The sequence below is a fragment of the Lynx canadensis genome, chromosome E1 (genome assembly GCF_007474595.2).
Source record: "Lynx canadensis isolate LIC74 chromosome E1, mLynCan4.pri.v2, whole genome shotgun sequence".
In the NCBI taxonomy this organism is placed as follows: domain Eukaryota; kingdom Metazoa; phylum Chordata; class Mammalia; order Carnivora; family Felidae; genus Lynx; species Lynx canadensis.
Window position 1 is genome coordinate 58,110,123 of NC_044316.2, and position 69,737 is coordinate 58,179,859.

Genomic DNA, 69,737 nt, shown 5'->3' on the forward strand with positions numbered 1-69,737 from the left:
CCGTCTGCGCCGTGCACCCGGCGGTGACCCACAGAGCCGGGCGAGGGGCTCTGGGAGCTCATCTTATCAGCCCCATCGGCCCTGGTCGTAGCCTCTTTTATGGTCTGTGTACTCTGACGTGCATCCGTGCGGCCAGTGACGTCTTTCATTCCGACAACGATTGCTGACCGCCAGGGAGGGGCCCTTGTTTGTTAATTTGCTCTCCAGCAAACACCATGACGCTGTGGCGGGGCCAGGCTCGGCACTGGGCGTGGGGCCAGGGGCCGTGGCCGTGGCCGGTCCCGGCGGAGGGCCGGGGCGAGGTGGGCGTGGGCCGAGCAGCTGGCTCTGGGAGGCAGAGCCGGACGGAGGCCTAGTGGCCTCACTCGGGTTCCGAGAGACCCCGTGACGTGGCCACGTGCCCACAGCTGAAGAATGTAGGAATTCAGGACTCAGACGCCAGCCAAGCTGTGGGCACGTCCCCGATCAGAGTCCGCATTAGGGGAGTCCCGTGCTGCCTCAAGATGAGCCTGCTCCGAGAGCCCCATGGGGTATGGCCTCGGTGCCGGTGCCCCCCGTCTTTCTCTGCACCGTTCGCAGAAACCTGGCTGGAGCCGCAGGGCGGGGTGTGGGGTCACAGAGGAGAAGAGGAGGGGACCATTCCCGTTGGGGGTGTGCAGTGACAGCTGGGCCGGGCCTTTGGGCCCGGCTGGCTTCTGCTGAGCACAGGTGAGGGCCTCTCAGGGCCCCCTGGCTTGGCCCCCCTCGTCCAGCTCTGATCCGGGAGGGAGCCCGGCATGGCAGGGCGGAAGGGGTGGGGCGGGCAGGGCAGGTCTGACAGGTCTGGCCTGGGGGCTGCTGGGGACTCTCCAGGACCGGCTGTTCTGTTGTAAGAGGTGTGAGGCATTCTGGCCACACCAGCTCAGCACCTTAGAAAAGCAGCAGGTCTGTGTATCGGCCAGGTTTCTAAGCTTGCAGATGCCGGAAGGTTCTACTTCTGCGGTTTCCAGCATATGAAAGCAAGGTGGGGGGAGGTGAGGGGAAGGGCCCCATGGGGCCCCCAAGTGCCCAACGCTCCTGCCAGGGCCTCCCCAGGGAGGAGGGTGGGTACCTCCCTGTGTCCCCCTGAACACCCCAGTGCTGGGTGCTGAAAGGCCTTCCCCCGGTACCTCTAGGGCCTTGGAGGTCGGCCCGAGGGTGGGGTGGGAGACCAGGAAGGGACAGGGAGGGTGCACCGGGCTTCAGCAGGTGCACCAAGGGAGGAGGGGGCTGGGTGTCTACTCTGAGGCTCCAGGGAGCTTCAGACGAACAGGCCCCACCCCATCTCCCTGCATATCTGGTAGGGGGCCAGGCACCCCGGGTTGCTCCCTTTTTAAAAATTGAAGTGTGGCTGACACACAATGTTACATGAGTTTCAGGTGTAGGACGCAGTGATGTGATAAGTCTGTATGTCATGCTGTGCTGGCCGTGAGCATCCCCATCTGTCACCGTACGATGTTATTGCAATACCATTGACTGTTCCCTTTGCAGACGCCCCCAGTTTTATGAGTTTTTAGCTTGTGAGGTTTATTCATTTTGAGAGAGAGAGAGAGAGGAAGCGGGTGAGGGGCAGGGAGAGAGGACACACAGAATCCCAAGCAGGCTCTGCGCTGTCAGCTCAGAGCCCGACCTGGGGCTCCATCCCAAGACCGTGAGGTCATGATCTGAGCCGAAATCAAAGTTGAATGTTTAACCGACTGAGCCACCCCGGTGCCCCAATCCCAGTTTGTAAAAGTCTCCGGCTTTCCGGTCAGAACCCCGCAGAGCCACGTGACCCACCCACGGGCATTCCCACCCTTCCTGTGTGCAGCCCTGAACTGGGCTCCCAGTACCTGGGATGCGGGACCCCTTTAAGGCAGGGGCGCAGGCCTCGCTTCTGACGGTGGGGACAGGTGATCCTGGCAGCCAGCCCCCGCCGCCCCCAGGATGCAGGATCAGGACCGGAAGCTGAGCCCTCCCTGCCGCCCGCAGAGCTGGTCAAGCTTCTTGTGTATTTCCGGGGTGATTCTTGTGGCGAACACCCGTCAGGCAGCCCGTGTCTCCCCTGTCCCGGCCCCACGCAGTGCCGCAGCGGACTCGACCGCGGCCTGAGAGGGCGGGGGCCCGGGGGCTCCGGGGGTTGGCCCTGTGTAGGGACGGTGAAGCGTGGGGTGTGGGGCCCGGGGGCCGCAAACCGCCTGCCCTGCTGGCTCCAAACCCGTGACCCTCTTCCTCGGGAAAGCGGGTGAGCCGCGCCCCCTCACGCTCCTTTCTCATCCGAAAACACAGCCTTTCCCTGGCCTCGGAGTTTGGAATAAAACAGGAGCCTCGGTGGCTGCCACTCTCCGAGGGCAGGGCTGAGGATCTGCCCTGGGGGGCCTGGGACAGGGTCCAAGCTTACGCTCCCACCCCCACTGCACCCCCACGGCAAGGCAGGTGAGGCATCGCCTCCGTGCCTTCAGAATGGACCCCCCGCGGCCCCGCCCCGTCCCCATTTCTGTCCCCTGGGCCCGCCGGGCTCCCAGTGGGCCCCCTCCCTTCCCCAAGAGGGACTCTGAGGTTGACGTCACCTCCTTCCACCCCAGAGCTGCCCCTTGGGGCCAGGCCCCTGCCTCCTCCCCCACCTCCCCCAGGATGCAGCCCAGTGATGCAACCACTTCTGGCTGTGTCCCTCTGCCCCCCACACTCCAAGTCCACGTGCAGGAGAGTCTGTGGTTTCCCGCCAGCCCGCTGGGCACAGAGCTCTGGGGGCTGGCTTCCGGGGCAGCTGCCGCCACCCTCCGTCTGGGTGGTCCGGAGGGTGGTCCCTGGCTCCTCCCTGCCTGGAGCTGGGGTCCCGGCGGCGGAGGAAGCAGAGCCAGGGGGCGGCGGGGGAGGGGGCGGCGGCTTCGGTCCTCTGGCTGGGAGCACACTTCTGTGTGTGTGACAGAAGTGCCCCACACTGTCACAGACAAGGGGCTGGAGACAGGGAGACCTCACGACACCACACAGCAGGTTCCGTGCCCGTGGCCTGTCGCTTGCTCCCTGGGTGGGCACGAGGGAGGATCCAGGGCGGGAATGGGCGGCTCGGTTCAGAGTTAGCTAAAGTGAGGCTCGAGATGCTGTCTGGACGGCTCTCAAGGTGTCCCCTCCCTTGGGGAAGGACAGGCCAAAGCTCGTGGCCCTTGTCCAAGCACAGGGAAAGAAGAATCGCAAATACCCGCGCACTGGTCCTGGCTCTGTTACCTGCCGGCTGGGTGACTTTGGGCCAATTACTTAACCCCTCTGTTCCTCCCTCTATGAATCGATAAAACCAGCACCGCCCCCATCTGGCTGCTGTGAGTACTGAGTGCCATGATGGATGGAAAGGCGCGAATGGCGGGGTCCTGGTATTCACCAACCCACCCCCGGGCCCTCTGGGTTCTGTGTGCCCCGCCCAAAAGATTCTGCCGGCAGGTGGCGAGTTCCCCATCATGAGGAATATTCCAGATGACAGGATGTGGCCGGAGCGGGGCTAGAGGAACTACCCACCCTGTCGTCCCGGCCTCCCCAAGGAAGGCTCCTCACGGCCAGTGGAGAGGTCAGCAGCGCCCCACCCTCGCAGGTGGTTCTCTTGCAGACAGTGTCCGGGGCCGTGGGGACCGGACGGAGAGGCCTGTTTACTCCAGACATGGAAGAAAGCTGCTGTTGTCTGGGGCCAGGAGCCGAGGTGCCCGCCTGTCAAGGGCCGGGGGCCGGGGCCCGAGTGAGGGTAGGGCCGGGCGGCTGGAGGGAGGCGCCCAGGAGGGTCCACGACTGCCCTGCGCCCCGCTCCTCCCACTCCAGCAGGACTGAGCCAGGTCGACCAAGGCCAAAGAGCACCGTCAGCTCACGTGAGGGACGCCCCCAAATCTTGACTTCAAGAGAAAAGGGGCCCGGGAGCCGTGAGTCCCCGTGACAAGGGTTACGGCCGAGTGGGCCCGGCTCTGGACCGGGATAGGACTTTCCGAGGTGGGCGTGGGCAGCTCTGGGCTGCAGAGGAGGTCAGGCCTGTGGCATTCCCGAGAGGCCCCACCAGGGCCCTCAGAGAACTCCGGACACCAGGGAGCTCTTCTCAGGCCTGTGGTTCCCTCTTCTCTGCCTCTAGAGGAGGGCGGGGGGAGGGGGGCATGGTGTGTACGTTTGGGTTTTGCAAAGAGAGCTGGGCACAGACAGAGGCCAAGGGGCACAGAGGGCCGAGCGGGCTGAGATTCAGGCGCCAGGACCCTGGGGAACGAGGTGCCCCGGCCTCAGCCTGGCTCCCGGGGGTGGTGCCCGGGAGGGATGCCGGGGCTGAACCCCGGGCGGGGGTGCTCAGAGGGCACCGGGGCCAGGCACCCGCCCTGTCAGAGGCTGGGTCTGCCCTGTGCTCTCCTGCCCTTGGCGGGTGGGCTGGGGGCCGGTCAGCGGGCGGCAGAACTCTCCAGCACGTGTGGCACTGACGACGGACATCCCGCTTCTTCCTTTCCAGGCCCACCCCCTCCGGGGGGCTCAGCGTGTTTTCTTCTCCGGGCCCCTGGGTTTCCCTGCGAGCGATTCTTTGGCGAGGCGGCCAGCTTGCACAGTGTCCTTTTAATTAGATTCTCCCAAGTTCCCTCTGTCACCGGGTTATTAATTTTTATCTGGAGCACACCTGATATGATTAGATCAGTGGGCCTGGGGGGGTGGGGGGGATGGGGGCCGCCTCTCCTTCCCCCCTTCCCCTCCCGCCTCTTCCCATCCCCCATCCCTCGCGTCCCCTCCACTCCCCGAGTCCCCTCCCTCCGGGGGCTCCCCAGCTCCTGTCCCGTGGGCCCCCTCCCTCGGCGCCCCTCCCTGCCCCACTGCGTCCGCGTGCCGGCCCGGCTGGCGTAGGCGGGGATCCCCACGCAGAGAAGAGGCCCGCCGGGTGTGAAATCAAAAGAAACAGCGACAAAGCCCCTTCTGCGGAAAATGTGACGGAGCTGGATGGTTCGGCCCTCTTCCCGGTGAAATGGGAATTAGTTGGCGGATTATTTTGGAGGCCGAGCGGCCCCACTGTGCCCACACGTGCCTCCTCTGCCCTGGGCCCCGGTGGGGTTCGCAGCGCGGGGACCCCGGCTCTCGAGGCCTGGAGTGGGTGCAGGGCTCCCAGAGGCCGGCGGGCCGAGGCAGGGATGTGAGCGCCCGCCCGCCCGCCCTCCTCCCTCCCACAAGGGCAGTACCTGGCTTTGCAGAGACGCGACTGTGTTGCTGAATCCCACAGCCAGGTCTGGGCCTGGATTCATCAGGACAGCCGAGGGGCCCCATTCAGAGCTGGCCGGGGCCGGGGTGGTGGTGGTGGGGGCTTTGGAACCTGCTTTCTAGAAAAGCGAACACCCTGTGGGCATCCCAGTCCTGTCTGGCCCCCCGCGGTCTCTAAGGTGCCCGTCCGTGGCTGGGGCTATGGAAGCCACGGGGGTCTGTGGGACTCTTTCTGGAGGGGTGTCCCTTCTAATGGACACCGTCACCAAGTAGATCGTGGGGGCCCAGGAGCCGCTCTTATAAGTAGATCTTGGTGTCCCAAGTGGGTTTCAGGCACGCGATGTGGGTGGGGGCCTGTGCAGGGAACCAATGACTGAGTTTCAGACTAGAAACCCCCCACCGTTTCTGGGGTCCTGGGACCTCTTTGGGGCTGTCCTGGGGGCTGCAGTCTGGCCCAGTGATCCTACTGGTGAGGTTCTTAAGTCTGCGGAATCCCTCATGGGGGAGGCTCGGGGCTTGGGGAGGGGAGAGGGAAGCTGCCACCAAGAAGTGAGGGGGACCCAGTCCAGCCTCGCTGAGCTGTCCTGCCCGCAGGCACCTGAAGATACCCCCCGGGAGGGGGGCCTCTTTCTACCTGCACTAACCTGAGGCCGGTCTGTGGGTCTCACCCCTGAAAGGCCCCAGCCCCGTCTGTAGCAGCGACGTGAGCATCCCAGACCAAATGCAGAAGGAGCTCATTTCTCGGTCTCAACCCCTTGCAACGCAAAGTCTGCCTCCCCCGGACATACCTCCGGCCGGGACACCTCCCATCCCCTCCCCGCCACCCTGCTCCAGGCTGGCCGGCTCTGTGACCTGCAGGTTCACTCCTGTATGTCTGCCTGGGTCAGGTGGTCACGAGACCCAGCTGAGCCGTAAGACCAAGAAGTAGGGGGAATGTTCCATCTAAGTTAATCGTTTCAGGGGCACCTGGGTGGCTCAGTCACCTGAGTGCACACTTGATTTCTGCTCAGGTCATGATCGCAGGGATGTGGGATCAAGCCTTGGGTCTCCGTGCTGAGTGTGGAGCCTGCTTCCGATTCTGTGTCTCCCTCTCTCTCTGTCCCTCCCCTGCTCGTACCCTCTCTCTCTCTCTCAAAAATAAAGAAACATTAAAAACATTAAATATATATATGTATAAATTAATTAATCATCTCACAGAACCTGGGGATTTATCAGAAAATTGAGGGGATGCACGGGCTCTGAAAGGGGAACCCACCCTGCTATTCGGGTAGGTGGGTGGGATTCTCCCAGGGGGCACCTGCCCAGAGGCCTGGGGTCACTGGTGCTTGTTTTCCTAGGTGGGCAGAACAGAGGTGGGTCAGATGCCTGGAAACTGCCCCACCGTGGGGGGTGGGTGGGCGGAGGGGTGTCATCGCAGGTAACCCCATCTCTCACCCGCCCGCAATCTCTTCTCCTGCATGGGGGGGAAGGGGCACCAAGGGGTCAGCCACTCCAGAGTGGCTCTCCTGATGCCCGGCCCCTTGGTAGCACCTCTCGTGACCCCTAACGCCTTTGCCCGGAAAAGTGCAGAACAGCTAACAGGCATTCACTTCACTAATTCATACACCCATGAGAACATCTATTATCCTGCAGCCTTTACTTTGAACAGGGCGCTCTCCTTTGACCTTTTGAGGTCTGGAGAGGTCACTTGGGGTATCCCTCTCAGGATTTTCTACCTGTCTCCCTGTAGCTGGTGCCCAGACACTGACCACAGTTCTCCAGTGAGCCTGGTCCAAAGCTCTGACCCCCCCGCCCCAGGATTTCCCGGCCCGTGCTCACTGCTGTGCTTTGCTGTTAGATTTTAATTATTATTTTTTTTAAGTTTACTTATTTTGAGACAGAGAACACGAGCAGGAAAGGGGCAGAGAGACAGGAGGAGAGACAGAATCCCAAGCAGGCTCCACACTGTCAGCACAGAGCCTGGACTCGGGGCTCGAACCCATGAACCATGAGATCGTGACCTGAGCAGAAACCAAGAGTCAGACGCTTAACCGACTGAACCACTCAGGCGCCCCTGCTGTTGGATTTAAAGCTGCCAGACCATTGCTCACTCATCATTAACTTGTAGCCACTAGGACCCTCAGTGTCTTTTTCTGTTGTGCTTTGTCACAGCGAGGAATCCACAAACTCCATCAGTAAACTTCACGTCTGGTCCTTGGTGAAGGGTTCCACTTTGTTGCTCATATTTCTTGCGGGGGGAGGGGCGTGGAACCTGCTTCTGCCCCCTTAAGGGGCTGCTGTGCCCAGACCACGGCCCTCTACCTCTGCTGCAGCGTCCTAAATCCAGCATCCAAATATCGACTTAGAAAATCATTAAGGCATTCTCTGCAACGATTCAAGGTATAAAGTGCCCTCTTTTGTTCAGTGTCAAATCGCTGATGAAAGAGGCAGGCGGCATCTGACCCGTCACAGCAGTTGTATCATCATGCACGGAGACTGGCCTATTTTCAAGCCACTCTGTCTAAATTACAGAACACGCCCCGGAGCCCAGAGATCTGGGCTCTCTCCTGTGACGCAGGGGGGAGGGTGGGGGAGGGAGCGGACGAAGAGTGGGCTTCCGGGCTGTCCCAGTGCCAAACCTGAGTGTGGCCCCCGAGGCCACCGGGGGGTGTCCTCGGGTCTGCAGAGGGTAGGAGCCTGGCCGGGCAGGCCTGGGCCCCCCCACGGGGCTGTGAGGAGGTGGACAGGCTTGGGGACATGTGCCCACAGGCGAGGCTCACATGCATGCCCTTCAGTGGCGAGGTCACTCGTGCGGTCGATGACGCGTAAGGACAACCGTGCTCTGTTCTCCCTGCACTTTTCCTCGCAAGCCTGCGGCCCCTTCACCGCCAGATTTATGCTGGGCGGTGGGAAAGGCCTGTGGCCAGCCTGGGGGGCGTCCGTCCTGAAGGCCAGTGCTCCCAGAGGTGAGGCTGGCGGGGGGGGGAGGGGTGTCTCCTGCTCCGTGTGTGGAGGGGACACCGGTCTGGAGGCTGCCCCTCCCTGGGACGGGATGGGGGCAGAGGCGCCAGGGTGCCGGCTCCGGTGCCTCGGCCAGAGAGAGGAGCCAGGCCTCACAGGCTCGGACACAGGGCGACGCGGCCAAGGGCTAGGAGTAGAAAGCCCCCTGCTTATCCGGCACGAGACCCCTCCCGTCCCTGCTCTCCAAACGTCCTCAGGTGGGTGGGAGGGGAAGGAGAGACACCACTGAACTCGAACTGGGTCCACGGGGCTCCTGGCGGGATTCAACCTGACGGAGGAAAGGGACTCGGCTCTGGAGTGTCACAGCCGGGGAGGGGGGCGGCGTGGGGGGCAGGGAGGCCGCTCAGACTCAGGGTGTTTCAGGTCTGCCCCCTGGGCCCCAGGGGCGTGCACCTGTGAGGGGCCCAGCTCGGCTCACCGGAGGCCTTGGGGGGTAAATGCATGCCTGTTCCAGAAACCCCAGCCCTGGAGCAGGTCCACAGGGCAAGGACACTGGGCCTCCCGACAGGACGCTCCCTTGCTTTGAAGTGAACAAGGCCCCTTGCGTCACCCCTCTCGTCGCCAGCAGAGGTGGAAACACTGAGGGGCGCAGACAGCCTGTCCGTTCGGCGGCAGACGGGGTCCCCAGGACGGCAGGAAGGCCGAGGGCTGGGCCCTTCCGGGGCCACCCCCTGAAGAATTGGGCTCACCTGGTGGCATGTCCCTGTGGCCGTGACTACAAGGCTGTCATTTAGGGGAGGACGAGAGCAGCGCAAACATCCTGCTGTGTGCATCCTGGTTGGCCCAGACCCAGGGAGCCAGCCGCCCAGCTGGTTCGAAAGGCCCTTCCGGGTGGGGCCGGGGACAGTCCTCGCCCCAAGGTGGGGTTCGTAGCGGGCCGCATCCCCTGCAAGGCTGAGCTGCAGGGGCGGGACCATCCCTCCCTGAGGACGAGCTGCCCCTGGGCTCCCGGCCCCATCTCTGGCCCCATCTCTGCCTGCACTTGGCCATCCCCGGGCTTCAGATCCCGGGCTGGGGAAGCAGCACCCCCATCTGCTGAGAGGACAAAGGTTTCTCTAAGCGGAGCCACCAGCCATGAGTGCCACCACCTGTGTCTCTGCCCCTCCTGGGTCCGTGGCACCTGCCAGCCTCAGGCCAGCCTCAGGCAGGGGCACCCCCTGGCATGCAGAGAAGGGCTCAGGAGGCTGTCAGAGGTCTCAGCCGAGGCCAGGTGGTGGAGGGTGAGACGGACCCTGCACACACGAGACGCCCAGCGGTGTAGACAGTCAGGAGCTTTACTCTCGCCCTCCCTGCGCCCCTGGTAGGCACACACACAAAACAGCGGAAAGCCAGCTCGAAATGCAGAGGCACTGCCGCCGGGGCCGGGGAGCCCATCGCCCCAGCACCGTGCTCCAGGGGAGCCAGGAACAGCCCCCAGCCCCCCTCCCGCGGCCCCTGGGGCCTCGCCCTGCAGCGGGGCTCCGAGGGGCTCGGCGGGGCTGGAGGTGGGAGAAGCTGATGCCTGAATTCTCCTTTCAACGCCCCCCCCCGCCCCCCCCCTGCCCTCCACAACAAGGTCAAATTCACCTTGTTGGCCTCCTTTAAAAAGTTCTCCGATGAAGACTCCAGCTTTTCCTGAAATTGGAGCCCTGGCAGCTGAGTGTCAATAAAACACCGTGTGTGCTTCGAGGCACTGGGGCCGGTCTCGGGGCACCCAGCTGTGGGGGTTCCCAGGCCTTCCCCGGCCTTGCCTTTCGTCAGCTCCCACGGACCCCTCCAAGACGGAGGCGGGACCGCCCTTGCCCCCCGCCCTCCCCTCCCCCATCACGGAATGGCCCAGAAGCATCTGCTGGCCTTCCTTGCTGTTCCGTGCAGGCCCTCTTTGCCCAGCGCCAGAACCTGCCACGATTCTGCCCGGCGAACCCCAGCGGACCTTCCGGAGGTGCCATACGGCCTACGTTTGTCGTCAATATGATTTTATTTACTTTGCAGGGGAATCCACGAGAGCCGGAAGCACTGTTGGGGCCACGGCGACCCCGGGGGTCACGGTGACCAGTCCCGCGCCTGGGGCAGGGCTGGGCTGGCAGGTGATCGTATTTACAAACAAGACAGAACAAAACAAAACACAGACAAAGAATTGCTCACCATGGACAACAGTAATCTGTTGGAAAGGATGGATATTTCATCAGGTTTTCCCTTAAACAGCAGACCCCTGCCCGCCAACGAGAGATGCTGGAGAGAAGACGGCCAGGTGGCTTGATCTCTCTTCGCGTCTGAAACGTTATCTTCCCTCCTAGAGATTCAGCGAGATGTGTCTAGAGGGCCAGACGCCCACCGGCTGCGTGTCCCTCTGCCCTGCTCCCTGGAGGCCCGGGGATGCCCCTCCCCTGGTCCCACAGCCCTGACCCAGGAGGCCAGAGTCCCAGCGAGGGGGTGAGACCTCACGTCCACGCACCACATCCCTGCTGAAGAGCCTTGCACGCCTTGCACGCCCACACAGACAGGCTTCTCGCAGGGTCGCTGAGGTTATGGTTCATGGCTGATTTTTCTTGGGGGCAGGAGTGGGGTGAATTTTACAGAAGAGGCACAGAGAGGTTTCCCGTCGGCCGGGTACACGCAGCAAGGTGGGCATATGAGAGGTTTGGGGTTTGCTGACTCCCAAAGCAGGCAGAGCTCTGGAGTGGGGGATGTGTTGTGGCTCTTGGGCAAGGCTGCTGAAGGCCAGGGTCAGTGGTCTCTTCCCTGAGTAGCGGGTGAGGCCCCTGGGGCTTGGCAGACCACCCTTAGCACAGCTTTTACATGGAGAGGCCCCGAGGCCAGCGGCGAGGCGGGTTGGGTGGGTGCCATCATCCCCATTCTACAGATGGGGAAACTGAGGCTCAGAGAGGCAACACCGCTCACCCCCTACGGGGAGCCGTGGCCTCAGGCTTCACGACTTTGGAGGAAGTGAACTGGCAAGTGCCTCTGAGCTAGGAATGTCCCGACACAATGTTTTCACTCCGAGGGACAGCCTCGTCGCCTGGCTTAGACACACAGGGCTAATCGGATCCTGGGCTGTCTGGTTCCCTCGAGTCTCTGGGGATGTGGCAGGTCCAGCTTGAGGGGTCCCTCCCTGGGCCGTAGGCCACCTCCTCTGGCCCAGTCCGTGCCCCTGCACGAGTGGTTCTTCCTGGGCGAACGCCTTTCCCTTCCTCCCACTCAGGGCACACAGACTGGAAGAGGCTTCCTTCTCTTTGCCGGGTGAACCCAGGGGTCCCTGACACCCCGCGGCCTCTCTGCAGGGGAGGAGAGGCCAGGCGGAGCATCGAGGCTTCCGCAGGGGCAGGGCAGTGCCACGAGCAGATTCCCATCACCTTGAGGACAGCCACGCTCCAAGCGACTTCTCCCAAACAAGGAAGGGCCAAGAGAGCTCAGAGGCACCTCACAGAAAACGAGGCAAAACCCACAGAGCATCACCCCCACCACGACGGTCCCCAGTATCTGCCAGCCACCACCACTTAGCCCGGGAGAAGCGTCCGTTTCGGGACCAGAAGCTTCCTCCTGTCTGGCCGCCCACCCCACGTGGGGCTTCCGGAAGGGCTCTCGTGGACAGACTCAGAAGGACACGCGCTTTAGGTCCTGGACTTGAAAACCTCCGTGCTGCCTGACACGCGGCCCATCAGGACAATGTGCTGCTGATGGCACCCAGACCGAGGCCGCCCGTGGAGCCGGCCGCCCCTCCTGGACCGCACGGCCCCCTCCCCTGAGCAGGTGGTCGGGGGGCCCCTCCCCATGCCGTCTGTTCCCCCCACACCGACCGGCTCAGGGACACCAATTCCCAGAACTCGTGAGCTCGAGTCTTCCTGGCTGGGACTTGGGTCGGAGCCTTCTGGAACAGCACACTGTTCTCTGCACCTAACCAGGCCCCAACCGCACCAGCCTGGGCGTCCCCCACCCCCACCCCCCTGCCGTCCCTTCTTCCCCGGGGCTGGCGAGCCCCTGCCTTGCTGCCCCGTCCACGCCTTCCATGCCAGCACACGCGCATCAGAGGCTCCCTCTCTTCCCAGGGGCCCCGACAACGTCGCGTCGCGTCAGCACAGCCGTTAGCGGTGGGGAAATTAAGTATGCGCGCGCACGCACACCAGCCAATAACATTAAGTGTCATTTAAAAAAATGGGTTAAATAAGCGACATCACGGAGGATGGCCGTGCCGGGCTGATTATCCCATATTTGCACGTTTTGGAGGTGGGAAGGCTAGAAGTCTAATGACGGAATTATCACCCTAATGCCTTTTGCTGGCTGGGAATAATCCCGGGGCAACAGCTGCCGCGGGGTTTTTGGCTGGTTTCCTCTAATTGCATCCAGGTTAAGGGAGCCCTGCGAGGCCCTTCCCAGCCCTCCAGCGCAGCCTGCCCTCCAGGAGCCCACACGTCCAGGTCTCTGGCTTCCGAGACCGGCTGCTCTGAGAGGCGAAGGTCTCACCGGGGCCCGGCGCGGCGCACGGGGGTGTGAGGCGGGGGCGGCGAGGGTGGGCGGCACTTGGAAGGGGTCTTGGGGAGCTGCGGGAGCCGGGAGATGCAGCACGAATGCTTTGCAGCCAGGACCCTCCAAGTGAGGGATTCCCTGGACACCCCCCCCCCCACCACACACACACACACACACACACACACACGCACACACACGCGCACACACACACACACAGCAGCCCAAAGGCACAAGGTATCTCAGTAAAATGCGCAGATGCTATCCTGCTAGACGGTGAGCCTAGAAGCACGCTCTTTTCCCTTGGGCGTCTCCTGCCTTTACAGGGGAAGCCATGCCCCTGACAGGAGGGCTCCCAAACAGGGTCACTTGGACCCAAGACTTCCTGGAGGTGGTGGCAGACTGTATGGTCTGTCACCCTCTGAATTCCCAGCCCCTGGCTGTCCCTGCGCGGCTCCTCTTGCTAAAGGGGAGGGTCCGGCTCCCCACCCCTGGGTGCTGACTCCGGCCATGTGACTTGCTCCGGCAATGGGATGACAGCAGGTGTGGCCTCCCCCAAGGCTGGGGAAGGCGCCCGTGCATTTCTGCTTCTGCACTTTTGCCTCGAGCGGGGCTAGCTCGCAGGGGGCGGTGGGGGATTCAAGAGACATGGCACAGTGTCACCATCCCGAGCACACCCAGCCAAGACCAGAAGCGCCCAGCCTAAACCGCTGACCCTCAGGCCGCAGGCGAGACCGCCAGGCTCGGGGCTCATTTGTTACGCAGCACTGCCGTGGCGACGGATAACGGATGCTCCTGTTTGTGTGGATGTGGTCTCTACGGCAGGACCGGTACAGTGCCTGCTTAGCTGAAGCCTCTTCCAAAGCAGACCGGGGGCCAGCACAGAAAGGCACCCCCCTCTTCCCAGAGGCAGAGCAGGTGAGAAGTCCGCCCCCATCCAGCCTGGACCCTGCTGCTGGGCTGAAACAGCCAGCACCCCAGGATCTGCGGGCCGGGGTGGGGGCTCCAGGAGGGTCTCCTCAGAAGGCTCTGGGACAGGAGCCCTGGGAACTTGGAGATGCCAGTGTTGGCCGCCTTGCCTGCGAGAGGACTTGGGCTCATGGGGGACCGAGAAGTTTTGAGGGAGGGGGCCAGCAACTTCCTCTCTTCTGTGGATACACATCTTTTTCACGTGGCCCCAGCAGCATTGTTTGCTCTCCAGGGAGGAGAGCTGAGAGCGGGAGGAAGCCGTAGTTGGGGCTGTGTCTCCATGATGACCCCTGCGAGGGTGTGCGGGAGGGTTCCCGCCTCCACGATCCCAACGGTTCAAGAAGCGGCCTCCTCGTGCCAACGGCTGGATGGATGCTCTTTGGCTGGCTGGGAACTCTGCCATACCCTCCCCCGTCCACCGCTAGACCCCGGCAGGGGCGACGGCGTCCTGAGTGCCGGCTACGTTCCTGCGGTCCACTGCCGCGCCCGACCACCTGCGAAGCTGACTCACGGAAGGCCCGGGCTGTGGGCAGGCCCGGGGGCACGCGGGAATCTTTCTAGTTCTTTCGGGTGCCTTTGTCTCGGCTGGTTACTTAACGCACCACCACGCCCCTCAGACGTTGTCCGTCCTGCCTGCACACACGGCCCCCGGCTGCTCGCTGTGTTCGGTGAGGTGGACCTTAGACAATGTCAATGATGCTCACGTAGAGCCGCCCCCACTACGGGAGGCGAGTCCGACAGCTCCCGACAGCTCGGGCTGTTTCCGAGGCATACCAGGAGTATAAAACATTCACACGGACACAAAGCCCCGAGCTTCTCACACCCTCCACCGCTCCCACATCTCTCTGCTCTGAAATCACCGGGCTTCCGTTTTTTGTTTTGTTTCGTTTTTGCAGACATCTTCCTATAAGCCGTGAAGCTGTGCAAAGCAAGACTGGCCTGCTCAGAAAATGGGGCCCGATGACGACGTGTGTCCAGGGTGCAGGGATGTCTCGGGCCGGGCCGGGCCCCCGTTCTGTTCTGCATTCCCTGTGCTGCTGGCCGAACAGGCCTTCTGGTCCTTCCTCATCGGCCGGCACTGTCGCTGGTCACTGACGGTGCCGGGGGAGCCCCTGGGGCAGACGGAGACCCAGCCCGCCTGCATCGGCAGGGGGAACCGCCGTGTGCTCTGGTCCCACTGCTTCGGGAGGCGACTCTTCTCTGGGCAGCTGGCGGGGCTTAACTTCTGTCACTTCGAGGCTCTGCTGATGTCATTAACACAAAAAGGTCCCCTTCCTGTTGCCACAAGTCTCTTCTTCCTCGTGTTTCCACCGGCCCATCCCCACCCCCTCCCACGTGCCCAGGACCTGCGGGCGCGGGCAGTCCGACCTATCTGCGGAAACCGAAGCCGTCCCGAGGCACCTTGGGGCCCTTCTTGCCTTCTCTGGGGGGCCTGGGCGAAGGCGCCTCCACCGTGCCCCCATAGGGGCAGCTCTCCCAGCCGGGGTGGTGGCCCGTGCACTCCACGGCGGGTATGTAGCCGCTGTCCCACATGCCGGTCCCGCACGTCTTACACAGGTCGTGCAGGCTGCAGGGGATGCGGGGCAGGAGGCGGAACTGGTGCAGCAGACTCCTGGCCTGCGGAGAGAGGACACGACGACACGCAGTGGGCGGGGCTGCCGCCGGGGGGGGGGGGCAAGGAGGCTCCCGGGGGGCCTTCACCTGAAGGGGGAGCGGGGACAGGGCGACCCCTCTGACTCAGCCCCCAACCGTGGTGCCCGGGGGCCCCGTCCGCCCGACGGCTGCCCCGTGCAGCCTCGGCAGGGTCTGTCTCCCCTGTGGCTGCGGCGCCGACCCCCCGGTCCCTCCTTGCTGCCTTTGAGGGCCGCTGCCAAGCTCACACAACCAGCATCGCCAGCAGGAGCTGGGAAGTGGGGGGTGGCAAAGCTCACCGTCTTGCCCCTTGGTCCACCCCTCTCCCAAAGCCGCCTTCTCCGCACCCTGGCTCTGGGCGGTGAGTCCGTGAGTGAGGTGCCCCAAAGGGCGGACCCCGTCTATCAACCCCGGGAATCTGTTCAGTCCACGCAGCGAGGGGCAGGCTCTAGCATCCGGGCCTGAGGGCCAGCCCCGTGCGGCCCAGCCGGGCCTCCCGGCCTTGGCAGGGAGCACCCCACGAAGAACGCGTGGGGGCAGGGCCTTCCTTCGGGGTGGGGGCTGAGCGGAGGGGGTCTGCATGGGAGGCGGGGCTCTGTGTGTGGGGGCGGGGCCTTCGTTCGTTCCGGGTGGGGGCTGAGTGGAGGGAGTCGGCGTGGGGGGCGTCGGCGTGGGGGGCGGGGCTCTGCCTATGGGGGCGGGGCCTTGGCAGGGAGCACCGCGCTCCAACCAGCGCTTCGGGGCAGGGCCTTCATTGGGGGGGCGGGGCCTTGGCAGTGAGAGCCCCAGGGAGCTCGTAGGGGCGGGGTCTGTATTCCAGGGGCGCTGAGTGGGGTTCAGGGTGGACGGGTGGGCAGGGCCTTGGTGGGGAGAACCCCCGGGGACCCCCATACGGGAGCGTGTGCGGTTAGGGCTGAATTCGAGGGGGTGGAGCTTGTGGGGGGCGGGGCTCTGCACGTGGGGGCGGGGCCTTTGCGTGCAGTCCTGGCCTGTGTTGGCGGGGATGCTGAGTGAGAGTCGGGGCTTGGTGCACGGGCGGGGCTTCGCAAGCCTGCTGGGTGGGGCCACGTGGGGGGGCAAGCACACGCTCACCTTCCTGAGAACCAGCTCCCCGTTCATGTGCATGGCCAGGTTTCCAAAGTGCAGGAGCATCTGGTCGGTGGCCAGCTGCTGCTCAATGACGTCATCCCCGTAAATGGCCACGATGGCCACGCAGATGAAAAGGTGGAAGTAATCCGTCTGAGGGGGAGGAGAGTAGGGTTCAGCTAAGGCCCCAGGTGGAGGCTGAGTGCAGAGGTGTGGCGCGAGGCTGTCTGGGTTCACGTGGCCCCGGGCAAGCCGCAAGCCTCTTTTGTCCTCAGTTTCCCCACCTGCACATGGGCCAGTGTCAGCACCGCACCCAAGGGCTGCAGTGAGGGGACAGGGGGATGGGGCGCGTGCTCCCCACAGGCTGTTGCTGTGCTTGTGGGGAGCCCTCTGGATGCACTCGGTCACAGGAGGCAAAGAACGCGTTCCCTCTGAAGTCTGGCCCGGGCTCATTCCGGTCTATTCACAAAGGTGCGTTTCTCAGGCTGCGTCAGAATACACTCCGGTGGGCAGTGGGGCACACCGGCAAGAAAGAATTTTCTGGCGGCCACCCACTGGTCAGTGTCTTCCTGCCTCCAGGCCGAACATCCCAACTTCTGCCCCAGAGATGACCCCTAAGTTTCCTGCTAAGAAATCGAGAAGATCCTAACGGAGAGGAGCACCACAGCTTCCTGACGGCCCCCGTGGAGTGCTACAATGATCCTGCTGTCTTTCGCGGACTCTGCAAGGACTCCTCCGAGGATCCTGCTGTCCTCCTTGGAGACCGCCTCCCACCACTGCCCGGCAACGCCAGGCACGCGGCAGGAAGCCGGCACCCGGCGGGCTTGCACTTGACTGGGGTGCATTCTGCGTGCTCTCCCGCCCGGACGCTTTGAGAGCGCCCCGCCTTTGACTCCACCTCGATCCCAAGGGCAGAGGAAGAGGAAGCAGCACCAGGAAGCCCGTGTTTAGTCTCCCAGCGTCGACCCGCCAGCCAGACGGAACAGCTAGACTGGGCCGGGCGGAGCCCACAATTCCGGCAGAGCTAACAGCCAGCACCCGGCCTGCTCCGGACAGACCGTCCCCCAGGCTGCCTGGCCCCTGCCTTTGAACTAATCTGGAATGGACTCGCTTGGTCTCAGAACGTTCCTTCTGCAGCTGTGTGAACTCCGGCTGGGGTGGGAGACAGCGGAGTTCCAGGAAGGGGGTGTCCAGCTCCTCTGAGAGGGAAAGGTCGGGAGGACGAGGCGAGGCATGTCCTAAATAGATCCGGGCAGCAGGACAGAGCTAAGTTTATTCCCAGGACAAGGCCTGGGGCAGCCTAGCCCCCTTGCCCCACGCTAATAGAAAATGGATAGAATAAAGCCTTTCTCTCTCAGGGGTCGCTTCAAAGGAGCCTCCCCCCACCGTGGCGCTCACTCTTAACAAGCATACCCCCACTACCATTATGGGACCACCTCCACGCCCCCGGGGCCAATGTCATCAAGACACTAGGCCAATGTGGACGTAAACTTGTTTAGTGAACTTCAGGCAAGGTGGCAGCCACCAGAGATGTCCATCCACGTGGGCTTCTCCCGTGGTTTTCACGAGATTTTGTGCAACTCGGGGTGTAGCCAGAGCGCAGCGATGAAAATCACCCTGCAAAGTGGCTGTGGCTGTTGGGCGACACTCGAGTTCACTCGTGACGTCAGCCTAAACGTGACGTCACGAGGGCGGCCAATTCGCTGCTGGGAAAGCACACGATGAAGCCTTGCGAAGCGGACACGGTTTACAAAAACGACGTGATCCAGCGTCTTGGACCCTCCGTGCCAGTGGTTCCCTTGATGAACGCAGAGAGTTCGCCCCGAACGTACCCGCCAAGCACGCCGCTCCAGGCGGGCAGCAGTCAGACCCGGGCGGGGGCACGAGAGCGGGCGGAGGGCACGGGTGGGCGAGTACATAGACGGCCCGGGGCATCAGCCGTGTGTCTCTGGACTCGCTGCCCCCAGACATGCTCTTCCAGCAACATCAGGAAGGCCGGGGCACGCTGGGGCACGTGTCTGCGGGCCGGTGGGGCTCCCACGTACCCGCAAGGCCTGTGTGACAGGAGCGGCCCGGCTGCCATCGAGAACAGAGCCGGCTCCTCCAGAAGGGATCCCGGCCACCTCCCGGAAGCGTCAATACTATTTTTTTTTTTACAGGCTGATGGATTCCAAGAGACTTGCACATCCTTTAACGTCGCCGGCTTGTTGCTAATTTGGGCGTTAAGGCCCTGTGATGGCCACAGGCTCTCGGGGGCTTTGCAGAAGAGGTGCTGATAACAGTGAAAATGTGCAGAGGGACGGTGGGGCCTCCAGAGGGGCTGCTGGGGACGCAGGGTCTCGGGCTCTCTCCCGGAGCCGTCCTGAGCGAGGAAGGAGGGCGGGGCGGGCCCGGGGGCCTGGCAGGTGGGCACAGGCGTCCTGGGCTGCAGGGGGCCTGCTCACCCTGTGACGCCGTCCTTCACGCTGAGTGGCTGTGGCAGCAGGGAGCTCGGCCCCAGAAGGTGGTAATGAGCCCAGCGAGCGGGCAGTCGCGTCCATCTCAGTTCGGGCAGGCGAGCTGCAGGTCTGAAGCCAGCCCCACGGGGCCAGCCGGCCGCTGCGAGCGCGGGGCTGACGTGTGGGTTACGGGGGCAGGCGCCGCAGAGGAGGGGGCCCTCCAGCCGGCGCGCGGGCCCCCGCCCGCTCTGCGGGGTGCGGACGCTGACCGGCGCCCGCGCTGGCTCACCTGGTAGTGGGCCCAGCAGGCCTCCCAGATCCGCAGGGCCTCGGCCTCGGGGAACTCGCGCTTGAAACACAGCAGCAGCCAGCGGTGGCAAAAGAGCATCTGGAGGCCGTCCTCGCCCAGCGACACCAGGTGTTGGTAGAAGCGCGGGTGGGTCAGTCGCAGCAGCTCCCGCAGGTAGAGCTGGGGGCGAGGCCGGGACCCGTGAGGCCTCAGGCTCCACGCCAGGCGCCCGCTCCCGCGGGGGCCCTTCCTCCGCCACCCCCCCCCCCCCCCCCCCCCCCCCCCACGCAGCACGCACGCCGAGCGCCGGGCTTCCGACGGCGGCCCGTGTCTGCACCCGCTCACTTTAATCTGCTGCTGGAATCGGCTGGTTTATCCCAGACTTCCGGTCACTTGGGGGCGTGGCCCTGGCAGGGCCAGGCAGAGCAAGGTGCCCGGCTGCGGTGGGAGGGGCCACACGGGGCTGTTTCTGACACCCCTCCTCCCGGGAAGGCGAGCAGATGATGTGTGGGCCCCGCCCCCCGCCAGCCCAACCACCTCCCCCTCCGAGACCCATCATCTTCCTTCCAGAGCCGACTTGGAGCAGGGAGGGGGCGTTTCTGAACCCCAGGGCACTCGATTCCTGTGCTTGAGGTCACCACCCGGTGACGTGGGACAACATGGAGGCTGACTTCAGCGCCATTAGAAAATCATCTCCGGCAGATAATGAGTCACGGGACCATGTGCTGCGTGAGCCCGTCTGGGGCGAATCGTGTCAGACCCCGTCATTGTCTCCCCAGGTGCCGTGGAAACCTGACATCACACAGCCGATGCAGAGAGAGGGCAGGGGGGGCAGGGGGACCTGGGGCAGGGCTCCGTGGCTCACAGGCCCCTCCCATGCCAGCAGCCCACCATCCCACTCAAGACGGCCGCTGGGGTGGTCCTGGCCCTCGTAGGGGCTGCTGCTGACCGGCCAGTTTCTGCACGCTCCGGCCCGCCACAGGGTCAAGACCGACAATGCGGCCTGCCCCTCCCAGCGGGACGTCCCCACCCCCCCAACCCAGGCACCCCTCACCCTCCCAGCCCTGCCTCCCGGATCCTGGTCCCCCTCCCCCCACCCATCTGCGGGTCCCCAGCTGTGCCCTGCTCCCATTCAGTCAGTCCTTGGCCCTGGCATTCGAGCCGCTCCACTCAGCTCCTCCCTCATCGTACGGGACATATCCGGTCCCACAAGACCGGCCGCACGGTGTCAGTGCCCGAACCTGTGCTCAGCCGAGTCTGGGCAGGTCCCGAGTGCTGCAGGGTCGGCCTGATCTGCCCGCATCACTTCCCATCTCCGCCAGCTCCTAGGCCGGGGCTGTCTCTGGGACAGGGGAGCTGAGACCACATCCCGGTGCCCTCCACCCGGCACTCGGCAGGTGACTGGAACACACAGCTGCCTGGTCGGTGCAGGGTGGGGGGGGGCAGGAGGAGGGGGCGAGCTGGCTGGGTGCCGCAGGGTAGGCCTGCTGCCTCGGATGGGGTGTGGCGACTGCCCAGGGGGCCTCAGGAGCCTCCCATTCCTGCCCACTCAGGCGTCCTGCCGGCTTTGGACTGTGTAGGGAGAAGCCCGGATACACCCGAGGACCCATTCTGTGAAGCACAGGGCCAGGTGTGATGGGCCTCCCTTTCCTCATTCCACCAGGGAGCCTGGGCTGGGATGCCACCTGCAGGGAGGCGGGAGGCCACCAGGGGAGGGGCCTCGATGCGCAGCCCAGCCTGCAGGGGGCGTGGGGGGGCGGTGGCAGCCAGCATCGCGGGACTCCCGAATAGCGTGTGTTCCTCCCAGGGAGCCGGCCGGGGCTAAGCCCCCAGACCACGTAGGCAATGCCCACCCTGGCTTTTCTGCTTCCTGACCCACAGCAGCCACGCCACGCGTGGCCACGGAGACCCGGCGGGAGGTGTGCTCTCTCCCAGCACACTGTGACCCTCGGCCCCAAGCCTCACCAGCTGTTTCTCCATATCCTCGTCCCGAGGAGAGCTGACGAAGATCGTGTTCTGCATCAAACCCACAAAGCACCAGAAGGTGTCTGATTCATCCAGGACCTCGGCCAGGATGGGCGCCACCAGGTCTGACATGCCCTGGGAGTAGCCGATGGCGGGGTTGTAGACCGCGTAGTTCAGCAGGATCCTCCTGGCGACACAGTGTAGAGCGGTCAGTGCAGCCCGCCCTTGCCGCACCCTCGGTGGCATGTCACCCAGGGTGGAAGGACCCGGGGCTGCCAGGGATCCCCCCCTTCGCTTCGATCGCAGGACGAGGAAGGCCGCTCTGGGGACTGTCTTCAGACTCTAAGGCAATGGAGTGGCCTATAGGCCAGACCCCCAGGGGAGGAGTGTGGGTCCTATGTTCTTCCCAGTGCCTGCCTGTGACAAAGGGTGGGCTGGCGGGGACATTTTTATGGGCTGCTAATTTTGTGCAATTATTTGCCACGCAGCAGCGTAAGGTCAAAGATGCCAGCCTCGGGCTCTGTGTGGCTTTATGGGCTGGAGGACCACCAGGGGAAGGCTCCCCCCGGGCTTAGTGTGAACCAAGCAAAGGCAGGCTTGGTGGATGCCCCGGGGAGCGCGCGGCCTTGCTGGTACCCGGGGAGGGGCCTACAGGGCTTCCCGGGGACGCCGTGGCCACGCGATGTTGACTGACGCAGCCTACAGTGGCTAATGTCCCTCTGCTTTTGGGGTGTTGATTGTACGAACCTGGGAGAAAGCCCCCAAGCCGAGCAGAGGCTACACGCTACTGCTGCCGTTCCTTGACTTCCCGGACAGACAGACGGCCGATGGCCGAGGAGGCCCCGTGGGGTAAGGTGACACTCCCAGAGAGGCAGACGAGGCGGTGAAGTGGGGAGGGGCTCTCCTCCCCTCGGGAAGGAACCACACTGGCCGGGGGAGGCGCGTACCTCATGCTCTCCACGTTCGGATTGTCCTCCCCCCGGAAGAACTGGTTGCTCCGATCTGTCCGGACCACATCCTTGTCCACGGTGAACTGCACATTGCGCCAGAAGGCTCTGTGCTCTTCAGGGGTCATGGAGAGCCTGGCACAGAGCAGGGCACCCGCCCGGGGCTGAGGAGCAGCACACACTCCTGGCAGGGCCTGCCCCTCCCAACCCCTGCTCTCGATGGGGGCTGGGTGTTTCTGATGGGGGCTGGGTGCTCCCAATGGGGGCTGGGTGTTTCTGATGGGGGCTGGGTGCTCCCGATGGGGCTGTGTGCTCCCGATGGGGGATGGGTGCTCTCGATAGGGGCTGCGTGCTCCCAATGGGGGTGGGTGTTTCCGATGGGGGCTGCGTGCTCCCGATGGGGGATGGGTGCTCTCGATGGGGGATGGGTGCTCCCGATGGAACCTGGGTATTCCCTTGGGGGCTGTGTGCTCCTGATGGGGGTGGGTGCTCCCGATGGGGGATGGGTGCTCCCAATGGGGGCTGGGTATTCCCGATGGGGGCTGTGTGCTCCCTATGGGGGCTGGGTGCTCCTAATGGGGGTGGGTGTTTCCGATGGGGGAATGGGTGTTTCTGATGCAGGCTGGGTGCTTCCAATGGGGGCTGGGTGCTCCCGATGGGGGCTGGGTGCTCTCGATGGGGGCTGGGTGCTTCCGATGGGGGCTGTGTGCTCCCAATGGGGGCTGGGTGCTCTCGATGGGGGCTGGTTGCTGCTGCGGCTGGCAAACCGTCCAGCCCCCTCCCCCCCCTCCACTGACTTGGGGGTGTGCATATCCGAGGCTTTCCACGGGTCCCCAACACAGCCTGAGGTCAGCCAGACCCAGAGAGACCTCCCCAGTCCGGCTCCGGCTGCCCTCCCCCAACCCCCCCTCCCCCCCTCCCCCGCCACCCCAGCGTTCCTGGCGGGATGTCAGTGCCTAGTTAAGTCTGTTGAAAAAGAACTCTAAAACCTTGACACAGAGCTAAAGAGCAGCGCTGCGGATAATGACGGCACTTATCCAAGCCTATCACTCCGTGCCTGGGACCCATTTTCGAAAGAAACTCTGGGTCACGGAACGTATTATCAATGCGGGATTGCGCCTCAAATTGCCTTTGCAGCTGACATGCCCCTGGGCGGCCGGGGCGGGCGGGTGGCCCTTACCTCTTCTGCTGGATCTCGGCGTACTCCTTTCGCTTCTGCGCCCGCAGCGCCTCCCTCTCCTGCGACGTGGACTCGTGGCTGTAATACCGCAGCAGGAAAGGCCAGACCTCCCCCCGGATTGACACATCAATGCCGCCGAAGAAAATGGCCTGCAGGAAGCGGCAAAAGTTGGGGAGGGGCCCAAACAGGGCCGCTCAAAGCACCCCCAAATCCCCGGAGATTTGTGTTGTGGTGGCTTTGCGGGGCCTTCCTGACAGCTGATGCCTTGATTCACATCGCTGCAATTTGCACATGTTTGGAGGGGAGAGTGGAGGCCCTCCATTCCCATACAGGAGACAACCAGGCTCATTTCAATGTCAATGCCCACCCTGGTGTGGCGCTCCGACGAACGTATCGTTCTCACGTCGCGGCCTAATCCTGGTTTTGGAAGCGCCGCATTGCGCCGCGAGCTCTTCTATACAGGCTGACGCGGGGTCCCCCAAACCCGCTCCGGAGGGTTTCCTTTTCAGCGCAGCCCCTTTGATTGCTACATGGGCGCGTTCACACAGCCGCTCGCGCCGCGCCTCGGCCCCCCGGGAGGCGGCCCGGCGGTGCCGCCCGCCTCCCCCCTCCCCGCGGGCTGGCTCACCTTGCGCAGTTTGTACTCCTCCTCCACCTGGCCCAGCTCGTTCAGGTGGTGGAGCCAGGCCGCCACGTCCAGCCTCTTGTACACGCCCTCCTCGGGGTGCGTCTCCGAGGAGGGCAGCTTGGGGCGGCGGATGGAGAACTGTATGCACGTCTTTTCGTCGGCGACCTGCTGGCCCGGAAGACACCTCGGGGCGATGTGCACCTCACTGGTGCCCGCCCTCCCCAGGACGCCAAATACCACCCCCCCACGCCCACCCCCCTCTCTCCTGAAGGGAGGGGGGCGCGCTCTCCCCTGCACGCAGACCCCTCATCGGCGAGCGTAATTAGCCGCAATTAAAATGAAAATACCTTCGTCTTAACATCGATCCCTCCCCTCCCCCTCGTCCCCCCGCGGCCGCCCAGGCTCCCCGGCCCACTCCCACCGACCGACCGAGACCGCGGCCCCCTCGCCACCGCCCCCACTCTCTCCGCGACCCCGGCCGCAAAAACGGAATTAATGCCTCGTACGGCCCAACTTCCCTCTGCCGGGAGGGCCTGCAATAAATTACATGTGATTGGCCACAGACAAAGGGGCCGCTGTTCCGCGAGCAGGGAGCCCGCCTGTCAGGTTGTCTCCACGGGCAGTCACGAATCCGGGGCAAAACTGCGGCTGACATTTAATTCAAAAATCAAAGGTTGTTCAATGTAGGGGGAAAAAAAAGCCACGCTAGTGTAATGAGGGAAGCCAGCAGGAGGCTCGGTGGGAAGGAAGGGAATCTGAAAGTCAGCCCCTTTCTAATAAGCACATACAGTATCTTGAACAGATAATTAAAGAGCTCTTATTACATTTGTATGTAGATTGAGCAAAATATGGCAGGAAGCCTTGTCAAAACATGATTTTTCAAGTGCACAGCACTGACTTTACAAGAAGCCCTGGGCACAGGCTTCAAATCCAAAGTTGCTGCCCTCTCAGCCGCCCAGCGACCGCGGACAGGCTCGGGTCACACCCCTCCGAGGCCTCCGCGCGCGGGGAAGTCCCGGACCCTCCCCGCGGTGGGAGGGAAGAGGAGGGGAGGGAGTCTCGGCAGCCGGGCGACTCCCACGGCGGGGCCCTCCGGTCGCCCTCTGGGCTACCTGGTCCTTGAGGTGCGTCTCGGTGCAGTATTTCCACTGCTGAAACACGTCGCACAGCTTGTCCAGGCCGCCGTGGTGGAAGTGGAACACTTTGTACTGGCTCTCCCGGCTGGCGATGACCAGCTGGCCGCTGGTGCAGGCCTCGTCGCTGCGCGGCCGTCGCAAGGGGAGGGAGAAGGGAGCAATGAATATGTAAACGCCGGGTTTTATTTCCAAGTATAATCAGAGGCCCCTATCGCTGACCCCCGGGGCAGGAAACAGGAAGGCCCCGCGGAGTCTGGCTGCGGGCCACAGGGGGACAGTTACACCCACACGCGAGCCATCGCCCCCTGGGGTGAGGAGCGCAAGCCGGCCCCCTCCTGGGGGGGCCGGGAAGTAGGACTGTCCTCGCTCCCTGGAGGGCTGCCGGAGCCGCCTTGGGTCCCCGGCCCCAAGCAGTGACACCCCCCCCTCTGGCGTCCCCCCTCTCTGGCGTCCCCCCTCTCTGGTGCCCCCTCTCCAGGAGATCTAGGGGTGGATGCCATTAGGTGGAATCAGATTTTGAGCCCAGGTGGGACGGCCTGGAGGGCACCCTGGGAGAATCCTCCGGGAAAACTCACTGCACATCCAACTGGGTGTTCGGCCCAACCCCGGCTGCCCTTCCCTGAAAGGCCAGACTGAGGCTCTGGGTCTGGGACCCCTCCAGCGACACGTGTGCTTCGAGCACAGGTCTTCGGCAGGGGCCAGCGTGGGGCTGGGCCACCCTGCCTTTCGGGAGCGATTGGATGTGGCTGCTAGACAGGACGCTAATAGGGACGGTCCGCCCACCATGAAAACGGGGCGCCTCCTCCAGAAAGCCACGCCCCCTTCCTGCACACACAGGCGGAGCTGCAAAGCCTCTTGGGGGGATGGAGGGGGTGGGACCCTGAGGGCGCATGGAAGAGTCTGGAAGCTGCCGGGACCCGGTTCCTGGGGGCAACCGTAGCGGGCACCCCTGCCCACGGGCTCAGTGATGTCGGGAAGCCAGCCCCGACTGGACCCGAAGCCCCCGCCCGCTGGGCCCCCTGCAACCCCAGCCAACTTCCGGGAAGCCAAGGAGACAGGCTCTCACCTGAAGAAGAGACGGAGGGAACGCATGTGCCCCAGGTCCACGCGGAACACGCCGCAGATCTGCTCCAGCGCGCAGGCCCTCTGGGGCTCGTCCCAGCGCGGGGTCTGCAGGAGGCCGTGGCCTTCGGGGAACCGCAGGGGGGTGTCGGCGCCGCAGGGGGAGCTGGGGGAGCGGGTCACGTGAGGGCCACGCGGCTCTGTGTCCCCGCCGTCCCGGGGACAGGGCAGGGAGGGCGTGGGGGACACACTTACACACGGGCCCAGCTCAGACACGCACACAGACAGACACCCGTGAGCCAGCGAGCGAGCGAACGAACGAATGAACGAACGGGTCCCATTACAGTCACACGTGAAATTACATTTCATGTGGAAGGGAAGGCGTTTTTTGATCAAATTGCATCCCACACGGACAGAGGCAGTGAGTGGCCCTAATGACAGATGAGCGCCCCCACAAGCCTTCCCTGTGTGACCTTGGGCGGGTCACCGAGCCCCTTGGAGCCTTTGTGTGGACATTTGCAAAGTCAGGATAATAACAGGCCTTTGTGCATATGATCAAGGGCTGCAGAGGGCTGGGTGCTGGGCCCCCTGCTGCCTCGTGATCCCTTTGGACGGGGTGGGGCTTCTGTTTGAGTTTCTACCGGTTCACCATTTTCCTGGAAAAATAAAACACTGGTTCTGTTTATGGTTCAGTAAGGAAATTATCAATACCAATAACACAAATAATGCACATTTATTAAACACTCGGTATGGGCCTGGTCCTGTATTAACCACCTCGCATGGGCACGTATCACATATAATCCTCGCAATAATCCTTTGAAAGGAGCGGTGCCATTTACCCTCATTGTACAGAAGAGGAACTGAGGCCCAGAGAGGTTAAGGGGCTTGCCCAAGGTCACACAGCTGGCAGGCGGTAGAGTTGGTTTTTGGACCCAAGCTTGGGGAGCCAGGTCCTTACTGCCATACTTGCCGGCCTCTAAGCTCCAAGTTCAGCAACACAACCCCATTTATTACGGTTTTTTTTTTTTTTTAAGTTCATGAATTTGTTTAAAACCCCAGTTGCAAAGCATTTTATTAGGTGGATTCCGCCACACCACAGGCTAAGTGCCATCTGTGGAGATTTAACAGTAGCATCTAGCAAAAGCCCACGAAAATGTAACCAGAGTAAAAGCAAGCAGCAGTTCTGGGCCCCCACCCTGGCATCCTACAGAGAGGCGACAGCAATGGCCTTCTCCAGCTTCCCCGTTTCAGCCCAGAGCATAAAAGTGTCAGAGGCACTTAATCCCGAGGTGCCTCTTCCTCAAAAAGGCACCAGTTCTCTGCACGAAGCCACAAGGGGTGGTTCACGCACAATCCCTCAGAACTTGGGGCATCCTCAAAGAGAAAAGACCGGCCTTTTAGAACCTTTGCTGCTTCTAGAACATCAGTCGGCCCGGTGTGCGGGAGCCGGCGGCTTTTCTGCCCTCCCTGTCTGAGGACACTGGGCTGAGCCAGGTCCCGCCATTTCTGTGGGGCACCTGGGCACTCCCAGGGGACAGATTCAGATACAAATCAGTAGCTGGATGGGAAGGTGGGTAGGCGAGCCGAACCTCTGTGGCCACGCGGCAGACCCAAAAAGGCTGAGGGAGTCGCCGCCTTCCAGAGTGGACCCTGACCGGGCTGCACTATACGATCATTGTTGGCAAAACAAGGCAAGTGGAAGGTCTGAAGACAGCCCCCCACCATGCACCTGATGCAGCATCTCGTAATCTGCTTACTGAACAACGAGGCCCCCGCGGCTGGGAGATCACGGGCTCCACGTGCTTCCCAGGCTCGCCTCCAAACCCGGCTGGAGAGGGGCCACCGGAGGGTGGCATTATTTCCAGCCCCCTCCCCACCCCCCCACCACCGCTCCACACGCACACACGGCGCCACACACCCACACCCCCTTCCCAGCGCTGCCGCGGCCTGCTCACGCCGTGGGGCAGGCCGAGGCTTCCAGAAAACAGATCCAGGATGGAGACTCACTCGGGCAGAGTCATGGATGGAAGATTCTCCGGCCACTGCCGTGGCCAGGAGACCTGATTCCCTGCAGGGGAAGGAGCCTGATTCCCTGCAGGGGAAGGAGCCCATTTCAAACCAGGAGACAGCCCCAGACAGAGGGTCGGCCTCGTACCTTCCAGGGGCAGCTGGCCTCTGGGCAGAAGGCTGCTCGCGCCCTTCCGCGGCTCCTGAGGGGGACATTATTAGCACTTATTAATTGATTAATCGATTAACTCCAGACACTACGCTTGGGACCTACCACTGGGGTTCTATCAACCTATTGTTTCGGCTGACTCAAAAAGCTCACGGTGAAGAAAAGCAAGAGAAAATTTAGATATTTTAGGGGCACCCGGATGGCTCGCTTGGCTGAGCGTCCAGCTCTTGACTTTGGCTCAGGTCATGGTCTCGCCGTTCGTGGGTTGGAGCCCCATGTCGGGCTCCGTGCCGACAGTGCAGTGCCTGCTTGGGATTCTCGTTCTCTCTCTCTCTCTGCCTCTTTCCTGCTTGTGCTCTCTCTTTCTATAAATAATAGATGATAGATGGATAGATGGATGGATGAGAGAAGTTTGGATATTGTAAAAATGTTAAAATCTGGCCCCAATGCCTCTTTGACTTTGAGAACCACAACTCAGTCATTATGGAGGTTTTCTCTTCCCCACTTACACTTTTTCTGAAAAGAGACCCTTCCTATAAATACCGGTTATCTGCTGCCATGTGACGAATGGCCCCAAAACTTAGCAACTTGAAAACACCCCCTTTTTATTTGTCCACAGAGGTGATGCTACTTGGCGTCTTCTGGCTCTTTCTATCACACATTTCTAACTCGTAGTATTTGGGGGAGGGATTGCCCAAATAAACCGTCCGTTTAATTTCAACACACCCCACATAACAATCGTATGAGCACATTACACAGAGCACATTGGAATACCCTTGGAACCGAGCTGCTCTCCACGCACAGAGATAAAAACTAAAAACCAGACCTATTTCAATCTCCCCCACATCTTACTTCCTCACCGGAAGTGAGGAAGTATATTACACTGTATATTACATATAACATCCGAAGTATGTGTTAGTCAACTTCTTATGACGTTGGTAAGGCTTCCGATCAGCAGTAGGCTATTAGTAATTAGGTCTTTGGAGACTCAAAAGTAATATGTGGATTTTGAGCGTGGGGGGGGGGGTCGGCACCCCTCACCCCCACATTGCTCAAGGGTCAACTGTACTCTGTATGATGCTATAAAGTTAGATATATGTCATTATGCATTTGTTAAAACACGTCAGATGTACAACACCAAGAGTGAGCTCTAATGTAAACTATGGACTTGGAGTGATAATGATGTGTCAATAGAGGTTCATCAGTTGTAACAAACATACCCTCTGGTGTGGGATGCTGATAATGAGGGAGGATATGTATGAGTCAGAGCAAGAGGTATAGGGGAAATCTCTCTGCCTTCCTCTTGACTTTTTTAATGAACCTAAAATTGCTCTAAAAAATAACATCTGTTAAAACAAGAAAAAACAATTCGCTAGAGAATAAATACAAATAAACAATGACATTTCTGTGTCCAGAGAATGAAATAAATGGAAATGAAACAAGGGACTCTGGGGAGAGGTCTAGGTCCATGAAATTGGCAATAAGCAAAAAACTATAAAATGTAGTGTAGGTAAGGGTTTGGGAAAATGGACACCCTTGCACAGCCACAGGGTGGGGACTGTATCCTGGTCAAACTTTTCTTTCTGGCAATGTGGAAATAAGATGCAAACAGCTTAAAAATGTTTATACATTTTGACACTTTATTTTCATTTTTAAATATCGATCCTAAGATCGATGGCCGCAAAAAAACACATACGTAAATAGATACAGAAAAAGTGTTTGACAGGGGCGCCTGGGTGGCTCAGTCGGTTCAGTGTCCAACTTCGACTCAGGCCATAATCTCACAGTTTGTGGGTTTGAGCCCCACGTTGGGCTCTGTGCTGACAGCTCGGAGCCTGGAGCCTGCTTGGAATTCTGTGTCTCCCTCTCTTTCCCCCTCCCCCACTCATGCTGTGTCTCTCTCAAAAATAAACATAAAAAAAAAAGAAAAAATATTTGACAAAAACACTCATTCATGATAAAAGCCATCAGCAATATAGGAATAGAAGGGAACTTCCTTAAGTTGCTAAAGGTCACCTAGAAACATTCTACACTTAATGTTGTACTCAGTGATAGAGACTGAATTGTTTCCCCCATGATCAGGATAAGGTTAGTATGCCTGTTTTCATCACTTCTGTTCAGTACAGACTGGAGGCTCTAGCCTCTCCATAAGATGAGAAAAGAAACAAAATGCATAAAGATCAGAAAAGAAGAAGTGAAACTGTCCCTGTGTGCAGATGATACAGTTATTTACACAAAAAAATCCCATGAAATTTACAAAACAACTAATAGAACTAATAAGTGAGCTTAGCAAGATTACAGGATAAGAGGTTAATGTAGACAAAAGAAATTAATTGTATTCTTAAAGACTAACAACAGACAACTGACAAATATAATAAATTAAAAATTCCATTTATAGGACACCCTTCAAAAAGATCTCTACATAAAATATTTAGAAATAAATCAAACCAATGACATTCAAGACCTCCATACTGAAAAACACAAAACCTTGCTGAAAGAAATTAAAGGAAATGTAAATAAATGGAGAGATATACACCATGTCCATAGACTGAAACAGTCAATATTGTTAAGATGGTAATCCTACCAAACTGATCTATAAATTCAACACAGTCGCAATCAGTATTCCAGTAGGACCTTTTCGGGGGGTAGGAATTGTCAGGCTGACTCTAAAATTCATATGGAAATGCAAAACACCTAGAAGAACCAAAGCAATTACAAAAAAAAGTAGAGAGTTGAAGGACTTATCTGATTTTGAGACTCATTATAAACCCATAGTAATCAAGGCAGTCTGGCAAGGGTGAAAACATAGACTTTCATATCAATGGTACGGAATGGAGAGTCCAGAAGTAGAGAAATATGATCAATTGATTATTGACAAAGACGCAAGGACAGTTCCATGGAGAAAGGAGCGCTCTTCCACAAACGGGGTTAGATCAACTAGATATCCATATGAAAAAGAATTAACGTCACTTCTTTTTTCATGTTGTATACAAAAATTAACTCAAAATGGGTCACAGATCTGGATGTGATGCCTAAAATTATACAACTACTAGAAGAATCTGTAAAAGAAGTCTTAGCCACCTTAGAATAGGCCAAGATTTCTTAGAATACAAAATGCATAATCACAGAAATAATTAATAAACTAGAAAATTAAAAACTCTTTTCAAAATAACATAGACATGCAAGCCACAGCCTGGAGAAAATATTCACAACACATATATCCAATAAAAGATTACCCAGAATATGTATGAGACACTCTTTTTTTTTTTTTTTTAAGTTTATTCATTTCGAGACAGAGACCATGTGTGCGGGAGAAGAAGAGAGAATGTGGGAGACAGAGAATCCCAAGCAGGCTCCGTGCTGTCAGCACAGAGCCTGATGCGGGACTTGAACCCACAAACCACGAGATCATGACTTAAGCCGAAAGCAAGAGCGGGAGGCTCAACCAACTGAGCCGCCCAGGTGCCCCTCCCTGTAAGAGACATTCTTGAAACTCAATAGTACTGTCAGACATAGATTTCTTAGCTATGACACCAAGGCACGATCCATAAAAGAAAAAAATTGGTATACAGGACTTTATTAAAATGACAAATTTCTGCTCTTTGAAAGACACTGCTAAGAAAATTAAAAAGACAAGCCACAGACTGAGAAAAGATACATGTAGAACACATCTCTGATAAACGATCTATATCCAGAACGTATAAAGAAACTTCAAAGTCAGTAATGAGAAAACAAACGCAATTTAAAAACAGGCAAAAGATCTGAAAAGGCGCTTCACCACAAAAAGGGGGCAAGTACGCATATGAAAAGGTGCTCGACATGGTTGGCTGAGAGAGAAACAGAAACGGAAACCACAAAGCGATACAACGGCACAGCACACACCTATGAGGAACACTACAACACAAGCGTAAACTGACAGTCTGGACTGCCGGCGGGAACCACAGCAGCCAGACTCACATGTGGCTTGGCGGGAATGCAAAGTGAGAATCCACTTTGGGAACACGCACTTACCACATGACCCAGCAATCCCACTGCTCGGTACTTACCCGAGGGAAATGAAAAATGCTCGCATAAAAATCTGTGTGTGTCTGCTGATAGCATTTTTATTCATAACCACAAAACCAAGAGCCAGCAGCTGGGTCTTTCAACTGGTCAGTGGATAAAGAAGTATGTCCAATGGAATGGACAATGGAATACCACTCGGCGATAAAAAGGAACAAACCGTGATACACATAACAACATGGGTGAATCAGAAACATATCAAGGGGAAAAAACGGGACTCAAAAGGTTATATGAAAAGATACCCAGCGACAATAGTAATCAGGGAGATGTAAATTAAAACCACCATGAGATACTCCCACACACACGTTAGAATTGAAAAGCCTGACTGTGACCCTACCAAGTGCTGATGAGGACAGCAAGCACCCGGAACTCTCCCACAGACAGCTGGTGGGAGGGCAACACGGGGCAACCACTTTGGAAAACAGTCTGGCAGTTGCTTAAAAAGTTAAGCACCCACTCACCACATGGCCCGGCCATCCCACTCCCAAGTGTTTATCAAAAGACGTAAAAACCTACGTCCACACGCAAGGGTTCTGCATAAAGGTGGAGAGCAGCTGAGAACGGAGAACAACCCAGTGGGTGAGGGGAGGATAAACACATCGTGGTGGTTGATGCACACAATGGAGCAGGACTCGGCAACAGAAATGAACGAACTCTTGACTCATTCACACAGAAGTCTGGGTACATCGTGAAATCGTCATGCTGAGTGAAAAAGAGTGCATGCTGCATGGTTCCATTTACAGAAAATTCTAGGAGATGCAAACTAATCTATAGTGACAGAAAGCAGAAAAGTCATTTAGGGGGCAGGGGCTGGAGGAAGGGGTGGATTACAAAGGGACACAAAGGAAATTTGGAGGTGATGGATACGCTCATTAACATGATTGTGGTGATCGCCTTACTGGTGTGTGTGTGTGTGTGTGTGTGTCAAAATTCAGCAACTATACACTTCAAATATATGCAATTTAACATACACATATTATACCTCAATAAAGTAAAAAAAAATCCACCAATATTTAAAAAAAAATTTTTTTTATGTTTATTCTTGAGAGAGAGAGGAGGAGACAGAGTGTGAGTGGGGGAGGGTCAGAGAGAGGGAGGCACAGAATCCGAAGCAGGCTCCAGGCTCCGAGCTGTCAGCCCAGAGCCCGATGCGGGGCTCGAACTCATGAATTGTGAGATCATGACCTAAGCCCAAGTCGGACGCTTAACCGACTGAGCCACCCAGGCGCCCCTGTTACTGAATTTCTAACAGGAGAATATTTTAATATATCATGGCCCATTTATATGATACAATGCCATGAAGCTATTATAAAACATTTTACAAAAGTATTTAAAGAACAAAAAAATGCTCACACTGTTCTGTGACATGAAGAAAGTAGGATATGATATCGATATGGCTTTACATATAATGTATATTTATAGATACCTTATAGCTGTATAAATATATCATAGAAGTAGAAAACAGCCCCCAAATTACAATAATGATCCTGTCCAGATGGCATGATTATAGGTTCTTCATCTTGTTTTTAATTTTGTAAATTTTCTCAAAGTAATAATGAATCATTTTGATCATCAAAAACAATAAGCTAAACTTGTATATGCATATCTTTTCTTTTTTTTAACAAGAAGCCTATAATGGTTTTTATACAGAAAACCAATAAGGGTAATTTCAAAAGTTAAAAAAAAAAAAAAGAAAGAAGGTCAGGTATAAACAACTCAGCATCATCATGGTTACCATCTATCTGTGGCTTCCTGTGTGCCAGGAGCTCTGCTTATCGAGGGAGATGTTCTTTTTTTTAATGTTTATTTATTTATTTTGAGAGAGAGAGAGAAAGAGAGAGAGAGTGGGGGAGGGACAGAGAGAGAGAGAGAGAGAGAGGGAGAGAATCCCAAGCAGGCTTCACACCATCAGCAGAGAACCTGACACGGCGCTTGACCCCACGAACCGTGAGATGGTGACCTGAGCAGAAATCAAGAGTTGGACGCTTAACTGACTGCACCCCCACAGACGCCCCGAGGGAGATACTATTAACCCCATTTTATAGCTAAGGAGACTGAGGCCATGAATGACGTCCCCACATCGCACAGACGGTACACAGCAGGGTGGAGACGGATGGCCGGTGTGGCTGACGCAACCAAATCTCAAGCTTCCCACGCCTACGGCTTGTGACTCCAACAGGAGTCGCAACAGTTTAAAAGAACAAAGAGGAAGATACAGAGGAAAGTGAAAGTCTGTCTTTAAAAATAGCCGGTAAAGGATGCCCCTAAACGTGGTCTACCCGTCCCCCCTGCCCCAGGCTCCTGGCCCGGAGCGGTCAGCCCGGCAGGTTCTGCCTGGCAGGAAAGCCCCAGTCCTTAGCCTGGCGTGTGACATTGCATCATCTGGCATGGGTCTCCTACGGCTGCTACCAGAAGTCACCACACTTGCAAGGCCTAGAGCCACAGCAGTTTGTCCCTCACAGCTCTGGAGGCCCAGAGTCTGAGATCAAGGGCAGCAGGGCCCCGCTCCCTCGCACTCCAATCCCTGCCGTCACCATCGCATGGCCTTCCTCCCCCATATGGTGCTCTCTGTGTCTCTGTCGTCTCTTCTCATAAGGACACCGGCCATTGGATTAGGGCCCACCCGAATCCAGAAGGACCTCACCTTAACAAAGCCCATCTGCAAAGACCTGATGTCCAAAGAGATCACATTCTGAGGTTCCCGGAGTACACGAATTCGGGGGCATTATTCAGCCCCGCGTAGCCCTTCGCAGGCCCCTGTTGTGTCCTAGGCACACTGCACAACTCTTCCTCTCCACTCCGGAAGATCTCGTCTCCGGCCGTTTGCTCTCTCGGGCCCCTCCCTCAGGGCTGTCTGCTGTACCTCTCCGTGTCTGCTCTTTTCACTCTCCAAGGCCCAGCTTAGGTACCATTTTTTCCGAGCCGCTTCCTCCTGATCCTTGGAGAAGCCACCAAGGAGAGTGTTGGATGTGAGGCAGGTAGGCAATATATGCTGACTTTCCTTTATTTCTTGGGAAATCCTTAGAAGTTTAGCCTTCTCTTTTGCGTGTTTTGTCTTTGACTTTGCACAAAGTCACATGCTCACGATCAAACCAGACAAAGACATCCCAAGAACATAAAATTCTGGGCCCTTACGAACACCCCTCATGAATACAGACACAATCTCCTCAACAAAATACTAGCAAACCAAATCCAACAACATACAAAAAGGATTATACACCATGACCAAGTGGGATTTATGCCAGGAATGCGAAGGTGGTTCAACCTATGAACAGCAATCAGTACAACACGCAGATTAACAGAATAAAGGACAAAACCCACATGATCTCACTAGCTGCAGAAAAAACATTTGACAGAAATCCAACACCTTTTCATGATGAAAACACTTAACACACTAAAAATAGAAGGGAACTTCCTCAAACTGATAAAGGGCATCTATGAAAAACCCACAGGCAACATTACACTCAACGATGAAAGACTGAAAGCTTTCCCCTAAGATCAGAAACAAGACAGGATGTCCGCTCTCTTCGCGTCTATTCAACGTTGCAGTAGAGGTTCGACTCGGGGCAATTAGGCAAGAAAGATAAAAGGCATCCAGATTGGAAGGAAAGAAGTAAAACTCTCTTCACAGATGACACGATCTTGCACGTACACTCTCTGTAGGAATTCAACCCCCGCCCCCCAGCAAGACCTACTAGAACGAATGCATGAATTCGACAAAGTTGCAGGACATAAGATCAATAAGCAAATAGTAATTGTATTTCTTTTTTAAATGTTCATTTATTTTGAGACAGAGAGAGAGAATGACAGCGAGCAACGGGGGTTGGGGCAGAGAGAGAGGGAGAGAGAGAATACCATGCTGTCGGCACGGAGCCCGACGCGGGGCTCTATCTCACACACCGTGAGATCGTGACCCGAGCCGAGATCAAGAGCGGGACACTCAACAGACTGAGCCACCCAGGCGCCCCAATTAATTGCATTTCTATGCAACAGCAATCAACAGTCTAAGGTGAAATTGAGAAAACAATCCCTTTTACAACACACACGTACAAGAAGTACAAGCCTTGTCCCCTAAAAACTACAAAAACGTTGTTGAAACAAATCAGACGGAAAGTGATCCTGCATTCACGGGCCAGAAGACCGAGTACGGTTAAGAAGGCGATATTCTCCAGATTGATCCATAGATGCAACCCAGCCCCTACTGAAATCCTACTTGCCTTTCTGCAGCTGCCCACAAGCTGATCCTAACATGGTCCTAACAGCCAAAACAACACTGGGGAAGAGGGAAAGAGCTGGAGGGAGGGCTCGCATGTCCCAGTTTAAAACCTTACTACTCACAGCCTGGAGCCCGCTTCGGATTCTGTGTCTCCCTCTCTCTCTGCCCCTCCCCTGCTCACGTTCTGTCTCTCTCTGTCTCAAAAATAAATAAAAAAACATTAAAAAAAAAACTTACCACAAAGCTACGCTTGTCAAGACTGTGGTGCTGCCATACGGACAGACCTATCGATTAATGGACTCAAATGGAGAGTCCAGAAATGGAACGCATACAGTAACGGTCAACTGGTTTCCAACAAGGGTCAAAGCGATTTCCTCCTTCAGCGGAGGAAAAGAGTATTTTTTTGGTTTTGTTTTTGTTTTAAACAAATGGTGTTGGGACCACTGGATATCTATGCGCAAAAGAATTAAACTGGACCCTGACCTCACACCGTTCATAAAAATTAACTCAAAATGGACCAAAGACCTAAATGGAAGAGGTACAACTTCAAACTCTTAGAAGACAGGCATCGATCCTCATGACCTTGGATCACATCGTGATTTCTTCATTATGACATGGAAAGCACCAGCAACCAGAGAAAAAGTAGGTAATTCGGACTTCATAAAAATTAAAAGCGCTCATGCTTCAAAGGAAACTATCAACAAAGTGGAAAGACAACCAACCCGCAGGATAGGAGACAATATTTGCCAATCACATACCTGATAAGGGACTAGAACCCAGAGTATTTAAAAACACTTGGGGGGCGCCTAGGTGGCGCAGTAGGTTAAGCGTCCGACTTCAGCCAGGTCACGATCTCGCGGTCCGTGAGTTCGAGCCCCGCGTCGGGCTCTGGGCTGATAGCTCAGAGCCTGGAGCCTGTTTCCGATTCTGTGTCTCCCTCTCTCTCTGCCCCTCCCCCGTTCATGCTCTGTCTCTCTCTGTCCGAAAAATAAATAAACGTTGAAAAAAAAAATTTTAAAAACACTTGGAATCCTGAGGCGCCTGGGTGGCTCGGTCGGTTGAGCGTCTGACTTCAGCTCAGGTCATGATCTCACGGTTCGTGGGTTCCAGCCCCGCGTCGGGCTCTGTGCTGTCAGCTCAGAGCCTGGAGCCTGCTTCGGATTCTGTGTCTCCTTGTCTCTCTGCCCCTTCCCAACTTGTGCTCTGCCTCTCTATGTCTCTCAAAAAATAAATAAATGTAAAAAATAATTTTTTGAATAAATAAAATAAAAAATAAAGAGAAAAGAAAAGTTTAAAAAGACAATAGCCCTAGAGGGGAAATGATACAAAGGTCCATCAACAGAATGGGTCCCTCCACACAACGGACCGTTGCTCAGCCATGGGAAGTAATGAGGTGCTGGTGTAGAAACAAGTCACTCTGTGCCCATTCTCCCCTGGCCTGGGTCCTCTTATACTTTTCTGAGCAAAGGGTCTTACATCAAGCAATGACCTCAGAAAATATCCTTTTATTCAACGGTAAGTCCCCAGCCCTGCCCTGTTCTGGGGACGGCTCGGTGTGGTCCCCACCGTGTGGAGCTTTGTTCCGGTGGAGAATGAGGTGGCAGACACAGGAAGGAGTCGGCTGTGTCACGGGGGTGTTCTCGGGGCCCGAGCCTAGCGGTGGGTCCTCCTGTGACAACCGCGGTGCCCTGGAAACGGAAACTCGTTTGCTCTCACTTCGTGGAGTTTAACTTCCCTCCCTAGTGCGGGAATGGAAATGATCTCACGTAGCAAATCATCATACGTGAAAAGACACTCCTTGTGATTCTCTTACTGCTTAAAATTTGCAAGTAATAAATCAATTCACTTTTGTGGTTCAGAATCTTAAAAACAGGGCAGCACCAGCTGTGGACGTGCCCTTTCCGACCCCTCCCCACCCTGCCCGGGTACCCCCCGCCCAGAAGCCATCGCCGTCCACGTGCTTATATACGGTTAAAGGGCACCTGCACACACACAGCATTTTGGGAGAATGGCTCAGGCAGAATTGAAAAAGGACAGCCCTTGATCTTTTATTCAAGCTGACTCACTACAGCAGAATCAATGGTTCTTCTCTGCCTTAGTCACCTGCACTCCAGGAAGACCAGAGGAGGCTGGTCCCCCGCCCACCGGGAGACGGGGACCTCGCAGGGGAGCAAAGCCGCAGACAGGGGCTGTGACACAGCACGGACCGTGCTCCGGCTCCGGGAGAAGCAGAAGGTGTCAGGAGCATCCCCCAGGGCAGGGGATGAGGGTACCTGCGGGCTGGTCTTGGGTGGTCTTTGGGTGGTGGGAGGAGCCTGAGCTGGTGCGGGGCATGCGCGGAAAGAGTAAGAAGACAGCAGGAAGGGCTGGTCAGGCATCCTCAGAGAGCCCCCGCACTGATTTCAAAACCGGGTTGCCCCACGGGGCGCCTGGAGGCGGCTCAGTGGGTGAAGCGTCTGACTTCGGCTCAGGTTGTGATCTCTCGCTCATGAGTCGGAGCCCGGCATCGGGGCTCCCTGCTGTCAGCGCAGAGCCTGGAGCCCGCTTCAGATCTCTGCCCCTCCCTGCTCACGCTCTCCCTCCCTCTCTCTCTCTCCCTGTCTCTCTCAAAAATAAATATTAAAACACAAAACAAAACAACAGGTTACCCCGAAGATTTGAAGGCACGGTCTCAGACAACTGGATGCATGGCTAACAAAAAAATGTGGTCCATCCACACAGTGGGATATTATTCAGCCTTGAAAAGGAAGACTGAATCCTGACCCCCTGACATCTGCTATAACACGGATGGACCTTGAGGACACGATACCGCGTGACGTCAGCCAGTCCCCACAGGGCAAGGCCTATAGGATTCCATTCATATGGGGTCCCCAGGAGAGTCAAATTCACAGAGACGGAAAGAATGGTGGGTGTCGGGCGCTGGGGGAGGCGGATCGGAAGTCAGTGTTCAACGGGGACGGAGCTTTGGTTTGGGAAGAAGGTTCTGGAGGCGGATGGTGGATGACTGCACGACGGTGTGCATGTGCCTGACGCCCCTGAGCTGCCCGCTCGCACATGGTTAAGGTGGTTACATTTATATGACGTGTATCTTAAAGGAAGGGGGCGGGGAAGGGGAAGGGGAAGGAGAAAACAGGTTACGCTTTGGCATTTCTCCGTTTCACCCACGCTAAAGCGTATTTTCTGGTCTTCCCTGTCTTTCCCTGGCTCGAGTCAGGCACCACGGCCTCGAGGATCAGCTGCGGGGCTGGGCAGCCGGGGACCCGCGCGGAGCCCTCGAAGACGGACGGTGGGGCTGTAGGAAGCTCTGATCACGGGCGCTGACTGTGAAGGCTTCACCCCGAGGATGAGTCCGGGAACGTTCAAACAGCGGGGGGAAGGCTGGCCAGCCTGCGCCAAGTGACTTGGTGGCCGCCCCCCCACCCCGTGTCCGATCCCTTCCTTGGCCCGGGTGCCCCGTCTGTGAGCGAGGGTGGGGGTGGAGCCCCTCCTCCACACCCAGGGAAGCCCATGGAAGAAGCCGGGCTGTCCCCCCACGTCATGACAGCCCCCCCCCACCCGCACTGGCGGTGGCACCGGGAGAAAGAAGCGGCTGGCCCCCGTGGTCTGCGCGGGGTCCCCGCCCCCCGCCCCCCACACCCCAAGTCCAGGCATTGGTTTGGGGAAAGCAAGTCTTTGCTTTGTTTTGGTTTTTCTTCCCGATGTGAAGAAAGCCCGCCCTCGGGGTTCGAGGGAGAACAAAACAAACCGGGTCTGAGGTTCCGCAACCCGCCCGAAGGCCAACCCCGCCCCGTGCCGGGCGCCAGCTGGCGGCCCGAGCTGCGCCCGGAGCCCCGGCCTCGGGTTCCTGCGGAGGCCGCTCGACTCCCAGCCAGCCGGTGGCCCAGGGACCACGTCCCGGGAGCGGGTCCAGGACGTGCCTCTGTTCCTCCAGCCAAGCTCGCGGGGATTCCTCCCGCTGCCCGGCGTAGTGCCCGAGGACAGGGGACCGATCCGGCTTGGCCCCTTAATCAGCCCACATGGTGTCGGGCCAGTCACCCACCTCTGTGGGGCCTCTGTGTCCTCACGGGTAAAACGTGGGAGGGGGGCCTCGCCGGGGCTGTGTCAGACAGGAGGAGGGGCGGGCGTGCGGGAGGCCTCCACCTCTGAGTCTCTGTCCACTGACAGGGGCCCGCCCTCCCTGACCCCTCAGCCCTGCCCCGAGCCCTTTCCCAGCACGCGGGCCTCCCCGGGACGTGTCATGCCCCCAGCAGGGATGGTGTCTTCACTCTGCAGGGCCCGGCGTGGAGGAGGACACAGAGGGGTGAGAGCCTCACCGTGTGCGCCTTCCTCGCTACGTGTAAAACAGAGCCACGACTCTGAGATCCGAGACCCCATTAGGCTCTCAAGTCCTGGCAGCTGCTAAAATGCACACGAAGCTGACCGTTCCAAGCAAAACCGAAGGCCCGTCTGCCGTAACTGACACCACACGCGTACACACACACACGTGCGTGCACACACGCGTGCACGTCCGCACACAGACAGCGCTGGGCCCGGTCTGGGATTTGCCGGCAGAGCGCAGCCAGCCCGTGCACGGGGAGAACGCGCAATGTCGCATCCCGACCGGCCGGCCGGGGCACTGACGCTGGGTGGCCGTGGCCCCTTGTGCGGCCCGTGTGAGCTGTACAAGCGTTCCGGGCACCTCAGTGCTGCAGAGCGCCACAGGGACCCCGTCCTCCTGGGCTCGGACGGGAAATTTTCAAGAGCAGAGGCCGAGCAGATTCTGCTGTTCCAGCCCCTGGAACCTTCTGTGGCTCAGCTCCACGGTCATCGGCCCACAGCCGAGGCCAACCGGCCTCTTCCGTCCGGAGGGACCCGGGAGCCGTGGGCCGAGGGAAGACAGGCTGAGCAGGGCATAAATCACAGCCCTGAGCCGGGAGGGCAGTGTCTCAGCCCCACGACTACCGCCGTCTCCCCGTCCCTGACGTCACGTGGGCGCACAGGGCTAATTATGAAAGGTGTAAATCACGGGGAGGAAGGGAAGGGGCACATTATTCAGGTTTATTACCAACACAATTTAGGAAAAGATAACCAGGCCTGGCCTTGCCTCTGTTCCTTTACCAACCCGGGGGGCGGGGCGGAGCCAGGGCGCGGGGCGGAGCCAGGGCGCACGGCGGGGAGGGGGGGCGGAGCCAGGGCGCACAGCGGGGAGGGGGGGAGCGCACCAGAGCTGTGGCGGGTGCTGTTCGGATTTTCATTTTTTTCCCCCCGAGTCAAACAGAACGGCACCATCAGACGTCTAAGTAAAACTAAGAAACGTTTCATGGAAACAGCCCGACTGCCTTCATGAGTTTCTGAGCTTTCGCTGCGTTGCAAATGTCACCCAGGTGGGCTCAGGACGGACTCGGGGATGTTGTGCCAGGCTTTCTCCACTTAACGTCGTTACGCGGCATTATTCATTACGGGCTGGAGACTCTGATGGCAGCAATCATTTGTTTTTCTTTTTCCCTTAAGGCATTTGCAAATATGCTTGGAGGCTAAGGGACGCTGGGTACATCTAATAAATAAAGCAAAATAATTAATAGCCCACGCAGTCTGGAGACCATTCCTAGCTGCTCCCGAACCCGGCTTCCGAGGACCAAACCGTTCGGCTTCATTCCCCGCTGACTTAATCCTGGAAATAGACTGAAGAGCAGAGATCTCTCTGAACTCTAAAAAGAATGAACAGCAGAGTTAAACCTTCCCCGCCCCACCCCAGATTTTACAGGAAGTTAGCGTAGATGAGAAAATGAGATAGTTCTTTTTTTTTATAATTTTTTCAACGGTTATTTATTATTGAGAGACACAGAGATACAGAGGGGGAGCAGGGAGGGGCAGAGAGATGGGGAGACACAGAATCCGAAGCAGGCTCCAGGCTCAGAGCTGTCAGCACAGAGCCCAACTCTGGGCTTGAACCCACGAACCGTGAGATCGTGACCTGAGCCGAAGTCGGACCCTTAACCGACTGAGCCATCCAGGCTCCAGTTTTTTTTTTTTTTTTTTTTTTAATGTTTATTCTTTGAGAGAGACAGAGAGACAGAGTGTGAGTGAGGGAGGGGCAGAGAGAGAGAGGGAGACACAGAATCCGAAGCAGGCTCCAGGCTCCGAGCTGTCAGCACACAGCCCGACGCGGGGCTCGAACTCGTGAACGGTGATAGAAGCCTGATTGAGACCTGAGCCGAAGTCAGTCGCTTAACCGACCGAGCCCCCCAGTCGCCCCTGCAAACAAGATAGTTCTAAACCTAAATGCATTTATCTATCAGCTGTTCATGCTCAGCCCATTTGTGGTCCCACCTGGGGCGTCCTGTACGCTTGAGAGAGACAAGGAGAGACACAAGGTCTGCCAAGAGCCAGATCCTGACGGAGGCGAGGGCCCGGGGGCCACGCTGGCAAGACCCCTGAGCCGGCAGAGAAAGGCAGAGGACGCACACCCACGGTGGGTCCCAGCACCCAGCGTCCGCGCAGAGGACGGGCGTCCGCGGTCCCAGGCCTGCCAGCCGCGTGACCCCCTCAAGACAAAGCTGGGACACCAAGCAGAAACCAACAATGTGATGCTGGAGGAGAACGGGGAGGGAGGGAGGGGGGGCCCGGGGCACCACGACCTGTCTGGGGATGCGGGGACGCTCGGCTCCTCACGCATCAGGTTATTTAGTGCAATTAAAAGGTACCACGTTGGCCTTGCGTGGTTTTCTGCAAAATTGCCTGGAACGGCTCATCAGCCCTGGAAAGTCCCCCTCCAATATGTCGGGCCCCCAATCACACAGGTCTTATGTCTTGCCAGGGGCAGTAGGGGGCCCTGCTGTCCTCTGCACCCCTGTTCCAGAAAACACCCAAACCGTAGAACCAGAGATGGAGACCGGACTCAGCAGCAGGCTAAGCACGTAACTAAGTCACAGGAGGCGAGGGGTGGGTCGTCCTTGACCGGGGGCCTTGCCGTGGTGGTGGGCCCTGGGACCCAAGCCTGGGCGCTGACCCTGCCCAGGTCAACAGTGACTCGCTGTGGGTCCATCACACCAAGTACGGGGAAGCTTCAGATTCGCCTGGGCCCTGTGGGCACCTGCTCTCCCCACCCCGGACCCTCTGGCCCGCTGCCCGGATGCAGCGGCAGCAGTGTGTAGTTTATAGGGCCCCCCGTGGTGCCCCCGTGTGTCCCACCGCTCAGCAGAAACAGAATCATCGCCACCCAGGCTGGTGGCTTCCCCGACTTTTTCAGTGACGTTCCCTCAGGCAGTTTAAAAATGGAATGAATACTAATAATAATTTGACTAAATTTAGGTGCTCCCTTAGGCATCTGATTAAATTTCATGAACTCCTTCTCAGGCGTTCGGCCCGAATTCGCCTTCTCTCTGGGCCTCACCGCAAGGACTTCTTGGCCATCACGAGGATCGGGCGGGCTGGCCGCGCCTTCCCAGAGCGACAACAGCATCGGAAGAGGTTTAGGGGGAAGGGCAGTGGGGGTCTGGAGCGGGGCGTCGTGGGTCCGGGAGACCACCGGCGGTTACCCAGAGAAGGAGCACATGGTCACAGAAGCACCTAAAAGATGTCGAGGCCACTCAGCCCATTTTCCTACAGGGGACACCGAGGCACGGGAGCGAAGGCACCAGCCCAGAAACGCAGCCAGGGGAGGAAGCGTGGAGCTGGGGGCCAGAACATTCTGGATCTCGAGCTCTGGGCTTGGTGCCGCTCCGTGCGGCTCCTTTCCACTTCCGGCTTCGTGTGACCCACCTCCGGGAGGCCCTACAGCACAGACGCTCCTGGCTGGCTCTCCCAAACACGCCGTCCAGGACGCTCAGGGCGACGCCCCAGGGGCCTCCCCAGGAACCCCTGGCGTGACCCGGGAACCCCACACCCAGAGCTGAGAGTAAGCGCTGGCACCTGAGGCCTGGGTGCTGGGGGCTCTGGGAGCACACTGTTGCGAGCCCTCTACCACGCCCGACGCAAACCATTTGCTATAATGACAGCAAACAATAAAAGGTAGCTGCATTCTTTGATACGGCTACTCAGTTATGCTCACTTACATTCTACCCACACGGTTGGCACACAGACCTGAGGTTCACATACCCCCCCTCTCCCGTGGAGTGACGTCGGAACCTAACCCGTCTCTGATTCCTCCCCCGCCTACGATGCCCCCCCGCTCGCCTGTTGTTCTTCTTCTGTTCTTCTTCGCCCCCTGGACCTGCTTCCGGGCTGACCAACAGCGTTTCTCTGGCACCGAGGCCGTTGCGGGGCTTGGCTCGGGGTATTTCAGGCGAGCCAGGATTGGGACACCGGCCGACAGAGCGTTCTGAGAGCGAGATGTCTATTCACCAACCTGGGGAGCTCGGAAAGGCTGCTGCCGGGGGCGGCGGGGCACCCTCCATCCGCCTGCCTGCCCCCACGCCGAAGCTCACTGCCGGGCCCGGATTGGCACGGGCGGTTCCCAGGGTTAGAAGGGATAAAGAGGCCGGAATGTGACGGGGGGCAGGTCTGGAGAGCCTCCCCCTGCCTCCGGGTCTCCAAGAAGAAGTTTCCAAGAGGGTGGTCCTCCCGGAGGTTTGGGGGACCTTCCGATGAGGGCTGGTAGCTTTCTCGCTTTGATGTGCCCTTCCGTAAACACCAGAAGGACCCCGAGAGATAAGCGGGCCTCTGGTTTTCCTTACAGAAGAAGAAACAGTGTGGATAACAGCGCAGAAAACAAGCCAAGGTGTCAGCCATGAAGAACGCAAATGGACATGGTTTCGCACACCTGTACCAGGAGCGAGTTACTTCCAAATGGGGCGGCGGCCGGCGTCAGGAGGCGTGCGATCAAGCGGGGCACCTCCTGCCCGGGGCACAGTGAGCCCGGCAACCCCCCACCCCTCCCCGCCAATTCTGCAACAGGAAAAGGAGTGTGCTCATTATAGATTCAGACACTCAGATGCGGGTAAAGCAAAACCGTAGAGGCTCTCGTGCCTTCACCAGCCCCAGCCCGGATTCAGGGCCTGCTCCCCGACGGGAGACTCTGGGGTGCGTGCTCCACACAAGTACGCGCCCCCCGAAACAGACGTGCCAGAGCAGATAAGGGATCGTAGCCTTGGCCTTTGTCCACGTCAGGACGTGGGATCAGTCGCGCCGCCGCTTAAGGACCGCTTCAGTCTCCGTGTATTTATTTAAACATTCTTTAGCGATAAGACGTGAGATGTGTTCCTTTTTTTTTTTTTTTTTTTTTTTTTCTGGGCCGGATAAATAACACCACGTTGAACTTCAGCGGGCGTGCCCGTGTGCATGCGTGTGTATGCATTAAACCTCCGCGCGCACACAACATGATTCACGGAACTTCGTGTGCACACACGTACACACTGAGCCTCTGCGTGTACGTGTGTGGACGCACATACGTGTGCCTCTGTGCACGTCTGTCCACTTGTCCACAACCACGGCTCGACCTTTAAAGCGGCCATGGCAATGTGCCTCGGCAACCGCTCTCCTCTTTGGTTCTGATTCTGGGAGCCGCTGGGGAAACAATCCTGCCGGCGCGCGAGTACCGAGCACAGACACGTTCTCACCGAGAGCGGAGTAAACGTCCGTGAGAGGCGTGTGGTCAAGTGAAACGTCATGCATTTACCCAGAAGGATATTCTGCAGGCGTTAAAAATGACGGCCATTAAGGAGACGTGGAGCAGGGAGGAATTTACGACAGGACCGAGCTCCCGCGGTCCTGGGGGCGGGAGCGAGGCCGGCCCCATCCCCGGGGAAAGCAACGCGGATCTCGTGAAACGCAGCACACGAACGCCGCGCATCCTGGGGCCAGGTGTGCCCTCCACAGGGATCGGCTCCCCACACCAAGGACGGGAGCGGGAATTGTCACCGCGGTGTTGTTCCCGGAGAAAACCCCGAAGACAACAAGATGAGGGCCTGACAGGTACACGGACGAGCAGAAACAGGGCAAAGCGTGGACACGGGCACAGCCGTCCCAGAGAGGTGAAGGCAGGCACGACCTGAGGCACGGAGCTGGTCACAGAGGACTGCAAAGGACGGTGACGTTTTTAGAACACCCCAAATCAGGCAGACAACACGCGGCATCGTTTGGTAAAGGCGTCACCCACGCGGACAGCCCGCTGTGCGCGGGCGGGAGACCGTGCACTCGCATCCCAGCAGGTGACTACCGTCCTGGATGACCACGGGGGTTCCCGTCCACGCAAGCTGTGAGGGCCGAGAGGGGCTCGTGCTATACACGATGCCGCGTGGGCCACACGTGCTACAAAGATTTTTTGCATGTATCCATATAACGAAATTCAGATTCTTTTTTTTTAAGCCAAGAAACCGATTTACAAAATAGCATGCCTACATCTCTATAAAAAATAAATAACAAGAATAAACAGCAAACCAGAAATAAAGGTAAGCGGGGAGGAAACACAAGAAATGTCACCAAGGCTGTGTGGGTGTAGCGGGTCCTCGGCAAGACTCACCCCTCCAGAAAGTACTTGGGTAAGCGACGCGTGGCTTTTATAGTTAAAAAAGAAAAACAGGGGCATCTGGGTGGCTCAGTCAGTTGAGCATCCGACTTCGGCTCAGTCATGATCTCGCGGTTCGTGGGTTCGAGCCCGCGTCGGGCTCCGTGCTGACGGCTCGGAGCCCGGAGCCTGCTTCGGATTCTGTGTCTCCCTCTCCTCTCGCCCTCCCCTGCTCATGTTCTGTTTCTCTCTCTCTCTCTCTCTCTCTCTCTCAAAAATAAATAAACATTAAGAAAAATTTAAAAAAGAAAGAGAAACAAATCCCTCCAACTCAGGAAAAACATCAAAGGCAAAGAGCCCAAGCAATAAACAACAACCACAAACAAAGCAAAAAACCTCTCCTCTACAGACAAAAAAAATTGACCCCATGCAATCCACTCGCAGTTTCAACAGGAAATAAACTAGAAGGTCAAATGACCAACACCTAAGTCGGACTCAGGTCTTACAGCAAACAAGGTGGTCCGGACCCTCCTCGCCTTTGGGGGGACCCCTCCCCCCACCCGCCAGGCCATCCTCTGGCTTCAGGCAGCAGCACCCATAGAACCGTAGTCAGGGCCTACTGGGGCCCACGACAGTCAGTTTCCTGGGGCTGCCCTAGCAAATCACCCCAACCGGGTGCCTAAGAAACAGTAGAAATGCATGGTCCTGCGGCCCTAGAGGGCAGCAGTCTGAAATCAAGGCGTCCGTAGGCGCGCAGCTCCCTCCGGAGGCTCGAGGGGAGATCCTGCCTTGCCTCTTCCAGCACCTGGCAGCTTCCGGCATCCCTGGTGTCCTTGGCTTGTCGATGCACCCCCTGCGACCCCTGCCTCTGTCCTCACACGGCCTTCCCCCTGTGTCCGTCTCTCCTTTGCTGTCTCTTCTGAGGACAACCCACCCCGGGAACCCACCCTGAAACCGTGTGGACGAAATCCTCAATTACACCCGTGAAGGCCCTCCGAGGAAGTGTCACATCCGAGGTTTCGGGTACAGGTGAATTTTGGCGGGCACACGACTCAACCCGCTAGGACGAGGTTCCCAGGAACCAAAGGCGTATTTAAGCCACGTGTGGGACGGGAGGCCGGGTGGTAAGCGCTAGGCAGGGGAGCCACTCTGAGGCAGGCGGGCTGCTGGGGGGACGGTCCCCGCCCCGTCCCGGAGCGTCTCGGCCCTCCCGCGCAGAGGCGCCCGATCCTGGGGACACGGCGGTCCTTCTCTTGGGCCGTGCTGGCTCCGTCCCCCCACCCCCGGCCAGCCCCGAGGTCCTGGCACCGAGTAGGACCAGAGAGGGGGCGCGCCAGCAGGCTAGGGCTGCCCTCGCCCCCGTGGACAGCCCCCTCTCCATTGATCCCCTCCATTTGCTTCGCGGACATGCATTTCCCATCGTAACTGTGCTAAATGCTATTTAGTAGCTATTAACTTTCTGTGTGAAGACCTAATTGCACACACTCCCCCCTCCGCCCGGGTCCTCGGGGGGACACGAAGCTGTCTAGGGCATTTTTTTCTGCTCACTCTCACCTCCCAGGCACAACCTCCAGGCCCGGCAGCGGGCTGCCAATCAAGGCGGCCGAGGTCAAGGGGGACCAAATTAGGAGCCCTCTGTTACTGCCAAACTTGCTTGGCGAAGCTTAATTTAAATGGAAAGCAAAAAGGTTATGGAAAATAATTTTTCCCAATGAACTCTTTGCCAGGCGGCGGAAGGGGGTGCCGTCCTCCGGAGCGGCGGGTTTCTTCCCTGAGAGTTCCGGCCGGAGTCTGTTTATATGTTGACTGCCCTGGTGTCCGCCATCCATCACCCGAGAGATATCATCAGAAAATAAAAGCGTTTGATTAGCGCGTGAATAAATCACTGCAGAGTGCCGATTACCGCACGGTCCCAGTGCACGGGAGGCGGGAGGGGGCAGAGGTATGCGTTTGGTCCACACCACCCACGTTGGGCCAAAGCCCACTGGCTTTGTTCCCCGGTCTCGGACCTTGTGTGTGTAGCACACGCTGGGGATAGCTCCACGCGCAAGTCCCCACTCCCTTCATGAACGCGGGATCTCTGGTTGTAACACTCCCGGCAGAAGTCCGATCCACGCCGATGCTTTGATCGGCACAAATGCAGTTCAAATCAGAGCTTGAGAGCAGACGCCTCAGTCCCGCATCCTTCCATCACCCCTGGCGGTCGGTTATACGGCCCCCAGGACAGCTCTGGAGACCAGCCCCTGCCTGCAGAGCACCCTTGTGAAGTCCCCCCACCCCAAGACCCCCGCTGGAGAAGACAGAACAGAAGGGAGAGACCTTTCCTCGGCCAGAGGTGGTTTCTTTTTGTTATTTTTGACACACAGAGAGAGAGAGAGACCAGGAGAGCTGGGGAGGGGCAGAGAGAGAGAGGAGACAGAGGATCCAAAGTGGGTTCTGTGCTGGGAGCAGAGAGCCCAGTGTGGGGCTCGACTCACGGACCGTGAGATCATGCCATGAGCTGAAGCTGGACACTCAACGGACTGAGCCACCCGGGCGCCCCCGCCAAAGGTGGTTTCCATCTTGGAAAGCAGAGGCGCTGAGCGTAACACCCGGTTTGGAAGGATGAACGGCCAGGGTATGTCTGCCCAGGGTGCCTCTCTGATCGCCTCTTGTGATCGAAGGGCAGAGCCACCCCTGTGAGCGGGTTTCATCTTGGAAACCACAATCCCGGCTGGGTGTACCATTCACTCGCAAAGTTTCCGCAAACCTGACCCTTCAGGGTGTGTGTGCTTAAACCCTGAGTCCCCCGTCTTCGGTGGGACACGTCACCCCCTGTTAGGTCGATGGGAAGGTTTGGTTGAGTGAGAAGCCTGCCAGCCAGACCGGGTGAGTGAGGCCCACCCCTGGGCAGGCCGGGCAGGGGGTGGAGGCCGGGGGTGCCTTGGTGGGGGTGGGGGGGCTGCTGAATCCCACCCCCCACCCCCGCCACCGGCTGCATTTGTCATGACCTCTGGGAGGTCTGCATTTTTCGGTCAGGCTGTGCCCCCTTGCCCTGTGGTCTCTCCCACTGCGATTCCCCAAGCTCCCGTCCCTCGGCAGCCTTTGGAACAAGGCCCCTGGGATACACTGTGTTTCCACAGAGGGTTCCAGACGTGAGGTGGGGCCCAGGGATCTCCAACTGCAGACAACAGATGGTCAGGACCAGGATCTGTCATGGGAGTGCGGCCAGTGTCCTCACCCAGGACCCCAACCCAAACCAACATGGGAATTGTTCCAGGATATCTGGGTGCCGGCGAGGAACAAGCATTTCTCTAAAGGGGTTTTTTTTATTATTATTTTTTTTATTTTATTTGAGAGGAAGAGAGAGGAAGAGAAGGCACACGTGTGTGCACTGGGGAGGGGCAGAGGGAGAGAGAAACCCCAAGCAGGCTTCATGCTCAGCGTGGAGCCCGACGCAGGGCTGGTGGATCCCACGACCCTGGGATCATGACCTGAGCCAAAACCAAGAGTCAGATGCTTAACCTACTGAGCCACCCAGGTGCCTCTGAAGGAGAAGATCTTAATTTGCAAAACCATCCCAGCAATTCTGAAAGTGATGAAAAAAACAAAAACAAAAACAAAGGAGGATATTGAGTATTTTCTTCTGACTCAAACAATTTTCAAGTTTTTCTCCTCGGAACTTTGTGTTTGTATGTGTATGTGTGTGCACGTACGTGTGTGCCTGTGTGCATACGTGAATGCTCTGTGTGCATGTGGGCACACGTACATGTATGCTTGCCCGCGTGTGCCTTAATGTGCTTGCATGTGAAGTACATGTGTGCGGGCGGGCGAGTACATGCATGGACTGTGTGTGTGCACATATATGTACAGGTGGTGTTTGCCCATGTGCATGTATATGTGTGTGTGCGTGTTTTAACATTTATTTATTTTTGAGAGGCAGAGAGAGAGAGCGCGTGTGGGGGAGGGACAGAGAGGAGGGAGACACAGAATCTGAAGCAGCCCCAGGCTCCGAGCTGTCCATACAGAGCCCGACGCGGGCTCGAACCCACAACCGCGAGATCATGACCTGAGTCCGAAGTCAGACGCTGAACCGACCGAGGCAGGTGTGTGAGTTAAGCCAGGATTTCCTGTTCCTGCCCAGGCCCCGGGCCGACCTGCAGTAACGAAAGGACAAGAGCTTGCCCCCGGGATCGGGCCCTAGGCGCTGGGATTAGGAAAGAGGAGAAGGTATTACGCCCACCCAGAAATCATCACAGGTATTTACTTTCAACATTTTCCCTGACATTTACCGGGACGCGCTGGCCTGGCCACCAGCCCTGGCCTCCTTGGCAAGTGGGCATCTGTCCGGTCTTGTGTGCTCTTTCCAGAGTCACAAACAAAGCAATTCTACCCAAAGAAGTCACACCAGCTGATGGGCCTCTCTCCCCGGCTCCAGGAACGGTTGTGGCCAATTCGCCCAAACTGGACATAGTCTCCCTTTGTCAGCTGGAGAGAGCGATGCGTTAAGTCCAGACCCACAGTCGGCTCCATCAGGCATGCTGCCAAGGGGCGTGGTGGGCATGGCCGGGATGGGGCTCCTGGCCATGGTCCTGCCCAATCGTAGAACGGCGGGGGAAAGTCAGACAGGGCCCAGATGGCTGTACCCTGCTCTGGCCAGCGGGGCTCCTCCTGGTGAATCTGAATTCTGTGTTCTGTACCGAAGAATTTCTACATGGCACGCACACAGCCACTCAGCAGACCAATTCCAAACAAGGGGTACAAAACCCAAATCATTAGCTTTGGGGGGGTGGAGGGCATTTTTCTGGAAGTTCTATGCCTGGGATGTTGGTTGGTCTTTAAGTGGTAACAGCCACAAAGCGACACTCGTGGCCCCCTGCTTGTTTGCTGGCCACAGTCTTGAAAAACCGAAGCCTAATTCCACGCCAGTACGGTGAAGCCTGTCGGCGGCGAGACCTGCCCAAAGCCCTGGGCTTGGTTGTGCGTCCTGGGTTCCCACCAGCCCTAGATGGTGACACCACAGCACGGCCCACACCTGCCTTCTCATGGCAGGCCCTTCTGGGGACCCAGAACCCTCAGGTTCTGTCGAGGAAAAGCCTTTCAGTCAGTAGAGAAGGAAACGTTTCCCCAAAGGACGTTTCTTAGACTGAAAAAACACACGCACACAAACAAAACGCAGAGGGGTCGCAGGGACGTTTTTCTACCGTCTACGTGGAAGGCCAGGGACTCAGAGACGGGGTATCCAGCGGTCCCGATGGCACCACGAGTGGTAGGAGGGCACCTTAAGACCCTCACAAGCAGCACTGGTTTCCCTGATGGACAAGCACCGAGAGCCAGGAGCGAATTTCGCCTGATAGATAACTGGAGTGGGGTCATCCAAGCTGAGTCCCTCCCTGCCTGTTCACGGGCTCTCCCCCGGCAGGCGGGTTAAGCCACCCAAAGCCTCCTTAACGGGTTACCTACGGGTCTAGGGAGCAGACGGGGTGGGGCCCTGTCACCTCTAGCAGCGTGAGCTTTCTGCTCCGAGCCCGAGTGGCAGAGAGCCCCAAACAAGCACAGTGCCAGATTATCTCAGGAGGAAAAGACATGCTGGTGTTTTGTTCTGTTTTGTTTCGTCTGCCACAGAGGAAACCCTAGTAAGTGTCCCTCGTCTTTGCCCTCCCCAGAGCCTCCAGGGCTCAGGGCCTTGGCTGAGTTCAGAACTGTGTAAAGGCTTCTCCCCACGTGGGCAAGTCTGAACCCGCACGGTCGATAGGACGGCCCCGCACGGCAGAGGCGATGGGTGCTGAGTCACCACGCCACGAGCAATGGCCCCAGGCGTGGGCCCTGGGACGGCCTGAGGTCCTCGCCGGGGGCCCTGCATGGTCAAGGGCGCTGGCCTTCCAGCACAGGTTGTGGTCGAACTTGGACACCTGCCAAACCCGTAGGGCCCACCACGTAGCAACTATTTCTGGACCCAGACTTCGGAAACACCCACCGTGGGTGACGAGAAAGAAGGCAGGCGTGCCCTGCAGGGAGGTGGGGCGTCGGCCCGGGGATCTCCGTCCCGATCTGTACCCGACTCCCTGCCGCCCTGAACCAAAGCAAGAGGGAGTGCGGCGTGGGCCCCTGACGGCGGCCACGGCAAGGCCCGGCAATAACGGAGGGCCGCCTTGGCTAGCCTCGTTCCTGCCGCCTCCCCGGGGGCCTCCTCGGCGTCCCTCACTCATTTTGCCCACGACCCCGAGCTCCCCTTTGCCTGCTTTGCCACAGGCTGAGAGGATCCTAGAGCCCTTCATTAAAATAGAAAAACCAGGGGCGCCTGGGTGGCGCAGTCGGTTTAAGCGTCCGACTTCAGCCAGGTCACGATCTCGCGGTCCGTGAGTTCGAGCCCCGCGTCAGGCTCTGGGCTGATGGCTCAGAGCCTGGAGCCTGTTTCCGATTCTGTGTCCTCCCTCTCTCTCTGCCCCTCCCCTGTTCATGCTCTGTCTCTCTCTGTCCAAAAATAAGTAAACGTTGAAAAAAAACAATAAAAATAAAATAGAAAAAACCAGAGGCGCCCAGGAGGCTCAGCCGGTTGAACATCCTACCCCTGTGGTTGTGATCTCACGGTTCATGAGATCGAGCCCACCGTGAGCTCTGCGCTGAGTGTGGAGTTGCTTAAGATTCTCTCTCTCTCCCTCTGCCCCTCTCCCCTGCTCATGCTCTCTCTCTCTCTCTCTCTCTCTCTCTCTCTCTCAAAAGTAAATAAGAAGAAAAACCAGTGCTTATGCTCTAAGAGGGGGTGCCCTCCAGGCCTGCAGGCCCAGCCAGCCCCTCCCTGACGCTCCCCTTCTGGATTCCCAGTGGCGGCCTAGTGGGTCGAGACGCACCCTCGCGGGGTGCTTGATTCAGGGGTCCTGTCAGGGAGCTGGCCCCAGGCCCGTGGACACCTCGTTGCACCTCGGGCCCAGCGCCCACACCCAGAAGGGCCTGCTCCAGGAGCCCGGGGGAGAACCTAGTTTCTTAAGTTCTGGAAAACGGGAAGGTGGTATCTCTCTGATGATCAGATCCTCTTGGAAGAGCTCCCTCCAGGTTTCCCTGCCCTGCAGAGGCTCTGGAAGGCTCCAGACTTTACTCCAAGCTGCTTTCGATTCGGACCAGACAAGCTGTGTCTAGAGCCGGTGTCCGTGCCATAGAGTGGCCCCCGCCAGCGAGGGGAGACCCTGGATGGGGAGCCCAGGCCACCGCCAGCCCTCTGGCCGGGGTGCCACAGTGGCTGAACCAGACTGTCCGTCCAGGCCGAGCAGCACCAGGCCTGAGGTCCGAGACCGCTTGCCGGGATGGTGGAAAATCCACGCAAACTTCTGGACCTCGTCCAAAACACTGGTTCTCAAAACACTGGAAAGACGAGCACCCAGGTGGCTTCTCGCGTTCCAGTGACCCTGCCGACCTCAGCTCCTTCCGCCCTCTCTCTTCTCCTATCGTGGCAAAAGACAACATCAAATTTACCGTTCTAGCCCCTTTTAAGTGCACAGTCACATCGTTGTGCGACCACGACCACCGTCCGTCTCCAGAACATTGTCATCGTCCCAAACTGAAACTCTGTCCCCATTGCGCGCTAGCTTCCCATTCCCCTCCCCCAGCCCCTGGTGCCCTCTGTTCAAGTCTCTGTCTCTCTGTAAACGAGGACTCTAGAAACCTCACGTAAGTGGAATCCTGCAGGATTTGTCCTCACTGAGCGTCCACGAGGTCCGTCCGTGGGGTAGCGGGTGTCGGGACTTGCTTCCTTTTTAAGGCTGAATAATATTCCACCGCGTGGACGGGCTGCGTTTTGTTTTCCATCCGTCGACCGACACTTGGGCCGTTCCCGCCTTTTGGCCTTCGTGAGTTAATGCTGCTCTGAATGCGGGTGTGCACACAGCTGAGTCCCCGCTTTCAGTTCTTTGGGGTTCCTCCCCTCTATTCTCTACTCTTCGTTCGCGCCCTGGGGTCGGCGCGTGCACGGCGTCCAGCGTGTTCCGGGGGCACCGGGAAGGACAGACGGCATCCCCGTGTCTGGCTGCGTCCAGCTGACCGCTGCCCGACATCCCGGCTCTATCAGCAGCAGGTGCCTGTGCTCCGGGGCGGGGGGCCAAGCCTGCCTAGGGCCTGCGGGGTCTCTGGGGAGGCCGTGGTTGGCATGATGTGCGGTTAGGGGAGGCCATGCTGGCAACTGTCTACCCCAACACCCAGACTTCGGTGAGGACGGGAGCCGGCTGGAGATGGAGAGGGGCCACCGGGAAGGAGTATACCGCGGGTCCCACAGCTGAGGGAGCCTGGCCCGGTCTGAGCTTGTGTCCCCCTCCCCAGCAGCACGCAGCCAGCCAGCCCCTGTAGCAGGCTGAGATTTCAGGACTGCCCGGCTCACGTCCACGCTGAGTGCTTGACAACCCCCGCCCCCCAACGAGGAGGAGGTGGCCAGGGTTGGCGACAACCAAGGGGAGGTCCCCCAGCCCTGAGCAGACCGGGTGCGGGCGCCGGGGAGGGGCCCGGGAAGCCCGGCGGGCGCTGCGGGCAGTGGACACCCCTGGCTGATCTGGAGGAAGCCTGCCATCTGCTGGGCACGCGGAGATCCCTCCCGCAGCTGAAATGCCACCTCCCGGAAAATGGAGTTTTGGGGGCGGTGTTTGCCAGCCTCCTCCTTCCTGGGGGCGGTGGGGGGGGGGAGCGGAGGGACCCTGCCGCCTGGCCAGACCCGATCCCTGCCGCCTGGCCAGACCGGAGAGAGTGGGCGGGCGCTCTGCAAAGAGCCGGGATCCGATGGCCCGCGCCTGTCCCCTGCGCGGGAAGCGTGCGCTGTGCACGTCTGCCGGGTGCCCAACAAAGACGCCTCTCTGCAGGGTCCCCTCGCGCTGCGGGGCGCACAATGCGCCCTTTCACCCCAGGTGGCTCTGGCGGAGCGTGGCGACTCCCTGGGGTGCCCGGCTGGCTCCTGGCCCTGCGCTCCGCCGCTCGCGGTTCAGAAGCCCCAGGAGCTGCCGTCAGGGAGACTTCGCAGACCCGACACGCGTGTTTGCACTCTCACCCACAGGGGAAAGTCTAGGAGCCTCTGTCTGTCCACACGCTCCCAAGAGGCGGGGCGTGACCCCAATTAAACGGCGGCCATCGGATCTCGAGATCGGGGAGCACGGGGAGCGTGCAGGGAGCCTGCTGTCACTCGACACCCTTCCCGGCAGCCCGCCAGGCTCGGAGAGAGACCGTAGCTACCAAAAATAATCCTTCCAGTGTTTAAATATTTAGAGAAGTGAGACAGACCTTGATGCCTTTACCATCTACAGGGACCGGCCCTGACCGCCAGCCCTGGGGCCCCTGGGAGAGGCCACGTTGCCTACCGGCCCCTTCTGCTGGGTCCAGCGTCTCCTACTCTCCCCCCCCCTGTGACACGTACGGGTCTCCTTCCAGTGCCCACAAGACAGCTACTCTCCCCACCCCGCTTCCAGAACATTCCCACGTCCAGCTTCTTACTCCCATGTGTCCCAGGCACCCCTTTCCTATAGCCCTTTCTGGCTCCAAAGCCCCTCAGGACAGGGCCCCCTTCTCGAAAGGGTTTGCACCCCATCTCGAAGACCATCAAAGTGTAAGAGAAGGGGTGTGCCCATCCGACCCCGGGGCGGTCTCCACGCTCCCTTCACCCGGGGACCAGGGATGACACGGGGTGGGGTGGCTCCTGGCCGTGGTTTTCGGGACCTCGCGTGCCCCTTGGGGCCACCCCTCACGACGGCCTCGTGGACACATCAGTCGTGGTGCCTGTCGCGTGGAGGAGAAGGTGGGGGCTTGCCAGGGCGCGTGGCCGGGCACAGCTGGGATGTGACCTGGGGGAGGGTTCCAGCATTGCCACGCTTAGGGACCGTCTGTGTCACTGCCTGCAGCTGAGGAAGGCCCGGGACTCGCTCAAGGGCCACCTGCTGGCACCGAGGTCCAAGCCTCAGCTTTCAGAGGGCAGGGGGTTTGGACCAGTGTGGCCGGGGGCTCCGGCTTCCCTGGATCATCTCAGGGTCCTCGAAGCAAAGCAGTATGTTCTGGAGATCGCAGAGGGGCTACTGGGAGCCCTTTGTCCCCCGCCGATCACAGGTGTCTGAGACACATTGGTTGAATGGAACACCAAGCCCGAGTAAAAACGTCCTCTCTGTTTGCTCTGCTGGGAATGAGCGCTAAGTCAAACAGCGGACACAAGAACATTTCAATCAAGAGACAAAGGTCATTCGCCACCGCCTCTCCCTTTTGGGGAGGATCCCATCAGGTATCGGGTTGCAGCGAAACAGCCAGGCGTGGGTCCCCCCAGACAGAGCGCCAACTCCCCGCCTCACCCGGGAGGCGCTGCCGCGTCACCGCCTCTGTGACCTCACGCTCACATCTCCCGGAGGCTCACGCGGGGCCTCGCGCCCTGCCGAGCTCCTGCCGGGGCTGCTGATGCAACAGCAGGGGCCCCAGGGACTCTGGCTTCCCGCTCCCGAAGGCGGCTCCAAGCCTTTGGAGCAGTCCAGCCCCTCGGGGAGCAGCCCGCGGCCCCCCCCCCCCCCCCGTGCAACAAATCATCCAGGGTTGCGTCAAGGACCCCCAGAGGGGCTGTCGCGGCGTGTGAGCTGAGCGGGAGAGGACGACCATTTCATTTCCCCGTCCTTTGAAGAGCCTCCTACAGCGGGAGCTCGGCGTCCCCAGGGAGTCCTGCCTCTCCTGGAGGCTGGACTTCCTTCTTTTCGGTTCTGGAGGGATTGGTGCTTTTCTCTCCTCCCTGTGCCGACAGCTCTCATAGAAGGAGGTCAGCTTTCTGACGAGCCGAGGGTCCTTGGGCGGGCAGCCAGCAGCAGCATGACTTCAAGGCGACCCAGCAGGTGCAGTGGCTCCCTGGGGTGACACTTTTGGTGGCCGGGGACCTCTGGAATCCTGCTCAGAGCCAGGGAGGGGGTAGGTCCGCAGACCGTTCTCCTCTGGGAGAGGGAGGCTCCGGGGAGAGGGCTGGCCAGAGAAACCCAAACCAAGAAAAAAGCGGAACACCAACCAGAGCTGGCCAACGCGGCGGTCCCAAGCCACACGCGTCATCAAGCGCGTGCGACGCAGCGGGTTACCCCTGAGATGCGTTCTCCGCGTAGCGGACACACGGGATTCCCAAGACTTGGTACGGAGACGGGACGTCAACATTTCTCGCCAAAAACGTGCTACCGATCACAAGCTGAAACGGCAATATTTGGGGATTGTTGAAATGAATTTGACACGTCTCTTTTTCACTTTTTAAAGGGTGGCTGTGAGACCCACTCAAAACATGCCCGGCTGACTGTTGGCAAAGATTCAAAAGCAACCCCACGGCGGGACGGTCTTCTCGGTGGTGCTGACGTAATATACGGGGGGCCGTGGTGGGGGCGCAAAGCTACTCAGGGGACACGGCTCACAGAGCTGTGCAGGCAGGTGCACACAGAAGGTGCCGGTAAAACCTGCGAGACCTCGGGTTGCACCCACCTCGGTTTCCTGGCTTGGAAGGCGTGCCGTGGTTTTATGCGGGACGTGCCGCTGGGTGGAGGGTACATGGGGCCTCCCCGCACATTTTGTTTGCAAACTCTACCGTTATTTTATGTAAGCTTGTTTATTTGCTTTTGAGAGAGAAAGAGAGAGAGAGAGAGAGAGAGAGAGAGAGAGAGAGAGAATCCCAAGGAGGCTCTGCACTGTCAGCACAGACCCCAACCCTGGGTTCGATCCCACGAACGGTGAGATCATGACCTGAACCGAGATCAAGAGTCGGACGCTTAACCGACTGAGCCACCCAGTGGCCCCTACTTTTAAAATAAAGTTTTTAAGGGGCCTGAGGGCTCCGTCGGTTAAGTGTTCGACTTCGGCTCGGGTCACAGCTCGGATCACGATCTCATGGTTCGTGGGTTCGAGGTTGGGCTCTGTGCTGAACACCTGCTAGGAGCCCGGAGCCTGCTTTGGATTCTGTGTCTCCCTCTCTGACCCTCCCCCGTTTGTTCTCTGTCTCTCAAAAAAAATGAACATTTAAAAAATAATACAAAGTAAAAAAAAATAAATAAAAGTTTTAAAAAACTTTTGAGGGCTATTAGAGTCTCAAAAAATGAGACTATTAGAAAATTTTTAAATCGTGTATGTGGTTATATTACATTTCTACCGGACAGGGCTGGTTTGGACCAGAATTAGCACATTATGGCCCGCTGTCTTTGTACAGCCCAACAGCTGAGAACTTAAAAAAAAACAAAAAACCAGATTTAATTTCTTAGGGCAGTTTTAGCTTTACAGAAAAACTGAGTAGGAGGGGTCCTAGATATACCCCCTAACACCCACCCGCACGATTTCCTTATATTATCATTTGGCATTGCGTGGTCCACTTGTTATGATTGATGAGCCCAGATCAACCCGTTACCATAATAATCGCCGTCCACAGTTTGCACGGGCCCATCTCGGTCTCGTCCTCTCTGTGGGTTTGGCAAAGGGACGATGACACATATCTGCCATTACAGAATCAGACGGAGTGGTCTCCCTGCCCTGAACGTCCTCCGTGCCCTGTCCACCCTCCCCTGGCCCTCTTGCTGTCTGCAAAGCTCTGCCTTTCCCGGAAGGTCACACGGTTGGGGCCGCACGGCACGTAGCCTTTTCCGACCGGCTTCTCTCACCGGTGATAGGCATTCAAGGTTCCGTCACGTCTTTTCGTGACTTGATAGCTCGTTTCTTTTTAGCGCTGAGCAAAATCCCCTCGTCTGGATGGACCAAATGGTTTATTTCTGCATTCACCCACAGAAGGACCCCTCGTTTGCTCCCAACTTTTGGCAGCATCCGTGTGCAGGTTTTTATGTGAAGGATGGTTTTGAGCATTTTTAGATGTTGGAAAAAACTCAAGAGGGGACGTGGCCTGCAGGGACCTTGATCTCAGACATCCGGCCCCCAGGCTGTCTGGGGAGGGAGACTCCAATTCCGTTGTTCTAGGCTGCCGGGTTCGGGTTCCTTCCTTGCAGCAGACCCAAGCCCCCAACACAAAGCGCTCCCAGTTGGGCGGGCAGCGGTCACGACGTTACCACCGGCAACACGCTCTGGGGGGAGTCATGGCCCCATTTCACAGATGAGGAAACCAAGGCACAGGGAGCTTAAACGCCTTGCCAAGGTCACGCCCCAGCGATCGGGGTGGGGCTCAGGTTCACATCTGGGTCTGACCACGGAGCTCGCCGGACTCCGAGCCCTACGCGACACCACGGGGCCCCTCCCCTCCCCAGACAGCGGCCCAGAGTTGGACATCAAAGGACCGGGCACTGTGGAGGCCCAGCGTGGATTCTCGGGCAGCCCCTCCGAGCTGCTGGAGCAGTGGGCCCCCCAGGCTGAGGGCCAGACGGCGAAGGGCACAGCCTTGGCCTTGGACACAGAGCTCGGCCTGCCGCTGCCCTTCCCGAAGCAGTTCCTTCAGACCTGGGTTGTCGCCCCCCCCCCCAGGAACGGGGGGGAGGGGGGTGCTGGCACCTTGACGGGGGAGTGGGGGACACGTGGACGGGAGGCAGAGACGCGGGCACGGAGCCCGCGCAGAGCGCTACAGAAACAGAAGACGAGATTAGTCCTAACGAAGCACAGAACAGATTGCAGGTGTCGGGAGATGGGATGTTTAAAGAAATAAATCTCAGCTCCCCGTTACAGAAGCACAAAAACCAAACCAAACAACAGATCTTTGGAAGCTGCCAGCTTTCCGGCTGACAGGCTGCTGCTGAGGGCCAGGAGGGGCGGGGGGTGCTGTTCCGGAGCGTCCGGGGGGCACGGGGCACCGGGCAGGCCCACAACTCGGCTGGGATGGCTTCTGGAAATGTCGAGGGAGGGGACGCACCCCTTCGAGTCTCCCGGCCAGCGCACCTCCCGCCGACTCCCGGCCGCTCGCCCTGGCACCCACAGCTGGCCCGCTGTCGGCACCCAACCGCCCTGCTCCCTTTTTTGTCTGCCCCCCAGGTCCTCCCCACCCCCCCACAGTCTTTCCTGCTTTTTCTTTCTCCTCCCTCTACTTCCCTCTTCAACATATCCACTCTTTCCCCGTCTCATCCTTTCTTCCTCCGTCCCCCCTTAGCCCCCCTTCCCCCCCCCCCCCGTCCGCTCAGGGTCCGTCCTTCCAGCCCCCTCCCCTGCACGGGCCCTGCAGAACAGGAGAGGCTATGTGTGAAACCCACCAGAAGAGAGAAACTGAGGTCTCACACCACCTGCCGCCCTTGGCTGGCTTAGGGTGACCCTGGACGGCACCCCAGGGCCCCCTGGCAGCACCCTGGCAGTGACACCCCCAGGTGCTCAGTCCTGGGCCCTGAGCCCACCAGTTCTGCACCTCCATCTCAGAGACTGGGGTTCTCGCCTCCTTTCTGTCCCCCTGAGTGCGGGGGCCAGTTACACCAACGACGATGATAGCGATAAAATAATTCAGCCTTTACGGCTGATACCCTGGTGTCATGCAGCTTTTCCTCCTAAAGGCAAAAAGCACTTAAGATAGCATTTATTTCCGCCTCTGCCCTGGCGGGGACGGCTGGCTGGAGCCGGTGACGTCCCTCCTTGCGGCTTCTGCCTGTGGTCTTCGGGGTCACCCGAACTCCTGGCCACCCCGGAAATAGCCATGAGGGAGGGGGCACCTGGCCCACTTGGATTTTACCCCTTTTTTCTTTTCAACGGAGAACCTGGAGAACCCTCCGTGCCGCCCTCAATTCTCCCAAGAGGACGGTCTCCTGCGGACGCACACGGCCTGGCACGGAGGCTGCTTGCCGCATGGGGCTATCAAAATTCAAATCCGTCGAGGACAAACAATTAAAAATCTCTTGGGCTCGGTCCCAAGAGGCACATTTCAGGGCCGATAGCCACACGTGGCCAATAACCGCCGCCTGGACGGCATCCGTCGCTGCAGAACGTTCTGATGGACGGCGCTGGTAAGACAGACCGGTGGGACCGAGAGAAAGCAAACGCGCGAGGCAGCGGATTCAGGTGCAGCTTGAACCAGGCGCACAGGCCGCGGCAGGGCCTCAGGGAAGAGATCTTCCCTGCCCGCAGGCTGGCTGGGGTTTCGGCCGCAAAGGAGAGAACATTCCAGCTCCCGGCGGGCCTGCTCCGGGCCGCTGGTGCTGTGCATGGGGAGGAGGATGAGGATAAGGCTGGCGGTACGTGGGCATCCAAGTACCCGACCATGAGTGTAGGCGGGCCCCAGCTCTCACCAGCCCATGCTCCCCCGGGGCCTGTGCCCGGCTCACCTAGACCCCTGTCTGAGCTGGCTGGACCACTGTGCCAAGGAAGCCTCCATGAGAGTCCCCGTGTGGTGAGGGTCTCTGTAACCCCGCACACCACCCTCCACTTGGGACTGGCCACGCGAGGAACACGCACCAAGAACGACAAGCGAATCCACCGAGAGCGGATGCAGCAGCGGTTCCCCGGGGACGGGGGCACCAGCTCTGGGGACCGGGTGGCAGGTCATTAGCATCAGTCTTGCTGGCAGGGACCGCAGTTACTGAGAACCCCTAGAGGGCCTTTTGGTTAACAAGCCTACAGGCCAGGCCAGGGTGAGCCAGTCTGAGCCGGGCAGGAGTTTAACTGGCTCTCCGTGTCTAAAACCTGTTTTGCTTTGATCACAAAACGAGCAGAATCACAGAACAACATTTTTGAAAACTGAGGAAAGAAAAACATTACTCACGATCACCAGGATCTTACACATTGGCACATCCTCCTCTCAACCCGGTGGCCACGCACGCTGTTTAAATTTGTATCAGTCAATATCACATAAAATTGAAAAAAACACAGTATCTCAAGTCAGACCAGCCATATTTCTTTTTTTTTTTTTTTTAACTTTTTATTGTTTATTTATTTTTGGGAGAGAGGGACAGAGAGTGAGCAGGGGAGGGGCAGAGAGAGAGGGGAGACACAGAGTCGGAAGCAGACTCCAGGCTCCAAGCCGTCGGCACAGAGCCTGACGCGGGGGCTTGACCCCCAAAACCGCGAGATCATGATTTTGAGCCGAAGTCAGACGCTTAACCCACCAAGCCAACCCAGGCGCCGCCGCGCCAGCCACACTGCAAGAGCTCCTCAGCCGCGTGAAGCCAGCGGCTACTACATTGGACGGCACCGGTCTGGACGACGTCTGGCGTGGCAGGAAGTCCTCGGGGGCGTCCCTGCTCCGGATGGCCTCCCCCACGCATCAGGGCCTTTCCGTAGTCTTTAGTCAAAACGTGCACGAAATGTGGCACCTGCCTGTGTTTTGATACACTGTGAATCTGCACGCTGCGGCCCAGCCTTTCTACACGCATATTCTCCCATCTGGTGGCACTGAGGTTCTAAACATTCGGGAGCCACAGACACTTCCAGAAGCCGGGCGGAGCCCCCTCCTCAGAAAAATGTACTCCCGTGAGCACACATACAAAGAGTGGCCTAAGATTTCAGGGCGCTCCCTGACCCCAGATAAACCTCCTTTGTCTAGTAGGGTGAACCAGACTTGACTTATCGTTCTCGGCTGTTGGAGGTTTAAATTCTCTCCCCCTTTTCTCCATTATAAAAAGTACTGTGGGGGCGCCTGGGTGGCGCAGTCGGTTAAGCGTCCGACTTCAGCCAGGTCACGATCTCGCGGTCCGTGAGTTCGAGCCCCGCGTCAGGCTCTGGGCTGATGGCTCGGAGCCTGGAGCCTGTTTCCGATTCTGTGTCTCCCTCTGTCTCTGCCCCTCCCCGTTCATGCTCTGTCTCTCTCTGTCCCAAAAATAATAAAAACGTTGAGGAAAAAAAAAAAAATTATAAAAAAAAAAAAAGTACTGTGATGAACATCTCCGTGCAAATGTGTTTTATTTCTGTAATTCAGATCATTTCTTAGAACGCGCCCCAGAAGGGGCGCCGGGGTGGCTCAGTCCGCTAAGCATCTGACTTCGGCTCAGGTCGTGATCTCATAGCTTGTGAGTTCGAGCCCCGCGTCGGGCTCTCTGCTGTCAGTGCGGAGCCCGCTGTGGTTCCTGTCTCCCTCTCTCTCCGCCCCCCTCCCCAGCTCGTGCTTTTTCTCTCTGTCTCAAAAATAAATAAAAGCATCAAAAAAAAAAAAAAAAAAGAAAGAAAAGAAGAAGAAGGCGTCCTAGAAGACATTTGATTTAAGAGACAGGAAGCTACTCTCCTGGTTCTCCCCAGCCAGACGCACAGCCTCCACATGTAGTTCTCCGGTTCTGCCACTAGAGGGGACCCCGCGAGCCAGCCTGCCTGCACCCCTCCTGGGGACCCAGTTCCCAGTTAAGTTGGCAGCCTCGGTTCCAGGAGGGGCTATGGGCGCACTGCAGTCCTCGAAGCCAAGCCCCGCTGCGGGGTGTCTGCTCCAACCAGTGCGGGCACTGCGGACCTCAGCTCAGACGCCCCCCTGTCCAAGGCACAAGGACCACGCCCCTGTTTCCCGCCGTCCCCCTCAGAGCTGTGGTTCTCAACCAGGCTGCACACTGGAGCTCCCTGGGGGATTCAAACACCGCCCACGCCTGGGCCCCACTCCCAGCAGTGCTGGCTTAGTTGGTCCGGGCAGCCCCTGGGCATCAGGCCTTTTCAAGGCAGCCCAACGCTGCCCTCCCTTGCGGCCAGGTGGGTTCCACAACGTCCAACAGAGCCGACCGTTTAGTCCAGGATTTCCAGCCCCATCCAGGACTTCGGGGCGGAGGAGGGGGAGGGAGCCGAGGGACACCATCTTTGTTTCCGGGGGTCCCCCATGTGGTGGGGGAGACGAGGATCGCACACGTGGCTCAGAGAGTAAAGAAGCAAACGTGCACTGCAGGGACCGGCCCAGTGCCCAAATCTGGCTCCCGTCCGCCTATGAAAAATGCAGATTCCGGGGCCTGCCCCCAGCGTCTTCCACAACGCACATCCGCTTTTTTTTTTTTTTTTTTTTAATTTTTTTTTTTCAACGTTTATTTATTTTTGGGACAGAGAGAGACAGAGCATGAACGGGGGAGGGGCAGAGAGACAGGGAGACACAGAATCGGAAACAGGCTCCAGGCTCCGAGCCGTCAGCCCAGGGCCCGACGCGGGGCTCGAACCCACGGACCGCGAGATCGTGACCTGGCTGAAGTCGGACGCTTAACCGACTGCGCCACCCAGCGCCCCGCACATCCGCTTTTTTTAAGCTCCCGACGACCTGTCACGCACGGCTGGGTCGAGAACACCTATCAGGTCCCACCTGGGACACAGGCTGTTTCCCCGTCAGCCCCGGGAGACGCACACGCTCCAGGCCAGGAGGCAGGGAGGGATGCTGTCCGGTGGGTCCTGTCGCAGCACAAAGCCTCAGCCTAACGGACTGATTCGGGCCAGAGGAGCAAGCGTTACGGATTTCCAGGACTCCCTGGTGGAGGAGGCACCCCCTGACCACACCACGGCCCCTGCACACACCCAGAGATCGGCCCGCCGTCTCTGAGGCAGCTCTAAGCACAGAAGAGCCTAAGCTGACCTGGGTGGGGCTGGGGGCCGGAAAGCAAAAATACGGCCCCAAAGCATTATTACAAGAAGACCTCCTCACACGGTGGCCAACCCCCCTGCATCCCACACACAACCCACCCCCCCTGCTTTCCCTTGAGGGTGGGCTCTCCTATCCGACCACAGTCAGAATCGCCTGGAATATTAGTCAGCCACGAACAGGGAACGAGGTCCTGACACCTGCAATGACACGGACACGATGCTCGGACACAAAAGGCCACAGGACCGTATGGTTCCACTGATACGAAACGTCCGGAATGGACAAACCCACAGAGACAGAAGGTAGACGGGTGGTGGCTGGGGGAGGGGCAATGGCCAGTGACCGCTTAGTGGGTGTGGAGTTTCTTTCCGGGGCGAGGAAAACATTTTGGGGCCAGACAGCGGTCTTCGGTGGACGAACCGTGAATGCGCTAAATGCCACGGAGCTGCATGATTTTAAATGGCCACAGTGGCAAAGTTGATGTTAGGTCTATTTTACCACAATTAGAAAAACCAGACAGTTGCTCCCCCCTCTGGGCCTCCCTGGCCGTCTGGGGCGGTCAGAGCCGCCGGGAAGGGTGCTCAGCCTGGGGCACTGAGACAATTCGGGCAGGATCACTGTGTCGTGGGGCGGCTGTGTCCCCAGTATTTTGGGGCATTTAGTGAACAGCATTCCAGGCCTCCACCCACCAGATGCCAAAAACGCGCCCACCCGTCAGTTGTGACCACAATGTGTCCTGATGTTGCACCTTGTCCTCCTACGGCAGAAACCGGCCCCAGGAGAGGATCACTGCTCCAGAATCATCTGGAACTGCCGGGCATCAGGAGCTTATAAAGGTCCCCTGAGGGATTCTCACGGGCAGCCAGGGTAGGGAAGCAGCAAGGCAGAGGGAGGGGAAAGAGGAAACCAGGAGTGAATTCACCGGGTAACCACAGAATGGATGTTACTACCCCCACATTAGGAACAAGGAGACAGAAGCTCCAAGGAGACACGGAGGTTTCCCAGGCTCAAGCCAACCAGGTTTCCCAAATTCCCAGATCCAAGCTCCTTACGTGATCAGGGGCCCTACAAGGCCCGATCGGGACTCCAGGCCCTGATTTGGGTTCCGCCACTAAGACCTCAGCCATGAGGCCACAGGCCAGGCCCGGCACCCCTGGCTCAGAGTAAAGGTGGGAGCTCCGAACCTGTCCCTCCGCCTCAGCCCTGGAGGCACTGGGCACCTGTCCCTCCTCCTTGGCCCTGGGGGTGCTGGGCACCCACAGGTATCGCTGCACTGGCAGACGGCACCACCAGGGGGGGCTCTGACCAAGCCCCGCGGTGGGAAGCCAGGCTCGAGATCATTCCCAGCCTGGTTCCCTGGGGGGAAATACACACAGCTCAGTGAACCTCACCGGGTCCAGCCAACTGCTCCGCCTGAAACGCTCTCTGCTCTGCGGCACTTGAGACAAAGGTTATCGGTCCCCCCGGGCTCTAACGGAACACACCTTATGGAGGGGACAACATCAGGAAAGATTCCGTCTCAAATCCCTTCCCTCAAATTCCTTCTCCTCCGCGCCCCGGCTTACGTCCGTCCCGCGTGACCTTACGTGCTCCGGGTCTGGTGCAGACCCAGCCGGATTCAAATCCCAGCTCGGCCAGCGTGCTGGCTTTGTGACGTCCGGCAAGTCAGTTCACCTCTCTGAGCCTCGCTCTCCCTCCCTGCAGACGGGGGTGATGTTAGGACCTACCGCACGGGGCTCGGGGTGGTGGTGGGTCATCGGGGGCACAGGTGCCCGGTGCCCAGACGATGCTGGACCACCCACACCCAGCAGGTGCGGGGCTCACAGCTTGAGCTCAATAATTGTGTGCCGGCTGAATGACAGCAGTCGCCACCGGTTCCCTAGGAATCTAAACGGGAGCAGGGACCAGAGCGGAGGAAGGGCTGCGGGAGTCAGGGAAGTCTCCGAGCATGCTTTCTGACGGCCAACAGTCTACTGTCCCCCGAGGTTCCCCGGGCCTGGCCCCGTGGCATCCAGTCTGGGTTACGGAGCAGGGACGGCTTATCCCACGTGAGGCCGCCGAGGGGAAGGGACGGGGAGAGCAGGTGGAACCCCTCCCCGCACCGTGCCGCCTTCACCACCCCCTTGGGCACCAGTCAATGACGGGACAAGGGTGCCGGGGCCATGGCGCCGGGAGAGCGGGACCCTGGCGGGGCGAGACGCACGCGGTCCTCACGCTCAGGGAGCGGAGCTGTGACACACGCGACTGCTCCCCAGGAGGCCCGGGTGGGGCCTTGGGGGTCGGACGGACGCAGGACTCACCCACTCTCGCTGTCCAGGAACACGGAGCTGCCGCTGTCCACGAGGGCGGCGCTGATGGGCGAGAGGCAGAAGGGCGAAGAGAAGGCGTCGGACATCCGAGTCGAAGGAGCTGTCCCTGCTCACGCCCTCGGCGGACAGCTCCAGGGAGCCCTCCTCCTCGCCGGCTCGGGCCGCGGCTCCCCGCCCCTCCTCGGTCCCGTCCTGCGAGCTGACGGGCCGACAGGATCCCGGAGTCGCTGTGGGCTGGTGGCAGGGCCGTCACCAAGCCCGGGCCAGCCTCTCCCGTCCTCGGAAGGGGGGGAAGGGCTGACGTGCACGGCGTCCTGGACGCTCTGAGCCACCGCCGCGGTGTCCTCGTCTCTGGGGATCAGGGCGGGCCTGGCCTCCGTCGGGGAGGGCTGGCGGGGGGCCCCCAGGCTCTGGGCGCGCCGGCCCCGCGGGCGGGGTCCTTGCGCAACGGGGGAGCTCTCGGGGGTGATGGTAACGCAGTGCCTCCTCGTCATGCCTCTGGATCGAGAGTTGGGGACCCACGTGAGGATGAGGGTGCTCCCCAGCAGCTCGTCCTTCTCCACGCACAAGCACAGGTATCCTGGGAGGGTCAGGAGGACAGGCGGGTTAGGGGCGGCGGTGCGCCTGGCGCCTCCGTCTGGTCTCACGCGGCACAGCTGGGGAGCACGGTCGGCCTTGAGGTCAATGAACGCTGTGGGCATTTTCTAAGCGCCACTCAGCAGAGGCGGGACACCGGGCTCCCAAGCAGGGCCTGCGGTCGCTTTTCCAGGCACGGGGAGCCCTCCTCCAGCTCAGAGCCCCGTCCTGTCCACGGTCTGACGGCCCCAGAACTCTCCCCAGGTCTGGGAGAGCCCAGGGGCCCAGGAGCCCGGCCTCACCACCGCTGGGAGGGACGGAGGCTGTCGACTTTATTCCTGTTTCACACAAAATAAATCCAAAGAGGGGTGTTTGGGCGTTTTCCGGTCACTCGTGGCCTCAGCATTTCTTCTTTCGTGCAGCTTTTTGGAAGAAGGGGCCGTCCTCGATGTTAAGCACCAGACGGCTGACAAGGACAAAGTAAAGCAGTGCCCCTCGGAGGCGGCAGCGAGTGGGGGGCTCTCTGGGCTCCTGAACGCTCAGTCTGGGGGGAAGGCGGCATTTCCTGCCATCTCAGGACGTCCTGATCCCTGCGTCTATCGTGCTAGGCGCCCAGGCCTCCTGGTCTCTGCAGAAGTTGGGGCCTCGTGCCCCTCGGGGCTCTGAGAACCGGTACAAGAGTCTCAGGGCCCCGTCCCGTTTCCAGGAGACTCAGGGGCTACGAGCCAATTGTGATAACGGTAAGGTGCAGGCGAGGCCCAGGGTTTCCACACCCTCAGATCCTGCAGCTTGGGGATTGCAAAGGGAGCCCCAGGCCCCTGCCCCTGCCCCCCCAGCCCCCCATCATGACAGGATCACCACGAAGCTCTCCAAAGGCTGTGCTGTTCCTTGCGACTTAGACCAGAAGAGTTACCACCACTCTCAGACCCAGCCCTAGAACCTCAGCCTCCTGCCCTCGAATCCTCGGGGCTGGCCCTGTGGTCAGGCATCCACGGCCTCGCGCCCCCTGCTGGAGCACACTCCCGGGATACAGGACCTTGGAACTCCCCAGGAATCCCTGTGCTCCCAGGGCCTGATCCCGAGCTGGGTGTGGGGCCTGCAGACGGGCTGGGGTGTCCACACGTGCATGCCGAGGCCCCTTACAGGGCAGGAGAGAGCTGGGCCGGAGGCCGGCTGTCCTGCTTGGGACCTATAGGGGCCGATGGTTCCAAATCTGTGCATAGCCACCTGGATGACCTTAAAGGCAGACTTACCAAGGCGGGTGGAGGGAATACTTCCCCAAACAGTTCATTACCGTAACTAACCTTCTTGTATTTTAAGCAGCTGATCGATTCGGTATTTTGTGGACCCATAATTTGCATACAGTAACGTGCTCAGACCTGACTGTGATTTATAACTTTTAGATGTTTTGACATCTGGTACAGGGCCTCTGTGTGCACCGGGGAAGGCAAGTCCCCAGGCCGCAGCCAGGCAGCAGGTGCACTAGGGACCCTGAGCATCCTTCAGCAGCCAGGGGAGGCCGCAGGAAGAATGAGGGGAGCCCAGAGCCTGCGCTGGCCCCGCCCCTGCCCTGTGCTAGTATTGGGAGTGGCCTAGACTCTCCGAGCACCAGCCTCCTTATCCAA

At 58.7% G+C, this 69,737-nt stretch overlaps 1 protein-coding gene across 2 annotated transcripts; it reads right to left on the reverse strand.

Moving 5' to 3' along the window:
* Positions 1-10,342: 10,342 nt before the first annotated feature.
* On the reverse strand, positions 10,343-26,107 carry TBC1D16 (TBC1 domain family member 16). Of its 2 annotated transcripts, none has more exons than XM_032591121.1 (9): positions 25,973-26,107; positions 24,883-25,030; positions 23,771-23,935; positions 23,143-23,291; positions 21,963-22,097; positions 21,016-21,202; positions 19,051-19,230; positions 16,330-16,476; positions 10,343-15,222 (listed from the first exon to the last, which is right to left on the reverse strand). In XM_032591121.1, exons 1-9 carry the CDS (start codon positions 25,996-25,998, stop codon positions 14,974-14,976), a joined length of 1,386 nt encoding a protein of 461 aa, XP_032447012.1. In that variant the 5' UTR covers positions 25,999-26,107; the 3' UTR covers positions 10,343-14,973. The 2 variants fall into 2 exon arrangements, with proteins under 2 accessions (XP_032447012.1, XP_032447011.1); XM_032591120.1 differs by having other exon boundaries at positions 23,771-23,938.
* Positions 26,108-69,737: the final 43,630 nt, after the last annotated feature.

Bases quoted from the DNA above. Each gene is read 5' to 3' on its own strand.
- TBC1D16 (XM_032591120.1), bottom strand. From the start codon at position 25,998: ATGCGTTCCCTCCGTCTCTTCTTCAG. The intron at 23,939-24,882 runs GTAGCCCAGAGG...CTTCCGGGCCAG, and splicing joins AGACGCACCTCAAGGACCAG to CAGGTCGCCGACGAAAAGAC. The intron at 16,477-19,050 runs GTGAGCCAGCGC...CCTCCCCCTCAG, and splicing joins CCTGCTGGGCCCACTACCAG to ACGGATTACTTCCACCTTTT.